The sequence below is a fragment of the Vanessa cardui genome, chromosome 3, assembly GCF_905220365.1.
Source record: "Vanessa cardui chromosome 3, ilVanCard2.1, whole genome shotgun sequence".
Classification (NCBI taxonomy): Eukaryota; Metazoa; Arthropoda; class Insecta; order Lepidoptera; family Nymphalidae; genus Vanessa; species Vanessa cardui.
Window position 1 is genome coordinate 9,979,259 of NC_061125.1, and position 60,948 is coordinate 10,040,206.

Below are 60,948 nucleotides of genomic sequence, written 5' to 3' on the forward strand. Positions count from 1 at the left end.
AACTATTTAGAATTATTTTGTTATTACAATATTTTTAGGTGTTGTTATGACTCACAGAGTGTATTTTTGACAAATATAGTACACTCTACGTATGCGTAGCGCTGAGATGCGTATTAAATCTGAAAGAGAACTAATCAGCTTCAAACTCATTAGATAAATGGCGACCCATTTGTCGAAGTGGTTTCATATTGGTAGAAGATACCAGAGCTATGGAATAAATCTGTGATTTCATAATATTATACAAATATCAGGAAATGTTCTTTGTAATATGTAAAGAATCTGAAATAATATTTTTATAGACATAAGTATGCAGCTTAATAAACCATTTTTTTATTATAAAAATATATAGTTCGTATCCTCTTTGTTTTAGTACTCAACTTGTAATAATCAGTACGACATAGCTTAATTGACGTTTTATTAATAAAATCGACTGTCGTATGCCTTTCTTATTCATATTCTCATATGAGTTTTACTAATGTAATGTAGGCGTAACGATATTCCTGTAATATTATTATTTTTTCTGCTGTTTAGCCAGGTGAAGTAAGAAGCAATATCAATATGATGCTTAATTTTAGTAATCAGAATAAAAAAATTAGTTGATGTTGATTTTTTTTAAATACAATTAATTTTTAGAGTTACGACTTTTTGGTTATTATTAATATTAAGCTTAGACCTTTAAGCAGATTTTTTGTGAAACATATTTTCATCTTTTCCTTCCGAGTGATACTTTCAGAAAACTGAGGGGAGAATAGATACCTCAAACCACAACACAAATTACTCAAAACCAAGCAAAAGGAAAAATCTATGAACATTCCAAAGAGTATGAGTCTGAAAGAAGAAAATCATTTGAGTCTCCTGTACCAAATCATCAGTGCTCATAAACGTAAAAGTTTATACAAAGCATATTTATTAATTAGTTAAATCAATTTATCAAAAAGCGATCAAAGTCATACTAAAATTCTCTGTTTTATTATACATAAAAATGTATCCACAAATCACTCAATATATCCGTTATTTAATATTGACTTGTTTATTACTGCTACGGCAGGCATTCATTGTTCAGATGCAAATAACATTTTCCAAATGTTTTAACGGAAAAAACCAACACGAAAGTGTTAGGTCAATGACAAATTCGTTTATTGTTAGTTTGTTTCAGTTAAAATATGCTATTGCCACTATAATGTCTGGGTATATTTTCCTAAATAGTGCAACAATAGTAAGTTAATTAAAGGTGCGGTTAAAATATTATTTTAGTACCCATTGATTTTTTAACGAATCGAAAAAAACGAGTAATATTGTAACGTGTTCATGATTTTCCTTTTTTTTATTTACATATAATTGCATCCAAGGGGGATTCTTATTATTTAAAAAAAATTAAGCACAAAAATACATTCCAAAAAACATGCACACTTTTTATTTGCTTCTAATTAATATTGCATTGAATTTAAATAAAAGAAAAATACGAAACAGAAAAAATTTAAACAAACCACCGTTGTATTTATGCTTTGTGACAATCAAATACTCTTCTACTCTGAAAGCCTCCGATTAATGATCAAACATGAATGTGTACAAAGAGACACAAATACCGAGCTCTATTTCCATTTCTCAATCAGAAATTATGAATAACATCACTTATTCCGTTTTTGTGGAATCAGGTCACTACATATGACTGACTACAAATTATTCTTCCGGTGACCGTGTTAACTCAAATAGATATCCAATATTAATTTTGGTAATTATTCGACGCCCTGAGATTTTTTATATAATTTTTTAGCGGACCAGCTGCCAACGAGAAACCCGTATGAACCTCTTCTATAATCTCTTGATTTATCGTCGTACTTACTTTTCTAATTTTCGGCCATTACGCACGGTCGGAAGAATGGTCGCAGATTAGTGTTTTTTTCTTTTTTTTTTTTAATAAGGAACTTGATAAATTTCATTAATCTATGCTTTTTTGTCTTAAAAAGTTTTTACATACTCAATTCGTCAAAAAATATTTCCCAACATTCTAAAATGTAACCCTAGCTAGCAAGCTCTGGTCTTAATAATTAAGAAACAACTCTCATGGGCTACATCTTTTCTGTCTCATTGTGCATTTTTAGGTCAACGAGCGCTCACAAAGACAGAGCATTATATACTGCAGCATACAAAGAAATGCAGGATATATCTGCAACGATTTTGAAAACCAAATGTGATCATTGCATAACCGGTAGCTTACATAACTGATGCGAGTTGAAGCTTCACTTTGAATGACAACAAAGGTTTACCTTGAATCTTGAAAAACCGCTGCGTTGTATTGGCGTTGTTTACTTTGAAGATTTATTATCTGGGTAAAGTATAGTTCATTTGCCAATAATAATAAAACGTTTTATATGTACAATCTATTATACAACAAAGAAAAATTTACGGCCCGGTGATGTGAACGAATATTATTATTTTTTTAATTTATTTAATCCATATTTTTAACATAACTACGATATATAGATTTATGATAATTTTATTTTGTTTTTGTTGTTTTTTGTAATTTAGCGTTTATGATTTAAACATGTACCGCATTTTAAATTGAGAGGGTAATATTCAAATAACAATTGGTGAATATCTTAACATACATAGTCGTATCTAAAATAAACTTCGATAGACGGAGACAAAATGCTGGTACTTGTTAGAAATCAACGTGAGCTTTCTATTTATACTATTTACTGCATCCACATCCGAATTTAAGCCAGTTTCGATATCTGAACGAGATTACCGATTTGGGATTTTATTCTCGAAATAGTTTTTGACTTTACTTATTTGTACTTGTCCATTTTATTTTGTGGAGACGTTAATCATATGAAATATTGACCACATGATAGTATGTGGTCATCACTGATAATAGATAGTGGGAAGGCAAGAAATCGTGACCATTTCTTACATAACCAATACATTAAAAACCTTAGGAACCATCTATGTATCTTGTATATGTTTGTAGTTACTCTGGAATCTCTCCCTCAGCCATCTTCAAACCGCAACATAACAATACTCAGTATTTCTGCTTCACGGTAGAATACAAAATGACGAACGGGTGATACCTACCAGACAGACTTGCACAAGAACCTACCACCAAGTGATTTGTAATATCTGACCTAGTGACTACAGCTATTACAGAATTGCCGCATTGCATAAAATATGTACGTAGTCTTTATTTTCTTACTTTTTTAAGGCAGTCATTTTAAATTATTAATTGCATATGAACACGATACTCGTGTTTCCTAAAAGATAGGAAGACATTATAAATGCTAGGAGGCTAACGTGAATTTATTAAACTTTTCCTATTATAGACTTCGTTCTTCATAGATACCTGCCCAAGAAAGAATGTATTTCGGATAAAAACTTTTATCCATAAAGTATTGTTTCGATGTATAACATACTTTTTTCGTGTATTTCAACTTTAGTACAAGAAAATAATAATACAGACTCTGTACTTGTAGAGATATAAATATTAAAAAATAAAATCTTTATTTCATCAGTTAAATATAATTATTTCAGTCGTAAATCTTTAGGTTGTAACAAAAAATCTGATGCAAATGATGATGCTTTAATTGTTAACATGATACAAGGCTTTGTTAGTACGCGAGACACCCTAAACCGTTGAAGTGAAGAGAATAAGCTAAAACGCCACAAACATTTTCTTTTATTTTTCTTTTTTTATTTTATATCAAATCTTTTTGGTAGTTGGTGACGTTTTGTTGATAAGCGATGATGGTGGAGCCGACGTTGATTCAGCAAATATGCATGTCGACAAATGTTTTCTTGTCTTTGAATGTAGAACCCCAGGCGCCGTAATTTTTCTGCTCCGGCTTTTTCTTTTCTTGAATAGTTGACTGGCTAGCTGTGGGTTTTCTGAAAAACAAAATGCATTTATTATAAGTGATATACTTTCGCTTAAAAAAAAACGAATGTGTCATCTTTAAAATTACGCAACGGATTGTGATGCATTATTTTAATAGAGAAATTGATTCGAGAGGAAGGTTTTTTGCATATAATACATGGACAACAAAGAAAAAAAAACAACGATAGTTTTAGAATTTTCTAATGTGATGCCGTAAATAAACACACCTTTTGTAGTAGTTGTAGTAGCTGTTCAACCCAATTATCTAAGTACACATTGGCATACTGTGAGTCTAATAATACATACGTCTTATCTGTCATTGTTCTTGTATTGGTATTTTGTGTGTGGGCGACAGACCAAAGTCTGACGTGACAGGTGGTTTGAATGAAAGATTTGATAATAATAAACATAGTGACAACATGAAATTTAACCGGCCCTTTACCTTGCACTTACTATGTTTATAAATGAACAAAAAAAGAAATAACTTTGAATTACTTGATTACAGTACAGTACAGTAACAGCCTGTAAATTTCCCAATGCGGGTTGGTTGAATGCACACGTGGCAGAATTTGGATGAAATTAGACACATGCAGGTTTCCTCACGATGTTTTCCTTCACCGCCGAGCAAGAGATGAATTATAAACATAAATTAAGCACATATATATAGTGGTGCTTGCCTGGGTTTGAATCCGAAATCATCGGTTAAGATGCACGCGTTCTAACCACTGGACAATCTCAGCTCACTGGGCCATAACAGCTTAATTATTTTGAGTACTCTAATAAAAATTATATTTAAAACCTGACGTGTCCCTGTTTGAGTACATGCTGTGGCGCTATCAAAATCAAAACATACTTTGATTACTTTACAAACAATATAGAATCGATATTTAACAGAATTGTAACAAACTTGAAGCTACCATCGGTTCGGAATCTTGATTCCATCGAGAAAGACTATAATAATTGTCCAATTAATTGAGCTAATTTATAATATACACGATACTATTTATTTCATATATACTATTATAATGTAACAATAAAATAAAACATATATTTTAATTACAATTAGTACAAATAATATCTTACTTGATTGGAGCAGATACATCGAATTGCTTGCAAGCATATGTAGCCTTAGTGGCAGTTTTGCATTCATCGCCGCGGGCCATCTTGTCGACCGTGTTTTAGTGGGAGATGATGATGATGATGAGTGAAGATGCTACGACGAGTAGTCTACGGTACGTGCTGAATGTGAGTTAGTACTGCGTGCTCCAAACGGTTCCCGGTATTAGCCCGACGACTTCCTTTTCGGGTGCACAGATTTTTAGCGAGCCTGAAAAAAGAAGCAAATATAATGTCATTAATATAAATTAAATTGTGAAACCTTTTTTGTAAAATAAGTAAGAAACTGGGTGGTCCTCACAGTACCTATCCCCCCATTGTTGTCAATCAACCAACAACTTTGGGAACTAAGATGTTCCTTGTGTTCTAGCTCACTCACCATTAAAATCGAATCCCAGTATTAAGTAGCTTTTTGTCGGTGAAATATGTGATGAGAGGATTAAACCTACTATACATGCAGTAAGTCGTACAACAACAGATAAGTTATAAAAAAATTGAAACTTTGTACAGTTCTTTGAGAGTTTGAGTTATAACGGAAAATTAAGAAAAAATAAAAATGTATAAATAAATAAAATTTAAAAATGTCATATCAATAAATATGAGTTAAAATAATTTATACTGCTTAATATAAACATAACTATTATTTCCTTGATGCAAAATATTTGCATAAATTTATAATGTAATATAATATTTATCTTATTATTTAACATAAAAAAATCTAAGAATAAGAAATAATTCAATTTGTAAACCTATAACTTAAATAATAACCGTTAGACAATATTTTAAACCAACTAATGAAATATGAATATTAAATCGTATATACTAGTAGTTGAAATACAAATTAAAATCAAGATCCCTAACAGGACAAAGAAATTAACTTTAATTGTAAACACGTTATTAACATATTAAAATGTTTATAACTGGTAACATTAGAAGTCGTCCTGGGTTGTTGTTTTCTTAAAATAATTTATATTACACTAAGTTCATTATGTAATATAAAAGGCTAATATGTGCATAAACTTATTATACGCATAATATTAACATAAATGCGACAACAATAAGGTCCAGTGAGTTGTTAAACTGGATAAACAGCCTGATGCAATAGTATGCTATGATGCCATCACCCTCATTTCAATATTGTTTATAAGGGTTACCATGCTTTGCATTTATATTACGTTAATAAAAATATTAGAAATTATTATTCTGAGACATTTGTTTATTATAACTATTCTTCCTGCTTTGTTGTTAATTATTAATTAATTTACTTTACCATTTCATACAACAAATGCAACATAATTACGCAAAATTTTATTTTATACAATAAAAATACTGTCCTAAGCTATTATATATTTTATTATTCACTTAATTCATTTAATCGGACTCCATATAAAATGAAATATATCCTTAAAACGAAGAGTAATTTCTTTTCATATAAATGTCCGCAACTCCGTTTAGAATATTCATTTTGACATGTCGCAGTCATATTGGAAAAATGGCGGCCAAAAATAAGTTGTACAAGCTTTTTATGATTCAAATGACTAAGGTTAATATAATCACCTGTATAATTACTGAATTTTAAAACAGTATAATCCGAACCATTAAGCAAAACTGTGCATACACTGTTGCTAACTATAATTTTGTTATACAGCTTAAAACTTATTAAGCATCCAATAAACTTAATATTAAGTGAGAATATTACAGGTAAGTTTGATGTGAACTACGCAGAATTGATATTTAGTTTTAATATATTACTTTCTAACGTGATCATTCCACGAGAAACACAAAAATATATCTTTCGTCGAGATCTCGAGCATCTTTTGAGTTGTACAAGTCATGTCTACTGTGACATTCATAACACTTTCATTTAGGTCAGAAGTCTATATCTGTACAACTTATTTTTAAATATATTTACAGTAAAACTTTTACTTTAAATGAGATACTAACAAAAGCAATATGATCCGTATTAAAATAAAATTCGTTATTTCGACATATGTTCGATCATCGTATCAGTTGCTGTTATTATATATATTTTTTAATAAAACTGGAACCGATTTGTATAACCAGCGGTTACCTTTGCCCACACATATTACACCGCATGCTAGGTGATCAAAAAGGATTATATACACATTGCGCATATAATTACTAACTCATCTTTTAAAAAGGGATTAGACTTGTCCAAAGCCCTTTATCAATAAATGTGAACTATAGAACTAACATAATAATTACAGATATAATAATAATATAATTAGTATAAACGTGCTATGCTTAAGATTCTCTTTGCGTGGAAGCTTAAAACTGAAAACATTTAAATTTTGATGTAATTATAGTATGGCCTCTCTATATTTTACTAAATCTTTAGTCTCTTTTAACAAGTTATACACTTAGATTCGTTAATTTAAGCCGTTTCTACTATAATATCATATTCATTTAATAATTAATATACAAGTATCTTAAAAAGTAGGTTCGTTGTAACGGATGTCCCGGTATTTATTAATAATATATACAATTTCTACGACTCATCGTGAGAACTAGTTTTAATATAAATTCATAAATATTGTCAAGTATCAAAATACTATGTTGAAAGACACGTGATACGTGCATGTCACGCGATAGCAACAAACCAGTTCAAACCAGATTTCAAATTTTCGTCTATAGCTTGTATAATGTATATGTACGTCTGACATTTACCAGTTTACCAAACATAACTAAATAACTTAAAACGACAAATAACCCCACAATACAAAATCACAACAATATAAAAATCCTTATAATTATCACAATTTAAAATATTATTTCTAAAACATAAAAAAGTGGTTAGGAAAATATGTATCAAAAATACATTCAATAATTTTCGTAAATTTTACATGAATCAAACTTTAAAGCTCCTAGTATACTTTTAGAAAGATAGAGCCAGATTTAATTGCCGTGTCTATGACATGTATTTATCTGCATGAAATATTTTACGTCTATTAAAAAAAAATGATCGTATTTTTTTTAAAAGTTCATTGACTATTCAGATGTCAGTTATGTCACGCGAGAGTAAGGTGAATCGCACGCGGCGCCCGCGTGCTCACCTAGAAAACATCGCTTTGATTTAAACGTTCCTTGTAAACACTAACCGGTTTTAAAATACATAAATTAAGACAATATTCTATTATTCATCTACTAGATATTACTAATAAATATCAAAATAATCTTATAAAAATGTGGCAAATTAATTTTAAATCATCAGTTACAATATTTATATTATTAAAATGAGCATTTTATTTCATTCATATCACTTTATTTTCTATTTGTCGTAACAGCCTATTTCTTATACTTGACAGAAAATATTTTGTGTTGCTTGTTGAAATTATGTATTTAACCAATGTACATATTTATAAAAAAAACAATTAGGTAATTCACATATATATATTCAAAACGTTAATGAAAATATTAAACTATATAAAGGGAATCTTTCCTGGTTCCAAATATCTGGGTTGTAAATCCCTTAGTTACAAAGCAAAAATATTAGTTGCTTCTTTAAAAATGGCTAAGGAAACCAATTAAATAAGCCAAAACTTGGCTAACTATTTTTATATCAACCACCTAAGTACCTAAATGAATATAGTATGTACAGTTTTGTATAGTTGGCAAAAATCTAGTAACATTAAATTTTAAAGAAACGAGTTAGCGAAAATCTAAAATGCTTAGAATATAAATTAGTTGAGAAACTTGGATCAAATTTTAAAACTTAATTAATAAGATTTTCGTGTCGATGACAAAAGACAAAAGAGCAGAAAAGACTGTCGTATTTATATAATAAAAAAAAGAATAATTAAATCAAGAAACTTCATATCATTATTATGTACCAAACATTTTAGAAGAATTTCGTAATATTGGCAAAAATTTTGTTACAAAGGAAAACTTTTTTCAGCCTCTGTTTAATGTGAATAAATTAGTCAAATTAATGAGTAAAAATATAAGTATATTTTTTTTTATTTTATCAAAATCATTTTATCTTTATGAAATCACCACAGCAATTCCTCCTATTCGAGAGGTGCCTCTTTTCAAATATATAATTCGCCTTCCAATTGAAGTTCATGGACTCGAATTCAAACTGGCATTGCTGAATTTTTATGTACTTGATTAGTCATCGTGAGAAAACCTACACCTGCCGGATGAACTTATGCTAGAGAGCAACGGAGCAACGTGGTAGAATGACACCGAAACCGTCTCCTACAAGAGAGAAGGCTTTTGTTCAGAGGCCATGTGACACTACTACGTTTTAACTTTATTTTACTTTGTCGTTTCGTCTGATTTGCGATTTAAAATGGAAAGTTAAAATTATAGTTACGTTATTGTGATATTTATTATCTTTGATTTATAAATACATTTTAATACAAATTATTTTATTAATCTTTCATGCAAAATATTCTAATTATCGAACTTTTGTTGTCTCACAACGTAACTTTCAAGTTTAACCCTAAACAAGACTTTTGTCTGTAAATGTAAATGAATCCATCTTTACCAAAAAACAAGTTTAGTAGAGAACGGCCGTGACAGACAGACAATCAAATCATCACTACATTTTAAAACAAGGTTGTTTACTTCTTATTCCAAAAAATATGTTTTGAAGGTTCTTATCGGGCTTAGCTTTACATCGATGTATTTTAAATATTATTGAGTTTGTTACGCATTTATGTAAACAGATAGATGATTCAGAAAACCATACCATAATCTACGCTAGGGGAAGTCCTATAATTTTTTACTATGAATGTTTAGTTACCAATTATATTCCGATTCTTATATCGGTAACTTATTTATATCGATCGACCTCTGTTGTAAATCGGATCAACTTCGACCGGACCTCTAAGATTTTTGTGTTAGTGTAATGAATGTTACTTTAGCTTCCTGCCCTTATCCCAATTTATTTGAGGTCGGCGCAGCATGTCTTCTTCTTCCACATTTCCCTGTCTGACGTCATCTCACAAGTAAAATTATTTTCAGCCATATCTTTCACACAATCCATCCATCGTTTCTTTGGTCGTCCCCTTCCTTTATATCAACCCACGTTAACGCTGTTTTGATTTAACAAATAATTCAAATAATAATTTGTATCGATTTGTCTAACATGAAAAATACAAGTCGTAGTTGACGTAGGCGTCTATTTGTAATAAGAACAAAAGAGCTATAATCGTTATAAACATACTTAAAGCTATAGAAACTTCGAATTAAAAGATGAAGGTTAAATTTCCACCAAAATTATTACGGAAAATATAAGACATCTATGACTCAATTCTAATTTTATATTATTTGCTGTCTAAAGTATGCAAAATTTGCAACTAAACATGTATCTGGTACTGGTTAATTAGACAGCATTGGTTCATTAATAAGTTTACTTTCAGTTTAAGACTAATATATGACCTGCTTTATCCACAACTTCGATCATTGAGTGTAAACGATTTTAAACTATCCCCTAAGGATGCTGTCAATTATCTTGAACTATATATTTCATTCCCCGAGATAAAAATGTTTATTAATGAGTGACAAACTATGTCAGGTAACAATTAGCCTGATCCATAAATGATCTTTAACAAAATCTAATCAAGACAGTAATTATTTACATGTTAACAATATAATCTCTTGTAATTAATCTTTTCGTATTTTTTCTTGTCTATGGTACAAGTTGATAAGGTACAGAATTATACAAATAAGTATTTATATTCTAAGTAGTATCTTGTTTTAGAAAGCTCATATTAAAACATTTGTACTAAATTTACAAGAATGTTACCATCATAAAAATATATTTTTTTAATTTTACATTTAACTCAACTAACCTTGGTAAAAATTTGTCGGTTATCGCGAATTTTCTCTTCAATTTTGTCATTGACACATAAATTTTTCTAATAAAATTTATAAAACAACACTGAATAAACAGAATTTAGCGGCCGAATTAAATGGGAACACGTTCCGAACTGTGACCGGTTGTATCGAGCCTGCATTTATGTACGAGTACATCGGATCTGGTTCTCATACTGGTTTCCTGACGTCACACTCAGTCCTACCTATAGTCCTACCAATCTTCGTTCACATAAACTTTGAAATATAATTAGTTGACTGTTGGAAGATTTTTACATAACATTTAAAAAAACAGTCCTTTTTATTTTTAGCTTAAGTAAATAATTTGTCAAAATACTGATTTTAATTGTGAAATCTATCGTTTTCTTTGACATGCTTAACCGAGGTTTCAACGAATAATCATTGGTGTCATCCACCAGGGGATGGACATTTTCGCATTACATAGTCTGTCTCGTTTAAAGATTTCAGTTATGCTTTTTCTCCACGTTTCTCTCAATATTAAAATAAAATGGGTTCCTGCAACTATCGACGTTCTTTTATACAGCTCCGTGGAATTAGGCATGATGATGACAGTAGATATGACGAACTAGCATTATTTCCCTGGAAACGAGGATAGTTCCTAGTAAGGGTAGCTACACACATTCTCACGACCGCTTCTCATATCAAAGAAACAATGTTAAAAGCTGGAGCCGCCGAGGAAAAAGCTGAAGATAATAAACGATCCAAACATTCGTCTCTCATTTCAAATGATGAATTTGTCCCATTTGTAGTTGAAATACATGGACCTTGGAGAAGAAGGGCATAAAACTACATTAAAAGTTTAACACCTTGCCTTCTTGCCTTCAATAGTGACAGGAGGGCTGGTTCATTTTTTGGCTAAAGCAACGCATTAATAAAACCGATTATTTGATATTCACTGTTATAAATGAATCCCAGCTCCTAAAAAACAACAATTATCATTAAATTATAGAAGTGCTATGGAAAATAACCTTTAATGTATTCAACTTCAAACGTGTCTCGAGTCACGTATTTATATTATTATATTATATCTTAACAGAATAACAAATCGATTATGTTCCAAGTTACAAAATGCAAAAGATCTGTAAAACATGGAATATATGTATGGCAATTAGCCATTTTTTTTTAAGAATGTGTATTATTTATTACGTTCTAACCTTGTTACCAATGAAAAAAACTTAAGAACATTTTCTATTTTTAAGTTAATTTTACTATAAAGAATAACAGTTATATGTATTAATTTCAATATGCTTAGCTGTTATGGTTCAGTTAGTATAAAATAGAGACACTGAAAGCCAACTCTCCACAACATATAGTTCTATACAAATGAACGATTCGCATGTTTAATCCAAACTACTACTTGCTACAACTAGTTACTGAGTTTTAAGCCGAAATGGCCCAGTGATTAGAACGCGTGCATCTTAACCGATGGTTACGGGTTCAAATCCTAGCAAGTACTACTGAATATTCATGTGCTAAATTTGTCTTTATAATTCATCTCGTGCTGGGCGATGAAGGAAAACATCGCGAAGAAACCGGTATGTGTCTAATTTTATAGAAATTCTACTACATGTGTATTCAACCAACCCGCATTGGAACAGCGCTGTGGCCTTACTTTCTCGTCAAAGGGAGAGGAGTCCTTAACCCAGCGGTGGGAAATTTATAGACTGCTGTTGCTGTTGCTGTTAGTTATTGAACCAACGAAGCGGTCAATATATAATACTTAATTTTTTAAACATTAAAATGAACAAACTATAATAAATATACAATAACAAGTATCCGTTCATAATCATTACTAAATAGTAGAAAACAAAGTGGCTTCCCTCTGTATGTATATGTTGTATGTTTCAAGTAATTAATACCATCAAAACGTAAATGTGAAATGAGAGCCAAGTTCAATATTATAATATAGGCCTTGCGTGTTGACTTCAACGACAAAAGAAATGATATCAAATGGATGCCAAGTCCAGTGGTCACTCCTGAAATTTATTTATAACTACATATAATATCATTTTCCCTACAACTTAGGAGAATATACTGTAGTCTAAGGTCTGACTTGACTAGTTCTCATATGTTCATAAACACAACTTTATATATAACATATATCTATATAATTTAATCCCTTAAGTATTACTTGAAATAAAAAGCAGTATTTTGTATTTTACAATCGTACATTTGTAGAAGTCGTTGGATTAAATTAAGATTAAGATGACGTAGAACGCCATTAAAAGCACGTGTCTCGATTAAGTCCTAGAGCATCATCTTCTGGACTACTGCCAAATGTTGCCGTGACAAGCTACCCAGTAATTATGAAATTACCAATCGATGTGAATCATCATAATATTGCCATTACAAATAATTATTCGGAATTAACAACTTACTTTTTTTAAAATTAATAATTTTACATGTTTAAATTGTTTTCTATTTATATGTATTTTTCTTTAACAAATTTGGAAGAAGTATCATATAACGTTACTGTAACATGTTTTCCTTAAAATAGTACAGAATATTATATATAATATTGAACTGCAATCATCAATGACACAACAAATCAACCATTTTGTCGACGTGTGCATACTTTGCATCTATTTATTGGCATAGCAATTACAAAATCTTTCTTTTAAACAAAAATCGTAATAACGCAAAGATCATCGATATAATAACTAACCCTTTAATTTTTAAATTTCGAATTTGATCTGTCCGCAATTTGAATAATGTCAATAGTGTGATGGCTGTGGCGGGAAAATTTCACCTCGAATGTATGAATTATAACTTTCCTCAAATGTAGAATTTTACCCAGCGAATATAGAGTTGAATTATAAATAATGCTTCAACAGCACTTAGGTTAACAAACAAGAGTCAAAATATATGGATTGGGCTATTTGCTAAGTATATGATCTACTAAAGAAAACTTACATAACTAAGCCACTAGATTGATTATGATATTTTTTTTATTAAAAAAAGAAAAACAATCGAAGGTTTCAATTTATTCAATATAAGGTTTTATAATTATTTGTTCAATCCTTTTCTTCCGTCTCATATAAATCCATTCCATCAACAAGATCGTCGAAGCGGAGAGGATTCCTGTAATAAGAAAATGATCAATTTATTTAAGTCCCTTTATTGTTTTGAATTTGTCATTAAGCTATCAGACCTCGCTAATTAAATTGTAACGTTATATTGTACCTACTTTCAAAGCTTTAGCGCATCATCAAATATTACCACAATTTTTTTTGTTCAAATATTATAAGCACTCGTAAGCAGCTGTGGAGCCAATATACATATAACATAAAAATATTTTTTGCTTTTTAGGTTTATAATTTTATAAATGGTCTCATTAAAGATAATATTATGCCATTAGCTTCTAAAAATGACTTCCATCGCCATATGGTCGTACAACTAACTCAACAAAAGCGCAATCTGAAAGTCCAATTTTCAATCACTTTATCGAGCAGCTGGGTCCATCCATATATCAGCAATAACGCGATGAATGTTAACTTTCAAATTGTCCAAAGTGTGGGGCAAATCGGTGAACCAACTTCGTATATCCCTACAATAAATTATCCATCGACATGGGATAACAAAATCGAGGAAAGCAGATTACACATTAATTTAATAATGACATGCGTGTGTATGGCATCATTTATTAAAATACCGCTTCCTTATATAATTGGCATTTCAATAAAAAGAGAATGGGGAACGATAAGTTCAACGAAATAAGCCACGATTTTCGAAATAGGTTTACACAATTCGGAAGCGTTATTCGTTCGTAAGTCCAATCATTTGGAAATGCCAAATCATTCTGCGTTCAAATTATAAACGGTCTAACTTAATGCGCTGTTTAGCGGTCATTTATTTAAACATCGATTTAACATTCGAAAAGAGAAGTCACACCATTATTTAATTAATCACCACCAACCAAGCAGTGTTGCCTATTTCAAACCACACATCATACTTTCCCATCCCAATAAGTTTACCTTTCTGTTAAGTGTTTAAACATTTGGTCATTAGGCAGATATATTCAAAATATTACACCATACTAAAACATATAGAATTCAACATTAATTATTTAAAAAAAAAAAAAATAATGAAACTAAACAAAGCACACGAACACTCTAACAAATAATTACCTAGAAATAATACAAAGAAGGAGCCCTGCATGTCACTGATGTTGACTGTGTGATTATTTACTTCCTCAACAGATGAGGTCTTCCAGCATCGGTCGCGCTTTGGTAAATAAGCACTTAACCACTTCGCGATGAGCCCCGCTTTTTGCATACGATTGATTCTACAATTCAAATGTTTTATTTAAATAATTAAATTATTCTTAACCTGTCTTGCGTTATCAACAGAATAATGATCTATTTTTTGTTTTAATTATACAGCTGACAGTTTTATAATGTACATATGTCAGTTTGTTTTAAGTAGTAACTTTTAAAAATTGCTTCAACTGTATGCCCAATATACCTTTTTAAAAATTAATTACGTGCATTAAAATGAATTCAATAGAATTGACAGAAAATATTAAATGTCTGAACATCTTGGTAGTTTCTACTAAAATAATTGGCTATTTCTGTGCGTGAAATTCTTCAAAAATTTTACATTCAGATTCAAAATTCAAAACAAAGTTAATAAATTCAATAAATCCTCGGTGACACAAACTTTTTTTTCCATTCTTTTATTAGGATATTTATCCTGGTGTAGTATTCATTTTATTGATATTTTCGTATTATATATTACATTTACTGTATAGATTGTTTATTTCATTTAATGTAACAGTATATAAAGCAATTGATCATCTTACTCAGGCCGATACACGAAAATCAGATTATTGAACAGTTCATACATATAATTCAAACTTAAACAAGTCTTTTACATTTCATTTCATAATGGGTATTATTTATAAAATGAGTTATATTGTTACTCACTCCTTATTTATTATTGGTAGATATGGACTCCCAGCAGGTACAATCATTGCTACTTGCTCATCCATAAAGTCTTCCGTACCTAAAATTATATATTTTTTTAATAGACGTTTTTGGAAGATTTCGTTAGTGAACTATAAAGCTAAACCACCTGCACTACTATAACACCTGTGTATCAGATTTTTTTAATAGACGTTTTTGGAAGATTTCGTTAGTGAACTATAAAGCTAAACCACCTGCACTACTATAACACCTGTGTATCAGTAATACCTTTCTTTTTTAAATACGTGGATATTACCATATCTTTGTTATAATTAGCCTACATGTTTTTTAAATCAATAAATACAGTAACACTTACTACTCAATATCAAACTGTGAAACTAATACATGTTTTATAAAATATTTCCTTTTATTTTATATTTCATTAAAAAATATGATTATTGCATAATTGTTATATTATAAATAAATTACCCCCCAAAAAACGGTAGTTTCGGATTGGGATTCGGTTGACCTGAAACATTCTTTTTTTCATAATAGAGGTTGGGTAGGAAATGTGAAACTGCTTTATCTAATCTTATTATAAAAGAGTAAATGATAAATAATTGTGTTACCTACTTATGAGTTCAAAATTAACTATTTTTTAAGCTAAATTAAACATGTTCGCTGAATGTATATTATTTTATTTCAGCAATTGAAAAAACTAAGTATCAATAAAAGTCATCGTAAAACATATACAATCTTACTGAGCGTGAAGTCACAAGTGTCGCTTTTGAGATGCTCGGCTCTCATGAAATAACTGAGTCGCAGCTTCCAGTCGATGAGTGCGTGGCGATGTTTCCGAACACGATTGAGAATATCCAAACCTTTAAATCAATACATCCATGAAACAACGATAGGTCTCATTTTAAACAATTATAAATACAGCGTATTTTCAAAGTCGAAGTAAAAAATCTTTATTAAAAATAGAAGTGTTTACAATTGCTTATTGATAGTTTCGGAATTTAACACCTCGGGCCTGAGAAGAACTTTAGGTAAGTAAAAGTAGTAACTTTAGGTAACTTTAGGTAAAGAAATTTAGGTTTTTTTTTTTATTTCATGCTACATTCACAATAACAAACATATTTTTGTTATTTCAAACAGCCTGAAGACGATCATCGATCATCTCATTCCCAAGGTGTGCGGTCAACTAGAAAGTCATTAGTAATGTGTGAATTTTCATTAAATAATAATTATTTATAATTGTATTACCATTTAGATTTACAACTATTATAGATATTAGCTTTGCTAAAACCAAAATAATAATAGAAACTTCTTTGTATAAACTATTTATGTGCAGTTTTGCAATTTTAATATCTCAGAAAAATACGAAATCGAATTTTAAACTTTTAACGTCTGTTCCCACAGATATAATAAGTTTTCCAACTAAAAGTTGTATGCGAAATAAATTTAATTCTCACCCGAGACAACATTGCCTTCTACAACATTAGTTCCATCCGTCAATTCAGCCCTTTTCAGCAATTCTATGTATTTCGATTCGTCAGAATTCTAATTAATAATTTTGAATTAGTATTAATTCTTAAAACCAGAAACATTTAGCAATTGTAATATACATACTTAGTATTAACAAATATATTATAATAAATATTGTACTAGTAAATAATTTTTATTATAAACACGATTTTTCTTACAACATACCTTTAATTGCATTTCCAAAAACGAACCCTTAGTTATCGACCACGTATAGGTCCTGCTTTCCAGGAGTTCCGATATCGTTGTTATTGGAATTTCCAATTTGGGGAAAGTTAAAAAAGCGACCAAATTACCGGAATATGTTGTTACCACCACCAATACAACTATCCACCATGTACCGACGACAAGGCGACCACTATCTGCTCGGGGAAGATACATACCACCTAAAATTATATTAGAAGTAAAATAAAATTTTCTCCTTTAAAAAAGAAATACTGTCTTAGAGGATGACCTAAAAAGACGTGGATGATTTGCGTGGAAAGTTATATAAGAAAGATCTAAGTAAATTAATAATAAAGGAGAATAAGAAGAAAAGATATATTTTGTGGGCCTAGAATACTTTTTGGAAAGGCAGGAAAATTAAAGAAGAGGAAGCTATATTTAAATATTAACATACGCATAATGTGAGAAATCACTAATTTATAATATTTCCTACACTAAATACTTATATATGAAATATTCTATTCCACACAAGAGTATGTTTGCTGAGATAAATCTTAAATTACCTTGCTGTAGCAAAGCTCCATAAATGTACCACAAGCAGTTATGAATTGTTGAAAGGCCACCTTCCCTTGTAATCTCCATTGCATCATAATATGGACTTAAACGATGAACAATGTATAATGTTGGCCCCATTAATATCACTGCAAATCCCAGGCAAAGCCATGTCTACGAGATAAATAAACACACGACGTATATATATATTTTAAATTTAAATACAAAATCTTAATGATGAATACCGTGTCACATTCATGAAAGCTTTGATTTGAACACTCACTTAATTGAGAGACAATTCTCAATGTATTGTTATAAGTAGGTAAGTCTAAAGAAAGTTAATTAACCAACTCAAAGATACTGAAATTTAATAAAAACATTTAAATTATACCTATATCTTCTTTTTCTGTTATCGGAACTTTGGGAGTAAAATTAAAGTGGCTACACCTAAGTAAAGTAGTAAATTAAAAAAAAACAGCCTGTAAATTACCCACACCTGGGCTAAGGCCTCCTCTTCCATTAAGGAGAGGGTTTGGAACATATTCCACAACGCTGTTCCAATGCGAGTTGGTGGAATGCACACGTGGCAGAATTTCGATGAAATTAGACACATGCAGGTTTCCTCATGATGTTTTCCTTCACCGCCGAGCACGAGATGAATTATAAACACAAACTAAGCACATGTATATAGTGGTACTTGCCTGGGTTTGAACCCGTAATCATCGATTAAGATGCACGCGCTCTAACCACTGGGCCATCTCAGCTCTACGGGACTATCTCAACTCTATACCTAAGTAGTTATATGTAATAGGGTTGTATATAAACACAAAAATAGTGATCAAAAACTTAGTAGTACACAATATAAATAACTGAGCTATTGCAATCGCATTAAATATCTAAATCAAGGTATATTTATCTTTATTCCTATTCTGATCGCATTAGGCATATAAGTACATATTTATATTCCCTGAGACGTCATATTAAGGTTTGGTTGATATTTTTATAATATTATCGGATTGGTTTGGGTCTGAAGTTCTGGTTGATTCGATAAAACAAATCGTCAATAGCAATTATAGTACAAACTATTCAAGCAACTAATTATAATTTCAGTTAATTGTAAAAACTTACGTCTGTAGTAAATGGTAGTAGGAACAAAACAGCCCTACTTAATTCCCTGGGACGCGCGATGATGAACGAGTAAGGCTGCGTGCTTACTGGTGTTGTATAGTTTATACCTGAGTTTGAAATTTTTAAAATGTTATGTTCATAATATACAATAAGAAACAAATCTATATTTTCAACTTTGTTTTCATTTAAAAATAAACTTCGTTAAACGTAGGACCGAATCCAAAATATTAAAATAAACATTTTAAACAAAAAGAAAAACCGACTTCAAACAAAACACAATTTTAAAACAAATAAATATGCACTAAAAAGTAATAAAAATAATTGCGTATTAAACAATTTTTTAGTCCTCCTAAGTAAAATGAAATAAAAAAATTTAGACTACTTAAAAGCCGATTTAAGATTATATAACGTAGTTATAGTTATTGTCAAAATCGGTCCACCCAGTGAAAAGTTATGAGGTAACAAACTTAAAAAAACAAATAACAAAATACAGACGAATTGATAACCTCCTTTTTTAATCGGTTGGAAATAATATATAATGCAATGTTGTTTACATTACAAATTCGTTTTTAAAATTTTACTTTTATATACCTGGTTTAGGGTCTGTAAGAACAGTAAACGCCGCAGCGGCAAAAGCTGCATGACCCTTCGCGATCGCTGTAAGGATCAATGTCGAACTAACGCTATACGTCATCTGAAAACAAGAGCACGTTGAAATATGTAATGACATTAAAGTTTTGCTCAATAAACAGCCTTGTTCCAATATACAATGTAACGTGATATGTTCTATACTAACATTATAAATGCGAAAGTTATTAAATCTATCTGTTACTCATTCACGAACAAATAAATTAATACGCAAAAGAGATTTATGATGATATGACAACCTCCGTGGTCGAGTGGTGTGTATACCGGTTTTCATGAGGACTCCACGCCGAGGTCCTGGGTTCGATTCCCAGCCGACTCGATGTAGATTATAATTAGATTTAATGTCGTTTTGGGTATGGGTGTTTGTGGTACCATCGTTACTCCCGATTTTACATAACACAAGTGATTTAGCTACTTACATGTGGATCAGAGTAATGTATGCGATGTTGTCTCATATTTATTTATTATTATTTATTTATTTATTATTTAGTAAAAACGCTAAGAAGATGGTAGGCTACTTTCCTATGCCTAATACAAACGACTACCTAAAACGCGAAGGAAATAGCGAGCAACAACAAGTATTGTAATATTTTTCTCAAGAAATAAGCTATCTAACGCGAGCAAACTAAAGAAACTAAAGCAACTTTTATCGGATTAGTAAATCTTAAGAAAAGCGTATTCAAATATAAAAACAAACCTTTACAATCTATACTAATATTATGATTGTAAAAGTAACCCTGTCTGTCTGTCTTTCATGCCCAAAACATGAACCGATTTTGATGAAAGGCAAACTTGAACTCCAAGGAAGGACGTGGGCTCCTTTTTTGTCTAATACGTGAAAACTTACTCCTTAAACGCAAGCGAAGCTGCGTCCAACAACTAGTATGATAAATATATACTATATTAGAATAAAATAAATACTTACGTCAATTGCAGCTTCGTTAGTGTCATTGGTGATGTTATGATTTAAATTTGCAGGCAAAACTATTCGAATACTGCAATTTAATATTGATGAATCATTACATAGTATAAAAAAAACCGCTGTCTGTCACAAGGGTAGTGTATGCTTAGATCTTTTAAATTACTCAACGGATTTTGATGCGTTTTTAATAGAGTGACTCAAGAGAAAAGTTTATATGTATAAAACATGCACAATAATTTAAGAGGTTTCTAATCTAATGACGTAAATAAACACTTTTTTTCGCTTACGTTGTAAACGCTGGCTAAACCTACGATATAGATGAAATTTATGTATTACAGTACTGTACAAGTGGACACCTTAAAAAGTTTTTCAATAATCCGTGATGACCATGACCATTTTTATTCTTCAATTTTATGACAAATATGGGCTTAATTTCGAAGGAATTTAAGCAATACAGCATTTATCCTTATCCAATAAAACTACCTTTAGAGCATGTATACTTAGTTATAATTATATTTAAACTTACGTAAAATTTTTACTCTTAGCCAATTGATTGACGATATCGAATAACAAGCCGCTGTAACTAACGATAGAGCCGGATGCATTTAATCGCAAAATCGTCCATGGTGGATTCTACAAATAAAAATATAACAGAATAAAAATGAACAAATGAAAATAAATTTATTATACACATAGAAGTTAATACATTGAACATTTCACCTTAAAATGAAACTTACATGGTAAGTAATAATAGGCAACTCCTTTCCGCGGAATCCGTGTTCAACATGAGGAAATAGAACATCTTCAAATTTAATTCCATCTATAGGACGCCATACACCAACCTTACATGCAAAAACTGATTTTAAATCCTTCATATTTACTCAGTGCAATCTTTAAACTTAATGTAAAGGTTATTTCAGCTATTGCTGCCTTTCATATACGTGGCATAAATAATTAAGTGCATCATTTACTCAAAACCGATACAATTTGTCAAGTTAATTTATGCTTAATAAAATTAATCTAATGTATGATGAAACTAATTTTTTAATAAACCTTATGTGTCTTACATGCATAAAGCTTTTCAAAAACAGTTTGATAATACCAAAGATTAGCAGGTAGCTTTATAGACGACTATTTGGCATTTTCCCAATTTAGATATTCATAATGGTCTGATATTCAAAACTCACGTTTATCAATTTAACATCTTCGATAACAGATGTGGTTACATTTTCTTTGGAAATATTATCATTTGTTCCGTCCCTGTAAGTAGCACCCCACGTATCTGCCGCCAAAGCCTGCCATGAACTACAGTTACCACATCTACTCTTGGTTGACAAATGTTGCTGCAAAATATATATGTAAATTGTAAGATCTTACTAATAGGTACATATTAGTAAGATCTAACAATTTTGAGAAGGTTAACTAAATTCTAACATCATTGACATAGGAAAAGAAATAATATTTTCCAACAATTAAACATGATGAGTCGAGATGGTCCTGTGGTTAGAGCACGTACATCTTAACTTGATTGCGGATTCAAACTCAGGCAACCACCACTGAATTTTCATGTGCTTAATTTGTGTTTAAAATTCATTTCGAGCTCGATGATGTAGGGGAACATCTTGAGGAAACCTGCATATGACCAATTTCATAGAAATTCTGCCACATGTGTATTCCACCAACCCTCACTACAGCAGCATGGTGAAATATGCTCCTAACTTTCTCCGCAAAGGGAGAGGAAACCTTAGCCCAGAAGTGGAAAATTTACAGACTGTGACAATTAATAGAATGCAACTAACCTGCATATGTTTTAGTAATGCATTTCTTCTCTGAAGCTTACTAGGTCGTATTGCTTCCCACTCCTCGTCTGACACCTGGGCAGCCACATCGAATTCTTCCTGAATAGCTGTTTCAAGTGCTGATACGAAAGCACTTATCATTTCCTGAGCGTAGCACAGTAGGCCGTTCTGTTAACATTTTCATTTTTAATGATAATAATAATTATTATAAATATTCTACCGTCAAACAACAGTACTTGGTATTGTGGTGTTCCGATTTGAAGGATAAGTTAGCCATTGTTTGTAAAGGCCCCAGGGACGTAACATCTTAGTTCCCAAGGTTGATGGCGCATTGGCGATGAAAGAAATAGTTAATGTTTCTTACAGCGCCGTTGTCTATGTCTATCGGCGGACCACTTACCATCCGGTGGCTCATGTGCTCGTCCACCAAACATTAGCATAAAAAAAAAAGTTTTAAGTAGATCAAGTAACAGATTTGTTCTTTACGCTTGCTCATTTATAATTATCTCCAAAATTGTATCACTTGTCTGATTGAAAGCAATATTTTATTACCTTACACTCTTTGCCACCGTCAGTGACATTAAAAAAATAAGCAATATTTTCTCCCTCGTATAAATCGTTGATCAAATTCGAAATATTTCCGTTCGTATTCGAGTCGGATATGATGTAAAGCCATTGAGCTCCGGTATGTGACATTGCGAGGTCGCGAACTGTCTCTGCCATCGTGTTCATTACATCTGTCGTCACTATTGCAATGAAATTCTCGCCTAAAATATTTTATATTCAGGTTATTAGATGGTAAGACATTACTTTACGAAACGAAACTTAATTTTTTTAGACTAATAGTATCTTTATATCTAACAAGTTTAGGTAATTTTGTGATATTATATAATTTTAATCAGTCAACTTTGTATACGTTTTATAAAGTATTGCGGGCTTGGAACAAAATAAAAAAGTAATTGTCACTTACATGATTTTTTTATATACTTCAAAGAGAAAACTTGTGTTATAATTCCATACCTACCTATGTATTTAACAGGAAGTTTTGACAATACTCTGTAGACTTCCTTCCTTCTCAAATATTCGTTAACTTCGTGCTTCATTTTAAATACCGTAACTGAGACAGAAGTTACATCTTCATCGTCTACCTGAGATGTCAGAGCTTGAACTACGCGAGATATCATGTCTCTGGCTAAAAAGAAATATAACACGTACAAGGGACAATGCCAACAGTATTATGGGCATAATTAGAAAATCGCCGTATCGTATACGTATATTTGCATCTATTTTCCGAATACAGCAAAGTTAAGAAGTTTACATTACAACGAATACATAGTTATGTAAATAACTAAGATAATATGTTTCAGTCGACTTGTCTATATTTAATTAAACACCAGTAGAGTCAAAATTTTAGCCAAATATTTGTGTGTATCATTTTAAAATTACACTGTTCTAAATTTCTTTTTAACTTTTGAATAAGCCTATATTTCTTAGTATTTGTATACAAAGTTTTTATTTTTGGCGAAAATCTATACGGCTTTACATATAAATGGTATTCGTGTAAGCTAACGTTTGTTAGTGAGACTGTATATATCTGGTCGAATAAGGGACGAGCAAAAGCAAGCAAAACCTTTAAATTTTTAAAACAAATTACGTGTCTTTAGTACATATCTTACCTAGAGTATTATCATGCAATATTACTACTGATTTCCAATTAAAAGCTCTTTGAGTCCTTAAATCTAATAATAATTGTGCTAGCTCTTGACCAGGCTCTGTAAAAGTAACGGTAACAGCAGTATCCGTTGGTAGGCGTGGACAGTCAACCTCTGTTAATGCGAATAATAGGAGTTCTTCTTCTTTGGTTCTAGTAAACAGTGACCAGGTTTCCTCACAAGACGCTATGCTCAAAACAGCTAGAAAGCCTATAAAATTATTATTACAAATTACCATATAAAAAATGTTGAAAATCTATTAGATAAAGAAATAATTACTTCGTGTTATAAAAATTTTGTACAAATTTCAAAAACCTGCATGGTGATATTAAATCAAATCAAAAATTAATATATTCTTTATTGAAATAAGCTCAAAGAAGTACTTTTCGTCATATTGTAGTGTTTAGTTAAATGTAAAGGTACCACGAATTTAATAACGGAAGTTAGTTTTGATAGCTTTTGAGTACAACTTATTGGGTTTCAGTTGTAACAAAGCAGCCCGTTGAGATTGCGGTGTACCATCGCTCATGAATAGCACTAAGTAATCGGTCAAAACACCAAAGGCTTTCATCAAAGACGAAATAGTTTGATCAATTTTGTGTCAAAATCATTTTGAAGTAAAAAATTTTTGCATACAACAATATTAAAATAGCAAGTCATTTACTGCCTCAATTTGCGTTTACCTAATAACGATATTTTCTTTTTGAATTAATCAATTTGTATTTAAAAAATACAACGGCACAGTCCGTTGGTAGCCATAAATAAATGTGTTTCAGGAACTATTTATTCGGATATATTGTCACTATTCATCATAATCATTTGATCTCTATCTGTATTCTAGTTATTAATATAATAAATTCTATCAAAAACCTTTCAAATATATTACAATTTCTATATTCTATTTATCTCATTCTAACAAATACGTTTCAATATATTATAATATTGGCTAGTTTCAATAATCAATGAATAGCATTAGCCTAACCAAATAAACAGGAATCAATTACCTAAATATTAAAAAACGTATCATGTAGTTAACTAAAATCCATACTCAAGATATAAAAAAGTAGGATTGAGAGGAGAAGTCTTAGTTATATTTTCATGATCATTTCGAATGACCATTGACAAACAATGAAAGTATCATATCAAAAAAATTGGAGAAACATAACCTAATAATTTATATGTGTGTATTTAAGGACTTCAAAGGCAAATATAATATTTGTAACACGTAATGTAAGTACATATACGTACTTTACTTTTCCTTCTTATCAAAGTTATGATTCAAAGGATTGAAATAACTATCTATATTACCTCGGCATAGCATTACCATACTTTTAAAGCGGTCATTAGCAGTACCTATATTTAATTTTGATGTACATATACCTACTTATATTTACTTAAATGCTCTATGAAAAATAGCCAAAAAAATCTAAAGGTACCTTTTTTAAGACTAATAGCAGTCCAAGAGAAATAATGCACATTAACTCCGCCATGTTTGAGCTCAACGCGCGTCAGCTCTTTTATATAATCTTTCAAGTCATCAAGAATGGACTGATAATTTTCACCCAGAAATTGACGATCCAAAACCACAGCTAGAAAAATAAATTATTTAGTGACTTTGTTTGCGTCCTCAAAAATACCAGACCACTTTTACGAGACTTGAGAAAGAGCTTATACTACTACAATTTCTTGTAAGTGTTAAGTTGGTTCGACAATATAAATTACATTGATACTAATTAAAACTAGATGAAAATAAATATTGAATTTTTAGTACGAATATTATTTTGTTATTTATTTTTAAATAAAGCATAAATAGGCTTAATAATTAAATGTGTTTCTACATGATACTTTATTAGAATATTGATTTAAAAGTGATACCTATAGAAGCATTTGCAGTGATCAGAGATGGGAAATCCTCCCCCGAACAACTTCGAAAAATAAACATCAATAGCACCGCGTACAGTTTCATTTTTATGCCGTACAACCACTACACAATTTTCACCTTTTATATCTGAATTTCCAGTCATAATTCACGTATAAAAATGATATTACCAATCAAAAACTTTTGTTTTATTCAAGTTTCAATTAAAACAAAGGGGAAGGTAGAACTTACGTAGCCATGTTAACATTTCATGCAGACGCAACGTAGCACGTGAATGGCACGTGTGGTTTCGTGAGTTACTTTATTAGCAGGTTATACAGGTTGTTTAGAAATCTAATATCTTTTAATTTATAATATTCCATGAACTCGAAACTTATAGATTATTTATTATTATATTAGATACCAACAAATGTATGTCAAAAATTTTCTCGAGTACGTAAAAGGTAACTTTAGTATATCATTGACAATTAAATTGTTATGGATTAAGAATCCAAGAGCTTTATAATATTTTAAATTAACATGGTTATTTTTATTATTCTCGTGAACAAGACATTCGTAGATAATGCCGAAATATCGAGCTATATTTAATTTAGACTAATGGGATAAATTCACGATCATCAGCGCGTTGAAATACATATATATACCAATTCAGATCATCCGGAGGTGTGGGCTAAATTGAAATACACCCGTATAAGTACTCAATCATCCCCGTGCTTCATAGTAATCCATACTCATACCATAAAAATCTTATTTCTCTATCACTACTCCCCGACATATCAATACCATGATAATCTATTTCTACTGCGGAATCAACTTTGAAACGTCCTTTTAAGTATTCATTTCCATTAATCTCATCATTTTCATTTGAAATTTGAATGTTGCCTTTTATTCATCGCCTTAAAAACCGAGTACTTTTATACAGATTTAAAATTTTCCATAGTTTAATTTAATAAAACAAATGGCAAACGTTTTCTGTATTATTGTGTTTTAACATGAGTACTAAAAATCATTAAACATTAACATGTATTGTTCATTGTTATAATATACAGTCTAATCTAAGAATTTATAATATAAATTCATACAAAAAACTATTTAATTTTTTTTATTTTAAATTCATTTTTAAATTCAAGCAAATTTTGGAAATGAGTTTTTTCCACTTCTTATACTCTATTAAGTATGAAATTTTTAAAGCGTTGTTGAAATGGGACAGCGCCATTTAGCGAAAAAAGTTTATTAAGAAAGGATACCCAGCAATCCACTCTTATTTTCAACCGACTTCAAAAAGGAGGAGGTTATCAATTCGTCTGTATTTTTTTTTTTTTTTTTTTATGTTTGTTACCTCATAACTTTTTACTGGGTGGACCGATTTTGATAATTTTTTTTTGTTTGAAAGGTAGTGCTTCCCGTGGGGTCCCATTTTTTTTAAATTTTTTTCCGATGATGGTATCCGTATGAAAACGACATAAGTCTTAAATTTGCATTATGTATATGCGCGACAAATAGGTGAATAACTCAAAATCACGTTAACCAATTTCGATGATTCTTTTTTTATTATAAAGGATATACTTTAAGGGTAGTTTGGTGAAAGTTTGGTAAGGTTCTGAGCACAGGACCCATGACAAATTAAGGGAACGGGAGGGAACGGAACAATTCTGAGGAGCACGTTAGCAATACTCGGTCGAATCTTTTATTTATGGGTTACTTGGATATTTGAATCACCTTCCGGAACGTGGTTATGTTCATGTAATTGTCATAATCGAATATTATAATCAACTAGCGACCCGCCCCGACTTCTCACGGGTGCAATACTGATACTAAATGTACTAAAGAATTTGTTTATTTACGACATCACATTGCAAACTTCTAAAATTGTCAGTGTTTCTTTACTATATTGTTCATTTATTATATACACAAACCTTCCCCTTGAATTACACTATCTTTAAAAAAAAACGCATCAAAATCCGTTGCGTAGTTTTAAAGATATAGGGACAGAGAAAGCGACTTTGTTTTATACTATGTATTGACGGAACTCCTAAACGGCTTACAGTTAGGGTGCGATTTGGGGCAGAATTTCTTTCTGTCTTTCATTAAATTTTGTGTATATGATGTGATGTCATATGATGTACGACATAGCATACGAATAGCTCTTTTGCAAAGTTATTTTACTGAGGTCGATTACAGCTCATTGAAGGGTGGTACCTTGTAGTTTATGCCGCATGACGTATTCAAGCCGAATTTTCGAAAGTCTATTTTTGCTTTATTCGAAAGTTTCTTTTGAAATTGTTCCTGAAGTAGTTTCTGATTCATATAAACGGCACGCTTAATATATCCATATTAAGAAAAAAATGTTAGTCTACATCAGCCTCACTTAAAATCAAAAAATAAATAAAATTTTAACAAAAAGAAAAACCGACTTCAAACAAAACAGTATTTTAAAACAAATTAAAATGCACTAAAAAGTAATAAAAATAATTGCATATTTAAGATATTTTTGAGAGTCCTCCTAGGTAAAATGAAATGAAAAATATTAGACTACTTAAAAGTCGATTTACGATTATATAATGTAGTTATAATTATTGCTATACTTGGAGTCGGTGTCAGCCAACCCTATACTATACCTATCAAAAAACAATACGAGAATACTTTAAGAAATGTTTCTTACAAATCACCTTTTATACGATATTATACTGGGTCAATCAAGAGGCTCGTATCGCTTCTTTCTTTTGATTGTTGAAGCGTGTGCCTGTGGCTGACACCGGCTCCAAATATAACAATAACTATAACTACGTTATATAATCGTAAATCGACTTTTAAGTAGTCTAATATTTTTCATTTCATTTTACCTAGGAGGACTCTCAAAAATATCTTAAATATGCAATTATTTTTATTACTTTTTAGTGCATTTTAATTTGTTTTAAAATACTGTTTTGATTGAAGTCGGTTTTTCTTTTTGTTAAAATTTTATTTATTTGTAATTTGGATGGAATCAACCTCAAAGCAATGTTAATTAATGAGGATAATTTTTTTTATTGTCTTTCTGAAATTACTCATCAAGTGTTTTAATTCTATTACCATATATGTAGCTTCACCTTAATTTAATGATATTCTAAATTGATAGCATGAAAAGCATGCATTAAATAGTCTCGTGTATCGATAAGTTCGAAATTGATAAAAGCAACGCATTAATTAAACTTTACATTTGTATAAACTACGTAGTCTTACTCATTGACCAGCACTGAAAATGCTTCTTTGAGAAGAAGAAAATAACAATTGTCTGACAATCACAAACAACATTGAATAAAAGAATATAATAATTATTATTTTTCTCTTGAATAATTGTAAAAACATATTACGTCATAAATATAAATATCACTGGCAAACAGGCCCCCTGATTGAAAGTGGTTACCATTACGTGTTGGTCCATCGTCAGAAATCTTAATCATTCCTTACCACCTAGCAAATTGACACAAACTATAGTTTTTTACCGCATGTCTACTCATATCGATGGCAATTTATAAATATGGAACAATGTAGAAGTGAAAATTAATTACACATGAATGAATATCAAAAATTTCATGAAAATTTTAAAACTAGGAACATGCTCATGTAATATTAGTATAATTATGTAGTATGATCATTACATTATATAAAGCATTATTCTATCAGTGATTTAAAATAAAATTATTATAAAATTACAAATTAAATGTAAGGTTTTATTTAATTTCCAAAGCCTATTATATCTTTTAGAAGTTGTGTTTTATATGTATTTCTTAACATCATACATATTATGTATTGTCTCTGAATACATTTAGATCACCCTAGTATATTGGAATCGTAGAAGAAACTCGTGAAAGGTCATACGGATGTATAAAATATTCAAAATGAGAATTACTAAACATTGCTCGTATTTTGTACACGGCTCAATTTTCTTATCATGAAGCAAATTACAATTTATTGACAACTTAATTATAGTTGGGATAATTTCGTTTAATATTTAAAATAGTAATTTGTAAAGCAAACTGTTTACGAGGTTGCGGAAGAAAATTTAAGGGAAGCGACTTACTACATATGAGCACATTGTCCAGAGGCCGCTTCGAATAAATTACTTTTCGCATGATAAATTTCATGTATTTTCCGACTGTCCTGCCTACCACTAAATATCTAAAATAAGAGCATTTGGCTCTCTACGTGAAACAGCGCCTCAAGCTATAAGCCTAACAATTGAAGCATACAAAAGATAAAAAGAACAAATATAGTGGTTTTTCAAAAACGTTATGATTTCTTCAATTACTTCAGTCATATATCTATGTTTTGTGTAAAATACGTCTATATTGTAAATGTACCTTGTAAAATAAATAAATCTTATTGTGGTTGCATGTTTGCATCAGCTCCGCTTCGCTAATCGGCATTCCAAACAAGTACCCTCTTTTGTTAAATATGTAGTTAATCAAGTAATTCTTAACTAATATTATAAAATTAACAATATGAATATAGTCTCTACATTTTACAACTTTATTAGTTACATTTTTTAATTAAGTTATAACGTATTGAGTTCGTTTTCTTAAATTTTCACAAAACTTTTATAGCTAACTATTTAGCCGTTGTTTTCGTACGTTTTAGCTAATTTCAAAACGACAAAAAATGTCCGTAACGCATTGTATAAAACCAACTGAAGAGAAAATACACCTGTTCATTTATGCGACTAAGAAGCAGCTTATCGTAGAAAAAGAGCCCACATCACCTGTCTAGTGCAGCAAGTTTAATATATTTCGATTTATAATAAATATGTGTCCGACAAATGTCTTATATGCACATAGGATAAATACATATTTTATATTTGTCGTGTATCCTACATATGTATATTAGTTCAGGATCCAAAGTCCATGTTTTACTTGAGTAATATGAAGCTAATATTCACTTTTATATTTCAGTCAATTACTATCAAGCGAAGATTATATCTATCAGTGTAACTGTAGACCTAAAGAACATAACGTTTTAGTTCCATCGTTAGTGGCGGGTTGGTGTGATGTAAGGAATGGTGAATAATTCTTACAGCGCCAATGTTTATGAGCAGTGATGTTCACTTAACATCAAATGAAAAAAATCCTTTTCTGCATTTCAATTACATAAAATAAAAAAACTTTGTGACATTTCCGCTTAAGGTTTTAATCTTGACGTGCAACATCTTTCATTTCAGTCAGTTACTTGCAAAAACCTGTAACGGATTATGAAAAGGTATAAAGTAAACGGAAGTATAAAACTAAACCAACAATATGTAACATTACAAAGAGCTCCAACTTGCAAGAGTTTAAGCAGTAAGGCTACAATTAAGAGTAACATTACAAGCCAAAGTTAGAGCAGACTACGAATATGCATGATTATTAGTATGCATGCAGTGCATGCTAGAATTTAGCCGTAATTCAGATCAAGACTTTGGACCCTTACTTCTCGAGAACAAGTTTAGACTGAAGGGTGATGAATGCAACCGGCTGTAGTAATACAATATTTTGAAATCAACAACTACATGTACAACAAATAAATGCAGGTATCCTCCGAACCCTTGTATTAAAGTAATTAATTATCCATATCAGGACCTGTACTGTAAAAAAACTGAAAGCTCATTGTGGGACAATTCAGCGATAGTCAATCGCAATTGGAAAATACAAATCACCAGCTTCCTTCATGATCATTAAATTTCAATTGCTTTGAAATAAATATCAAGACGTACACTTACACAGACTTTGAAGAGCTTTGCAAGACAGGTTTCAAAACGTTTATTTTTTTATGTTTTAAAACGTTTTTGTCTTTTTTTTTTAAATAATAAAGTTATTCGTCTCGCATTTTTAAACATGGACCTATAATTATTGTTTGAATATTGATAAATAATAACTCTAATCATTTTATAAATCAGAAGAAAAGTAGATTTAAATTAATACTTTTTTTAAATACATTTTTGAAGTTGCAGTTTAGACTTATTTTAAAAAAGGTAAATACGTTATACATTATATAACAAATATGTATTAAATTTTCCTATCTATCGTGTCTAATTATTGTGTACATCTCGATCGATTCAATTCTTAATTTAATGGCTTTGTGTATCTATTCCCACATTTGATAGAAAATTGACATTTGACACTGACATTTGGTGACATTTAGTTCAGTTGGAAGTGTTTACAAAAATAATGACAAATTAAAGCGATACGCAATAACGCAAAGGATAACATATTATTTTTATTTTAAAGACATTCATAATGCATACACAGTACAAAAAATGTTTTGTGACAGTTGGCACAACACGCTTCGACCTCTTATGTGAATATATCCAAACATCTCCTGTACTTCTCGTTTTAAAAAAATTGGGATGCGAGAGTATTACGGTTCAAATAGGGAACAGTGACGTTGAACCGGGTGATTTTGAGAAAGACGGTATAAAATTACATCTTTACAGATTTAAGGACTCACTAAAAGCCGATATGTCAAACGCTGATTTAATAATAAGTCACGCGGGAGCAGGAAGCTGTTTAGAGGCTTTGGAGTTGAACAAACCCTTATTGGTCGTTGTAAATGAAGATTTAATGAACAATCATCAACTAGAACTCGCAGACCAGCTGCATGTTGATAAGCATCTCTACTACTGCACATGTGACACTTTAGCATCCACACTTGAGACTGTAGACTTCAGCTGGCTGGTTCCTATGTCTAAACCAAACCCTAAAGCTTTTGTGAAATATTTAGATAGTGTTTTTAAGGTTAAGGATAATTCATAATTTAGATGACGGGTATTTTACTAAAAATAATTGTAGGTAAATGAACTTAATAAGTATATATTCATACAAATAGACATTTATTCCACTTGAATACAATTTCTATACAAATATTAAAAACTGTACACATGAAGTTGCAGGTCTTTTAAATTTTAGTATTTTGCCGAGACATGGAAGCTAGCAATGTACAAATTGTTCATTTTTAATCATATTATTAGTTAGGAGATAAATAGTATTATTAAGTCTTAAATTTGATTTAAACATATTTTTTAAATTTTAACAATGTAACATTAAAAAAAGCCTTGTTTGGCTTTTGTAGAATACATTGTAAATTAAAATATTCATATGTTTATATTGATTCACAAATGTGTAATAAAACTGGTAGCTTAGCTCTGTTTTCTGTATACCAAGTGTAGCAGTATATGTAAAAGAAATAATATATATCTATCTTATCCATGATATATTGTTATGTTTTATAGTAATCTAAAATGATCATTAAATATATTAAATTATGTTAAATATTGAAAAAACTATTTTATTTATGATTTGAATCATTTATTTTTCATAGTTAATTTAAGTTTTTTTTAAGTGCTAAGTTTTAAACTTAAACAAATTCTACAAAAGAAATAAAAAAACAGATTGTCCTTTAGAAATACATTTTATTAAAAATGCATATCACAACATTTTTTTTACTGTAAAATGAAAATATAAATTGAAATAATATTTTAGGATGAAGGCGTCAATGCTTTTCAAATATAAATAGAATATTTATTATGACTATGGACATTGTGATTTAAACTAATTTCTTAGCCTCAAAGAAGCTCTTGAGATGTCTCATTTGCCAGTAACCTATCCCTATGAGAACTCCGGTTTGAAGCAAGCTCCACCACAACACTCTCTGATTGGTGCTTTCTGATGTCTGTCTGAATCTTTCTTCACGGTGCTGAAACAAACAAATAAGGAATATAAAAAAACCATAAGAGAACATTCAGTTCTATCTTTACCTCTGTAGTTATTTAATTTTATACAAACAAACTGTTTATAAAATTATTATATAAATCCATGAACTATTAATTTTGCTGGCTGTATTAATAATATATGTAAGAGGAAATAGTTTTATGATAAAAAAAAAAAAACAATAAAGTAGAAAGGAATAAAATTATAAGATATATATTTACTCTCTGATAACTTTGCTCCTTAGTGATCTGATGAACTTGATCAAGCAACTGTCTTATCCTCAGTTGCAGTTCCGTCAACTTGTCCTTTTGTGCTACATTTGCATAGTCCACTGCATGTTCTCCAACTTGAATATCTAAATGCACCTGAAGTCACAAATAGAATAAATTAAATAAACATCTCACTTCTGGCATAACACTTCCTCTCAATCCATGCATTTAATGATTGAATCATGATGGAAACCTATTCAAACAAACTCAAGTACAAGAGAAAAATTACAACATTTTAATTAAATTATTCATTACACAAGATTTGTTAAATGGTTGGTCATGTTTTAGTTTTGTTTGAACAAGTGTTGATATATTTAATCAATAAGATACATACAAAAATATCATACTTAATAAAATACATTAAAAAGGATTACCATGGAAATAAGACAATTATTTTGAGTAATGTTTAGTTCAGGAACTATTATAATTTGACATAGATAACCTGCCTAATCAAGATTTAAACATAATTTCAAACAAATACTTACTCTTAGCTGTGATCCACTGAACCAAGATGTACTGTTTGAATACATGCATATGACATGTTCACCAGGTGTTGCAGAAGTAAATGATATCATTCCTTCAGAGGAATATACTCGGGAAAGCACTATACGATCGTTGGGGTCGCGGACTTCAACGTGCATGCCAATCCCAGGAGACGATGGCATAAAACCTCCTGATCGAGGATCATACAACTCTACCTTATAATTTACTGTAAAATAAATCACACCAGCAAGTTAAAATTGTTGTCTATTGAAAATTATGTTATAACGGCTGAAAGAGAATAAGAAAAAATGTACCAATTACAGTTGTGTCGTCAGGTATTTCCTCGATAAAACATTTTCTCTCCCCTTCTGCTATATGAAAATATAAAGCTGTTGTAACATCTAATACTAATAAAAAGGACACAAATGACGCAAAATTAAACGGAATCATGTTTTCTTCTAACAATACAGTCGGCAAAAATAGGAAGCAATACGAAGTGACATGACACACGTCATCTGAAAGTGTTTTTTTTTTTCATATTGAGACAATGGTAGCATTCATAAATAAAAATAAATAAATTGTTACAACACCTTTCTACATTTTGTTTTCTTTTTATTATAACATACTTTGATAAGGTTACTACAATAATGACTCCATTTTATACACAAATAGTTTATTTTGATTTTACATCAGTGGTCATATGCAAAAATCGCTCATATTTTACAATATGGATCGATTTAATCCAATTCATTTTTGAAATATAATCCGGCACTTCAAATTTATAAATTCCTGCCAGACAAAGAGTCTGGCCAAGTCTCGACCAAGATAGGGGTCAATAGTTCATAATTATTAGGCGGACCTACCTACCATATTGGGCGACTACATTTCGAAGCTCGATAAAGCTGGTATATAATCTCGCCATAATTGAAAAAGATCACATTAACTAGCATATTCCAGGATTATCTGAAGTCTGAATATAGGTGGAGGAGAAAATAATTCTAAATGTAGGTAACTTACGAGACTTACAAAGTGGCATCAGTCTTCTAATCAAAACGTATTGCGTATCTTGTCATGATTTTTGTCTACAAATAATAAAAATATAAGTATGTGTGCCCACTGCCCACGATGTGGCAGAAACAGCAATCCGAGAGCCCAGTGTCCCAACCTCACATAGTAGTTTTGCCGTTTTGACATCGTCATTATTGAAGAATCGGAAGAACTTACTGCGACCCAACTTCTACTTAGCCCGAACGAATCTTGTCAACATTCGTTAATTTTAAAATTTAATTAAATTTGAAGTTGTAATCATACAATCGATCAAGTGTTTAATAAACATAGAAAAATCGTACGTTATTCATAAATCTTTTGTAACAATCTTTTGCCTGCCGAGCAATTACACATTTTATGCAACTGGTAAATAGGTTTAAAAATGTACACTTTTTTTAGCCTTTTAGGGAATACAACTTTTTTATTAAATAAAACATCGTTAATAACGACTGAATAAATAATAAAATAAAATAATATGTATTAAGTATGACAACTATGACATTGATGACGTTACGATGACATAGAGTACAGTATGTGTAGTTACAAAATACAAATTACATTTTTATTTTTTTAAATAAATCATAACATGAATTTTCACCTTTTGTTGGATATTATTGAAGTTAAAAAAAACTAAAACATATCATATTAATTTATTCTTCATTCTTACATATATTTTCACTGAGGTTATATTATATTCCAGTTTATTTTGGAAGTACCTAACGATGGATCCATTTATTATTGCTGCTATTATTAGCGCTCTCGTAATAATAGCTTTATCAATTGCGTTTTTACGTGTTTCCCAAGTCAAGCCACAACGTAAGTAATAAACAGAGCTTTTTAAAATATATATTACTAGTAAAACATAGAAAGTTACTTAATAAAACACATTAATGCAGCTGGAGCAAGACCTAGAGCTGTGGCACAAAGAGATGGGGGTCCGGGCAGGGTACAAGCTGTTAGAAATCAGAGAGCACGGATGAGAGCAAATGGTATGTAATATTATTCAATAATTGAAATGTTTTTATTCATTATTACAATTAATTAATGTAAACTAAGTATTACATATATTAGTGTATTTTTATATCTTAGTATTTTATTTTTCTGTTCCTTTTTTTAAAAAGCTGCTAGGCATCAAGCTGCTCTTATTGAAGAAGAACCTGCAATTGTTGAGGAGGCAGAGGAAGAAGGTATTCCAGAAGCCCCAAAATTGGATTTGGATGACAAAATGGGTGCCAAGGTATTTAAAAAAATCACATTTATTGTCAAATAAATAACTTTCAAAATCCTTTATTTTGTGATTTCTTATTCTGTCTTCAGAAACGTGCAAAATTAGAAGCTAAAATGGAGAAAAAGAAAGCAAGAGAAGCAGAGGGGCAGATGCGGGAAATGAAAAAGAAACGTGATGAAGAGTTGGAAGAAGAAAGAAAAAAAGCTGAAGAAAAACGTGAGGTAAAAAACTAATTTAACCAACAAATAATTTATTTTTCACAAAGAGAAATAAACAAATATTTCATACTTTTGAATATTGTACTGTATAAAATAAGTACATACTATTTTTGTCATATTGCCATTCATAGGAAGAAGAACGCAAAGCTGAAGAAGCAGTGCGAAAAGCAGAAGAAGAACGAAAGAAACGCGAACAAGAAGAGTATGAAGCATTGAAATCAGCATTCACAGTTGAAGGAGAAGGTTATGATGAGAACCAAGAACAAGATCAAGAAAACATGCTGAAGCAATTCATAGATTATATCAAGGTATTAGCACCTCTTTTAATAATTGGAACAATACTGTTTATTTTTATTTAATGAATCCATAATGATGCATTAATAATTCTGTTACAGGCACAAAAAGTTGTTTTATTGGAGGATCTAGCTGGCAACTTTAAAATTAAAACACAAGCTGCAATTGATCGAATTACTGATCTGCAAACTAGTGGTGAACTAACTGGTGTTATTGATGATAGAGGAAAATTCATATATATATCACAGAAAGAGCTTGAAGATGTTGCTAAGTTTATAAAACAAAGAGGCAGGGTTTCCATAGCTGATTTGGCAGAAAGCAGCAATGATTTAATTAATTTAAGCCCTGTATCCGTAGCTTAAGTACTGTTATGTTAAGTATTCACAAATGGTTTTGTAACAATTGTAAATTTTAAATATATAGAGTAATAAAACATATTTTGTTTATAATGAATTATTTATTGTACAAGGAAATTATTCATCCAATTCATAACCAAGTATATCTTTACCCTTTTCTACTAAAAACAAAGAAGATTCTTTAATTCTGTCTAATACTTCCAAAAGTTTACTTTTTGTAAATACTTGATAAAGACCACGGTTTTCACTGGCAATTAAATTGCTCATTTTAAGAGCCTCCTTGTGATTATCAATATCATCACTACTCTGCAATATTTTAAAAATTAAAAGTGCAACTTCTGGTAGACATAGACGTCTTAAAGTATCTAGTTGTTTGTTTCTCTCTTCCTTTTCTTCATTAGTAAATTTGTGGGAGGAAATTGAGTCATTTTCATCTTGTAGCCAACCTCCAGGGAATAGCAGAATATTATAAAGTAATTGTTTTGTTTGCCGAGATTGATGTAGTATAGCATTCTGCCAACGAGCTTTTTGTTGTTCAATATGAGCACATCTTTGCTCATGATGAACCTTATCAGAGAATGATGCATCTGGGGCTAATGGTTCTATATCTTTAGGTTGACCACTTATAAAATGTCTGTACCAAGTAGCAAAGGCTTCTATTGCTTCTAAGTATGATTTTAAACAAATGTGCTCTCTTAGTTCTGAAGAGTTTTTGGGTACCTTATTTGTAAAATCATCAAACATTTTACTGACACTGTTCACACATAGTAATGCAGCATTTGTGTTACCAATAAAAATAAATGTTCGAACCATAGCATTACTAAGCCATAGACCTTCTTCTATTTGGTTTGACATAAATGACAGCCATTCAAGGGATGATATCACTTTAGTCACCAAAGTTTTATCTTTTTCCACTGCTGTTGTTTGAGTGAATGTTAGATCTATGTTCCCATAGCCCTGCTGTATGTCAGTTATAGCTTTCTTTATAGCCACTCTGGCAGAAGCTGCAACATCTATACCTGCTCTTGTTCCTGCTCTAACAACCTCTAGCCTATTTTCACTTTTCTGGACTCTGTCCATTAATTCTGCATACAAAGCTATTTGCCTCTCCACAGGTACAGTTGAAGTATAATAGGCTATTAGTTCTGGACATATACTTGTACCTTCAACCAAACCTTCAATAATCTGAATTACATATTTCTCCAAAATTTTATCACCAATGTCATGTTGAGGATCTTTGCCCATCTGCCTTAAAACAAGAATTAAGTGAGCCAAAAACCTCACAAATCTTTCTTCAGCACTATCAAGCCACTCTAGACAATCCTGCATTATAGCTCTTATGTGACCAAGCATTAGATTGCGCTGACACATCTGATAATTTGATTCTCTTTTTCCATCCATCAATGATTTAACAGAATTAAAAATTTGTTGTAAAGATAATTCATCAATTTGAAGCTCACTCTGTAATAAATCTAATATGTCAGAGGGTGTAGTATTTGCTTCAGCTGTGGCATGATGTTCATGTAAGAATTTGTCAACTCTAGCTTCTATTTGAACTCTTAAATGAGCCCACAGCAAGTCCTCCCAATTTCCTTGACATGCTGGAAGGGCACTTGGCAAGTGGCCACATAAGATACCAACAGTTGCTCTGAAATGGGTATTCTCACTGACATTGTTAGCTATACCTAAAGCACACCATTTCCATAAATCTCTTGAGGAGTTTCCTGTAACTTCTAAAGTACCATCAACATCACCAGGTTCATAATGGAGCAACTTCCAGCCTTGTAAAACAGCCCCACGCCACGCTTGCCCAGCGCTGATGCATAGGGACACTGCTTCTTGAAATTTTCCACATCGAACTTCAGTGAATATCCTCTTGCATAAATCATCATCATCTTTTTTATCATCTGAGTGTATTGTTTTATTTTGACGTCTTGGCGCATCAGGATCCATACATGTGATCATAGAATTATTTTTTTCTTTGTTAAACAAACTTGATCCTATCAATAGTTGATGAAGTGTATTACCCCAATGTATGTTGTTACCTATTACTGGAGCAGCTGTTTGCGTTGCTCCTTCTTGATATGTTGCTGTTACTTCAAGCCAAGTAACTAATACTTGTAACAGACGAAGTTCAGATTCGGTTTCAAAATAAGCATTTACCAGCCTTTGTTGAGATAAAGTTGGTTCAAGAATTTGACTCTCTAAGGTTTTAGGGTGTTCGGAAATTGAATCGGCAAATAGACTAAAGATGAGTTTCCACGTGTTTGCTTCTTCTGCCAGCCAATAATTTTGTGCATTATATCGGTTCCACGGTTCTACTAGCTCAAGTGAATCACAACAAGCTTGGGCTAACCTCGCTATTGTATCTAAAACGGTACTCGGCCGGCTTGATTGTATTATTTCAAAAAAGGCCTCACTTAGGCCGTCTCCTGCATTACCGGTATTTATTAAAACTGAAGATTCGTCTAAAACTTGTCTCAAACTAGTATCGTTAAGAGTTTTAAAAGTAGTTGTCTCGTTAAGAATTGCCGAAATATTTAGCGATTCATCTTTGCCTAGTAAATATCTGCTTCTTTTGCTTTGACGTGGGGATTGGTGAGTAGAATGTAATTGATAGCTATTATCGTAACTCATAGTTATACTTAATAGTTATTACACTTTAACTTATGTCGGTTATGTCGGTATATGCGATAACGTTTTACTCAAACCAAAACTGAAAACTATACCTTTTGACAGACAATATTATTAAGCACAGAAAAAAAATCATAAAAGATAAACAGATAACAGAGTGCGCCCATCGAATCGATTTAATAAAATATTATTAAATAAATAGTCTACAAACTTTATTGGTATAATTAAGTTTTATTTACTAAAAATGTTTTACTATTTATAACTTACATAATAGTAGTCAACTTTAAATATATAACTGAAATGTGTAGTTACTAACTTAACATTCAACATCCACTTTACTTTTGAAAGCAATACTTCAGGAGCGGGTCTACTTTAAAGATAAATTTACAATTAAATTAAATTATAACATTATTATAAAAGACAGTGTAAAAAAAAAAAAACATTTATAAATAGAAAAAAATAATGTTTCTCAAATATATTTTTTATGTAATTGATTGTTATAGTTTTAAACTAAACTTATTTTCCAATTGACATTAATAGATATGTATAGAAAAAATCACCTATTTTGTAATCGAATGTACATAGCCAAATTTAATAATAATATTGACCAATTAGTAATAACTCTTAGTAGTTATTTATATATTGTCTTCGCGTGTTCATTAAGGTAAGTTCAACATCTTTATTTTCATGATAATAAAGTTATAAGAATATTAAAACAATAAAAACGGTTTACACAAAAAGTTGAATGACTACTTTATATTATATATATTGTAATAAACCAATTCTTCAAAAAGCTATATACCTAATTGCCTAAAAAAATAATACAAAAACAAATTTTAAGTATTATCTAATATAAAAGATATTTCTTTAGGAATTTATATACATACATACCTAAATTCCTAAAAAAATATATCTTAAATTTCTTATCAATTATAGTAAAGAAAGTGAATTTGTAATTATCATATGTCTTTAATTTCAGTAGAAAGTAGTCATTTTCAAATACTGCAAAATTGAAATTAGATTTAAGACATAAGAAATTAGTAATTATGAATAATTATGTATTATGTATATAGGAAGTTGTTGATTGTGGAATGAGGTGATGATTTATTTCAAAATAATATTTATATTACTTTTATTAGACAAACTTACACTCACAAATTCAAATACTCCAAGTAATTAAGGTTAATTAATTACTTTATTTTCATTATAAACAGAATTTGTGAAATATTTTAGACCGCAAAAAGATTCTTTTGACTTTTATTTCCTACGAGATTCAACAAAATATGTTGTACCTGATAAAAATTTATCTATAACATAACAAAATACATCTTTAGGATGGAAAGTAGATAAAAATTAAATTAAATTTGCATGTGCTAAAAATGTTTTTTTAAACTCCATTTTAATAAATGTGCTCGTAACTACTATTCATTTTCTATTAAAGTGACTATGCCGATTAAGTGTAGTTCTAAATTTATTGTATGAAAAAATTCTTCATTACTTGAATAAATGTTTATTATTGTAATATTTTAACAAGAAAAATATTGAGTCGAAAAATGATTACACTGATGATTTTTATTATATTATTCCTTTATTGATGAAGTGAGTTTCATATTACTAATAAATAGATTTTTGGTTATATTTATGTTTTCAGGAATATCAAATGGACTGACTAAATAGTACATAAATATGAAAATAATTAGCTAATTGTAAATTCAATTTTTCATTTAGATAGTTAAAATATATTTGACAGAGAATCTTTATTTGTTATTACAACTTAACAACTTTGAAATATTGTTATTATGTATTCAATAATGGTATAACATATATTAATAAAAAATGATAATTTCTTTAAAACATTCTTATAAATTATGAACTTTTTATGACACAAGTCATTTTTTGCTTGCTAACTTCTGACAGTTATCTGTCACCACCACAATCTAAGAGATTTTGAAATGCTGAAGATATATTTGTGAAACAGTTTATCCTTTCTTTTATTTCTTTCTATTATAGGTTTAGTTTGCAGTTCAATATGGAAGCAATAGATGTCTATGTACTGAAAAAGAGCTATCCAAAATATGAAGCAACTTCAACAAATACCATATTAAAGGTAAGAATATTTTTATTCACAGTTTATTTTCATATATTTTCATTCCATTTTTAAGAAATCTTAACAAAATAAGTTCTATTAATTAATTATAGTGAAACTTAGGATAATATTTTGAAGTGATAACTTCTACCACTACATAGATTAGATTTATAAATCAACATTAAATATTCATTAGTACACTAAACGAATCTTTAACTTTTATTATAAAGAGAAAGCAAGATTAATACATAATAAAGACAGGTTAAATACTTTTCTAAATGAAATATAAACCTGCTATGTATAGAATTGTACTAAAAATAAAGTTTATCTCGCAGACTAGATTTGTATACGTCTATTAAAGAAATTTTACTTCTTGTCACAATTATGCTATTTAATATATTGATATTGTGTAGAATATGTTATACTTTTTGCCAAAAAAGATTTAAAAAATGCATATGAATTATAAAGATTTAATAAAAGCAATAAAGAAATCATTTTGGAAAAAAATTTAATTAAAAAAAAATATTCGCTTAATTGATTTTCTCAAAAGAGATATATGTAATATCACAATATGTATTGTATATTATGAATAGTTCTTTTTTTACTATAAGTATATGAACACTGTATATTTATATTTTTTTATTAATAAAAATAAAAATTATTTACTAAAGAAAGTAAAATATATTTACTAACAAGTAGAGCTTGTGAGTGAAAAAGTGAAATTAGTTAAATATTAAAAATATGTCACGAAATAACATTTAGATTATTATATAATTATTGAAAGGTCAAATTTTATATGCTTTTATCTGATAATCTTTAAATTAACATACTTTTATTGCGTAAAATGTGACACACGGTGCATTCACGGAGAAACGTTCGTTTATGTTTTGTAATATTAAAGTTATCGATATTTATTAAATTGAACATGCATAAAAAGTATGTCTGTATACAAAAATCTATAAAACGTTTTAATCTTGAGCTAAATTTAATAACTAAGTAATTATATTTACAATCTTCGTAAATGCTCATTTGCTTCTCGGTACAGTACCACCAATATATATAAATAATTTGAAATATAATTGTATTTAATATAAAAGAAAAATATTTTTCCATTTCGTTTCATTTACTTCACCCAAAATGGATTTACACATTTTTTTCAATTATTTCGTCATAATTTTCCCTACTAAACTCTATTGTTAGAATAAAGCGTGGCGGTAAGCTATAAGGTATCAATTGCGAGACTTTTATATTTTTACACTCGTAGATATTGTAAAAGTTTATGTAATTACTTTTTTTAAAAATACATTTTATTAAAAATGGATTTTATTTAAGTATTAAATTAGCTGTGAACATTTCATGTTTCAACATGTTTATAAATTATTGCGTATTTGACTTTACCGCGCAAGTACTAATTCAGGGACATTGTAGCTATCTCTTTTTAACATTCAGAAGTCGTCCAGTGCTTGTGGCGTTTGGTGCGGTCTACGCTACGTTTCGTCACTAGAATTGAATTCATACTCATTTGAATAGTGTTTTTAGCCCCTACTCCGCCATTACTATTAATTTTTTTTCGTTTTCATTATTTTATTCATTCGTAATGAACTAGTTGTGTGTGCCATGTGAAAACAATGTATCAATGATTCCCCAATAAGTGTTTGAGAAGTGTATCATTTCCTGTTCCATATCGTACAGAAAACAAGCTACTACGACCGCTTGCGAACTCTATTCGTTATCACGTGGGTTAAATTTCAAATAATGTGGATTTGTAGACAGCCATTTGAATGTTTATTACTTATGAGCTATTAGTGATAACAATGTTTCTTCCGTATAAACAAAAACCGGCATATAATCAGTGTTAACCGTTGTTTTCAGAAGCGCGCTGTACGCTTTTGGTCTTCGCCTTTCATCTCTCAAGAGCCGGCTGGTGATTGATCCGGAGAATGACTGCTTATAGCAGTTTAGTGAAGTGCAGAACAGTGTTAATGTTGTGAACGAGTGTACAAGTGAAACGTTATATAAGGTTGGAATGAGTGAAGTAGGAAGCCCGCCCTGACGCGTCTTGCGCCGGCGTCCGCGGCGGGCGACGCTCGTGTCATGGCCCCGGCGCTTTCTGTGACACCCCAATTTAACCACTTCGACGCGACCAACGAGACCGAGAAGCTAACCCACCGAAGACGGGCCCTTGCGTCCGTCGACAACCTTGCTACACCCATGGAGGAAGACGACATGGGACTCCAAAATCAACCTAGCCTAGCTAAAGATTCACAAGAAATGGAACAGATCCTTGTAGATCTGGGTAATAGTGATCTGGTTCAAGCAGACCTCCTCCAAGCAATTAAAACATTAGAAAGTGGAGGGGATACTTTGTCTACTGGTGATCCAGATGTGATATTTCCTCTCAGTGGATTTGATCTTGCTGATACTGCTGATTCTGAAGGAGATGCTGCAGAGGATAAGGTTAGACTCCTACAAGCGCGCCTTGAACGCCGTTGTGCTTTTTTGTTGCGACGTTTGAGGATATTACAGGCACGTGCAATTGGTAAGAAAATATCAGAAGAAGCAGCTCAGTCCTTTGAAAAAAGTGCTCGTGGTGCTCGCAAAGATGGTGGAGGAAGGCCAATGGGCATTAAAGCTTTGTTAAAAAGAATAGAGACCACTGCGGCCTTACAGGCTAATGCAGCATCTCGTTCCGTAGTTGGCCCTAAATACTATCGAGCGGGAACATCTAAAGGAGATGCTACACGATCAGCATCCATTGGAATAGCTTCTGGTACTCTAGCTGGATTGGAGGACTCTGCAGGTGCACTCCGTTCCCATTTATCTGTGGTTAAACATCAGTTGGACTCGGATGCTACTGCTTCCTCATCAGGAGCTGAGAGTAACGATGAAGCAGTCACATACAACAACCCCCATCAACAGCACATGCCTATGTGAGTTATATTATTGATATATAAATAGTATAATAAATATTTACACGTACAGAGTCTAAAAACAACAAAATAATAGTTTTTAACATCTAAGATTGTTTAACAGAAATTGGTTAATATATACTATTTCATTCTATGCTATATACAAAATATTACATATATTTATTTCATTAACTAATAAAGTAGCTCAGGAATGTTTAGACCACTAATAATTAATTAGGGTAAGATTCTGAAAATGAATCCTGTATCTTACAAGCCCTGCAAGTTTAAATGCTCATAATGAGTATTTGTTTAGGCAACATATTATTTTATTATCAATTAGTTTTCTTTTACATTAGCAATGGACTAGTATTAAACTAAGTTTTTTTTTAAAATATTTATGTTTAATGGTATGTTTTTAAGTGTAAAAAAGTAGAACTGGTTTTGTATTTTTTTTCTGTAGAACCAGTTCACATCAAGCTAACTGAATTACAGAAACTGAATGGTTAAAAAATTAAAACTGACATAAAAGTATTAAATACTTTTTTAATAGAATAGAAAATGTAAAAAGGTTTTCTATTGTGTTGTAAAATAGATTTTTTCCTAAAGTAAAGTCATCAACATAGTGTACAGGCTTTTTAAACAATACTACAATATATAATTTTATGTTTATTTACAAAAAATTCTAACAAGCTATTTAAAATTAATGAAAAATTTCTATTGATTCAGAATATAAAAATTCATTGCCTTCTATGTTAAAATTTTAAGTAATACTATTTATTTACAATAGATATGATTCATATTTATTTTCTAATCACATATATATTAGATTTCTGATGACCGTAAATATTAAGTAATATTTTAATTTAACTCTAATTTTGTGCAATTTTATTTACAATATGGATTATGGAGCTAGATGTATGATTATATAATTTAGATCTCTAATGAAAACTTTAATATTTAAATCTACTTCTAAGAATCACTTGAAATAACAAATATACATATAAAATAAAATAGCAGTTAATCAACTATACAATTGGTTATTCATTTATATATTTAATTGTTACTTAGAATACATTTATTTAGTAAATGGTTAGTTATTATATATTCAATATTATTATATAGACAATACTCATAATTTATTAAATAGATAATAATAGTTATTTAAATCAGAATTGAAAACACTTATATATATTATATACTTATGTTATGAGCTTTTAAAAATCACATATATTGCTAATATTAAATATATCATTTCTATTTTTATAAGCTTAATCTTCTTTTCAAACAAACAACACTTGAAAATAAGCCGACCTATATTCTATTTTAGTTTCATATTAAATTCAAAATCTGCAATATTATGGTTAATAATGTTAGATTAGTGGTTGATCAAATTTGTTTGTTATATTTATAATTTTTTATATATATTTGTATACAAAGTAAACATAAATTATTTTTTATTTTCGTTTTTTATCTGAAATGGAATTCTAGTATTCTAAATATTTGACATAATGACACCAAATAGAAGTTAAATAACATATAAAGTTTTTATCAATGATTGAATACAGTTGTATAATAAATGCATGTACCTAAAATAAATGAACAAATATAAATGCAAGCCTCCTTAACACACATTTCTACTTACATATGTATGTCGATAAGTTAATTCAGTTATTTGATTATATAGTTATGATGGTTTTCTTAAGATTTGGGGAACTATAAAAACAGTGGGAGACGTAACATTCTTTTGTTTTTTTTTTTTGAAATATAAAGTAATTTTTTATTAAAATGATGCAATAATGATTCCAGTGAGAAACGAGCACTGTGGTCGTGGCAGAAGGCGCGCGCGTCGATCGCGTCGCGCTGGTGCTGGCTGCAGGTGCAGGTGCAAGAGCTGGAGTACAAGATACGGCAGCACAACGACTTGCACAGACAGGTCAGTCAGACAGGAACAGTCTCGGCTATAAAAAATAATCTTTCTATGTATCTATCTATGTAACATTTTAAGGGAGGATGTTAAATATTAACTTAAAATGATTCATGTTGACCATGATTCATTTATTAGATTTAGATTAATTAAAAATAAAACAAAAATATCTAAGACTCTTATCGCCTATTCCTAAGGGAGTAGGAAAAAAGATAAACAAACCTTTGAACTTAAGTATTTCATGCAGCTTTGCTAATAACTTAGCTGTATTGTGCACAACTAATTTGTGATTAATATATCTTTATCCAGTGGAGGCGCAAAATCGAATCTTAATGTGCGCGAGATACAGTTTGCGTGGCTCTTGTATATTTATTTTTTTACAATACTCTGATCTGTAGCAAGTATCTTTGATTACAATATATTGTTTATTTCGGTTTTCTCCTCTTATGGTTAGAATAGAGTATAGAGAGAGTTTGAAGAGTCCCATGTATACTGTATCTTATGAGTGATTTGTTTCCTCTGAATTTAGAAATAGGCAGACTGAAATCTTATAGGCTCTTTTAACCAGTCTGAGTTACAATAAGACTCAGTGTGTATGGATTAAAAATCACACTAGATAAAATTTATGTATATATATTTATTAGCTGTCCGCGACCATAAACGCGTTTGAATTTAACAAATAAATGTATATTTTAGCCTAACTTACTCCCTATCATATCAGTTATCTGCCAGTGAAAGTCGCATCAAAATCGGTCCAGCCGTTCCAGAGATAAGCTGAAACAAACAGACAGACTGACAAAAAATGTAAAAATGATATTTTCGCTTTTTATGTACAATGTATAAATACATATGCATTGAGTATAAAAGGGCTATTTTATTACAAACAGACACTCCAATTTTATTATATGTACAGATTATATAAGAATAAATATTTAAGAATTTATATATAAGTAGATTAATGTTAAATTGTGGTGTTGATTTATATGATAGTAACCTTGATAAAATATCGTAGAACAATTGTTTAAGAAATTCAAACATATAAACAAAGTTGAACTCAACAGAGCATGTACATTACATGCTGAAGTTTATTTGATACAATCACTTAGTAATTTAAATAATCCTTTGTTTTTTTTTTTCGTAGATTTTAAGGATAACATTATGGAAATCCTTTGTGTTTTATATAGCTATATTTATATATAAGCAAAATGACTGACTCATATCGAAATCTTTGAAACCTTAAGTCTGACTGACTTTAATTTTACTCCTTTCGGACGTTCATTAAGAAAGGCTGTTTAGAAATCAAAACTTCAATTGGGAAGTCTTAAGGGTCAATATATGGGAATGAATTTTACCCATAGAAAGTAGAGAAATACAAGTGGTAATACATAAATTTTTTTTTTTTTTTTAAAGCTATATTGGACTCTTACTCTTTACTTGCGAAAATTGATTTCCTGTTCCATGTATATTAAAAAAAGAGACTTGATCGAGAAAAATATTTAATGACATAATATTTTGTTAGCCTGTTTTGGTAGATCGGAATTTGGTAGACCATCAATTCATTTGTTCTTCTATTTGTTGATGAATTCTTAGTAATGCTCTGTCCTGGCTTAAAGATTGAGTAATTTTAACGAATGATAGATACGAGAACCATGATGATAAAGACCATCAAAGAAATGTATTATATACATATACAAGCATTCTAAACATTTTTAATTTGAATAATCCGTAAAAACGATTTAGACGTGATGCCGCGTCCTGCAACATTAATGTGATTAGATTTAAAAACGTAAACGACTCGACCATTAAAAGGACATAAGTATTCACATACGTTTGTTTGTTTGATTTTAATCTTTTTCTGCTTGAAATAGGCTATGGGTAGGTACCTAATTGACACGGCCCACGCTTTCTCTGTATTCGCGTAAAACTTTTTAAATTAAATAAAATGCTAGCTGGGCCAATCACAAAACCTTCGCCGGTGTTTGTGAAAGTTTTTATTAAATTGGTTAAAAATATACTTCCTTGTTTTAACCGTACGAAGTCTGAATAAGCATCCCGTATACTACAAAGGAGGGTTATTCCTGAACTTCTATCCCCTATGCGCTTCTACGGATTCACGTTTCCTCCCGGATTGTTCCTACGACTTTGAATTGAAAGGTTCATTTTAATTTCTGTTCAAACTTTCCACAATCGTTGTTGGCAGTTGCGTAAAGGTTTCCGGTAATAATATAGTCATCGCTATTTGTATCGGTATATATAGTTTAAATATTTAAGGATATATAATTTACAGACCATGAGACCGGTATATATAAAGAAAAGGGTCGTTTACAAATAATATAAAGCTGATTAAATTAATCTTACAATACAAAGATGATTTAATAAATATTAAATTAATTTCTCATTAAAATTCAGTAACAAAATTCCCTAGGTAACATTAAAATGGAAAAATAACAAAAAAAAAGACCCACTGAGTTTCTTTCGCCGGTTCTTCTCAGGTCAGGGTGTTCCTTTTTCCGAACCGGTGGTAGTGTTTATTTGACAATCAATAAGTAAGTGTAATGCTTCTATATTGAATAAAGGGATTTGAGTTTGAGTTTGGAAAGCTATTAGCTTTTTTATAGAAAGTTTTTTATTAGCCTTTTTAATAATTATTAATACAGACTATGTAATTTATACCGCAATAAATTACATTTAAAAAAAATACACTTAATATGCATTATATACTTATTTTACATATCAATAATGCTGTTATAAGTAAATGCTTGTTAAGGGAAATTCTGTACAAGGTTTTCTCGTCCTATGAATCATATGTGATTCATGGTCATAGTTTAACCATTGTATGCTGTCTAGACTCTAGACAGATAACTTGTTAAGAATTAAAATGCGACTTCATAATATGAGAGCCCGATTTACAGTTTACATAAAATACATGATATTTTCTTTCTGTCCTTACATAGTATTAACTTTCAATTAATATTTAACGGTACAAAGACAATTTTTATGTTCTTTACGCTAATTATCTGTAATAACTTTTAAATAACTGCAACAAATGCATTCGTTTCGAGACATACTGAGGCTTTCTTTTGTATGTCAGAAAATTCTGGTGATTATGATTTCGTCGACGTATAAAAATGTACCTACTTGTCTTATTTGCCTGCTTGCTTGCTTGTTGCGTGCAATGCAAAATTTGCGATTAGAAATGAAATTCCTCAAATGGCGCAAGTCATCATTACATTTCGTTAAATGAAAAAGTTTCTAGTCATAATTATATTTTTTTGTTTATCGATTCCTTTTTTTTTCGGTTTGAGGTTACACTAGGAATTATGAATTAAAATTCACATTTGTTAATTGTGTAACATAAAGCATATAGCAATGTTTGCTAGTGTTGTAAAAAATTAATAATATGAACAAGCTCCGTTTGACCTATTTCATTTATTCAACATGTTCAACTGCCTCGTTTCAAGGACGCATTCGTGACTTACATTATTTAACATGTCTATAATTGAAACATTTTCATGTTTACGGTCCTTTTAATTTGTGATAATTTTTTAATTAACAAAAAAATGTCTAGAAGAGAAACGCAGAAAAGTTTTTGTTAATAATAGATTGATATAGAGTAAATATAGATAACAATTGGGTATGGTATATAATATTAAATGTGATTCGAGAAACTATGTAAGAAAATTAATTTTATTGGTTGGTTGGGTCATGGTCTGGTATAAATGCATATCTGCCGACCCGAACTTAAGCTTTCCTAGAGGTTCGGAAATTTCGAAACAACAACAAAATATTAAGTTAACGTTTTAATGATATGTAATTTGCACAACAACAACAGCCTGTAAATTCCCACTGATGGGCTAAAGGCCTCCTCTCCCTTTGAGGAGAAGGTTTGGAACATATTCCACCACGCTGTTCCAATGCGGGTTGGTGGAATACACATGTAGGAGAATTTCTATGAAATTTGTCACATGCAGGTTTCCTCACGATGTTTTCCTTCACCGCTGAGCTGAGCTGTGCTTGCCTGGGTTTGAACCCGCAATCATCGGTTAAGATGCACGCGTTCTAACCACTGGGCCATGTCGACTTGCACATTCGACAACATTAGCCACCCTTAACAAAAATAACTATGCAGTCACTGTAACTAATTTCTGTCCGGACAATAAATCGTGCGTAGTACGTAAGGTTACTAACCGTACGGTTTTCAGATATATATATATTGATTAAAAGTCTGATGTATATGTATTAAAGTGATAAGAGGGAAATAAATCGTTTATTAATATAGGAACTGGTCATAAGCAAATTAAGTAACACGTTATCTAATCTTATCATACGTTTGTTTACGTATTTAGGTCAGTCGTCTGTAATCTTAAATATTTTGTTCCATTCCTATGCGAATTGGAATTTGTGCTTGACGTGTTTGATTTAAATATGCAATGTTAGTATGACACCGAAAAAAAATACTGACTTTTTATTTGAATGTGTATAGTTTTGACGATTGCTTTTGTTACGATAATAACAATCAGTTATTTCCTGGTTTAATAATAATATTATTTTATTTAAAGTGGGTATAACTCGAATCCTAGGAAATACTGTATATTTATAACAGTAATTAATCTAAATTCTTTGTACATTACATGCGGGCTTGAAATTTTATTAGTGTACCAAATTTTAACTCGATAATAGCAGCTCAGTCATACGGGCTTTCTTTTTTTTTTAAATATATACTATGTGAAAAATATACGATAAAATATTTCACTTTTTGTTATTAGCTTCAGATCAAACATTCGGTATAAGATAAGACAGTTCGGAAAATATTGTTTATCATATCACGTAACATAATACCGACTGTGCGGAGACATAAATCCATATGACGTATGTTGTTAAATTTCATTAACCTCGATGAGGTTATTCGAGTTCATACTTTTTTTTGTAACTCAAAAGCATTAAAAAAAAACAATGTATTAGTTAAATTAGCTTTCATAAGACCTCAGCCGTAAATACTTTGAAAATAATCTTCATTCTGATATAAATATCTATCATATGATATATAAATACAAACACACTTATGTAGACGCTAAATTTATGGCTATAATTGGTTTTGAGAAAAGTTTTAGAGGACATTGAAACCCGTAGCTCGAAAGCGTCTTATCTGTCTCGAAATGGTCGATGTCTATTCGTTTGAAAATTAATCATTATTTCCTGTTAGTGATTCATACTTTGTATTAGTTAAATTATACGTTTCATCTAATGTTTCGATTAATTGTATGTTATTTCAGGTCCGTGAAGCTAAAGGTTCCGTGCAGTTCGAAGGTGAGCCGGTAGGCTACGAGGGCAGTCTTCCCGGCGACGATGTGTGCTCGTGCGCTCGTGTACGGCCGCTTAGGAGGGATACGTTTAAGAAGAGGAAGCTTCTGCAGATGCACAATCTTCACATAGCCACGACGAAAGCGGCTAAACCTTCGGACGTCAAGTGAGTGTCCTCGTAAATAACTTGTCATACCATATATTTCAGTTTCTCAAGAAACAAAGAAACTATTATAGTACGACACAGCTTAGATGTCGCATCGGCAAAACTCGTAAAACCGATCACATCCGAATTAAGTACGCTATCCCAAATTATCAATATATATTTATTTATTAATATGATCTTTGCATAAACGTAATAACTTGTAATATCATATTATGACCTAATATATTCGTCAATTTGACGCGTCGATTTACATGCACTCGCTTTCTCTGACGCGTGAATCTATAGCGACGAATAGCGTCCAACGGCGCGATAGGGAGCTATTTCTATTGGTTGTGTAAATCGGCAGTAATCGGTTTTATTTTCATTCCATTGCATTTTCCGATGCTACATCTAATTTGTGTCTTACTATACCTACTTGCACCTATAGTCTGTTCGCGTTAAGAATGCAGTGAGTTGTCATTGTTTGACCAATCAAATCTTTTTGAAAGAAGGGTAAAGGTGTATGTATATTTGTGTTAAAATTCCAACAAATTATATTTGTTTTAAAGACTAAGTGTAATGAATTTAAAAAGTACACATTAACGTAAAAAATCGAAATTAAGTCATTAATATTTTAATCACTATTACTTACACTATTACTGTCGTCGTTAGTGTTTATAATAAAATAATTTTCTGCAGCGAGTTCCATAATATTAGCTAAATCCCACATGGCAATTTCTTCTTGTAGCATGGCAGCATTTCTCGCACTTTTATTTTTACAAATTGTTGTGGTATTCATTTTTTTTAAATATCAGTTGATAATAATAAAAAATAATTTAAATTATAAAAATATCAGTTAATAATTAATTAAATCCGCAACCATCACGTTCGAGCTTATATCTTTACCTGTTCAATGTGAACTTGACTTTGTAATTTGAAAAGATTTGATTGGTCAAATTTAAATGGTTAAATTAAGAACGCGCGCATCTTAACCGATGATTACGGGTTCAAACCCAGGCAAGCACCGCTGATTCATGTGCTTAATTTGTCTTTAAAATTCATCTCGTGCTCAGCGGTGAAGGAAAACATCGTGAGGAAACCTGCATGTGACAAATTTCATAGAAATTCTGCCACATGTGTATTCCACCAACCCGCATTGGAACAGCGTGGTGGAATATGTTCCAAACCTTCTCCTCAAAGGGAGAGGAGGCCTTTAGCCCAGGAGTGGGAATTTACAGGCTGCTGTTGATTGGTCAAAGGTGCCGGTGAACAATGACAACTCAATGCATTCTTAACGCGAACAGACTATAGTGTGTCATCAACCACTTATCGTGTATCTAATGTGTATTACAGATGCAGCTGCCGCCGCAACGTGGAGAGTTGCTCGGTGTGCACGGGGCGCGCGGAGCCAACGCAGCCGGCGCCGCCCGCCGCCACGCTGCCGCCGAGCCGCCGACTCGCGCTCGTCGACCCCGCCTACCATCCCGTGCTCAGCGACGTCAAGGGTACCACGACTAATTCCATAGCCAATTATATCCTGAAAAATTGTAATATAATTAACAATAAGTTTTCATTATTTTTAAATCAGTGGTATATTCTAGTAAATCTAATTTTTCTGCAGAAATTTTTTGGTAATAAATTTTGATAAATATAGATTATCTTAATCAGCTAAATTAAGCAAAGAGGCACGACTACAATTATTACCGTCGAAATACTTTTTATATTCATGCTTCGATTGTCTTTCAAATGTATTGGTGAAAGGCGTAGCAGGTTATGAAGTTTAAAATATATTTCGAACATATGTGCAACATTGACGTTTTAGTCACGTTCACTATTTTTAAAATGAGGAAATAATAACTTGAATGATACCACCAATTGTAGTCAACTATAGTACGACACAACTTAGATGTCGCATCGGCAAAATTCGTAAAACCGATCACACCCGAATTGTGTACGATATACCAAATTATCAATATTTATTTGTCATGCGAATATGATCTTCGCACAAACGTAATAACTTGTAAAATCATATGACCTATAGCGACGAATAGCGTCAAATGGCGCGATAGGGAGCTATTTCTATTGGTTGTATAAATCGGCAGTAATCGGTTTTAATTTCATTCCATTGCATTTTCCGATGCTACATCTAATTTGTGTCCTACTATACACAAGCAAATAATGTTGGAAAATTGTTTCAGACATATCCCCATCGGTGCACCTATCGGCGCTGTCGTCGCGGTCGTGGTTCCGGTCGCGCTGCGGCAAGGCGTGGCGCGCGCACGTGTCCGCGCCCCGCGCCGCGCCCGCCCCGCCCGCGCCCCGCGCGCCCCGCCGACACCCCACCAGTGAGTGACAGTGCATACTAGTAAATAGAGCTTCTATAGGATACACAACAACAACAACAGCCTGTAAATTCCCACTGCTGAGCTAAAGGCCTCCTCTCCCTTTGAGGAGAAGGTTTGGAACATATTCCACCACGCTGTTCCAATGCGGTTTGGTGGAATACACATGTGGCAGAATTTCTATGAAATTTGTCACATGGAGGTATCCTCACGATGTTTTCCTTCACCGCTGAGCACGAGATGAATTATAAAGACAAATTAAGCACATGAATCAGCGGTGCTTGCCTGGGTTTGAACCCGCAATCATCGGTTAAGATGCACGCGTTCTAACCACTGGGCCATCTCGACTCTAACTCAAATAACTGTATTCAATATGGAAGCATTACATACTATTCATTAAAAGAGTACTTTTTAGAGAGAAACGCCTGGAGTTAGGCTCGGGTTCCATCATAGGACGTTAATTACTATCAATAACAGCATTGTAAATGTGTTTATTTGAATAGAGCAACTATGTGAGTTTCTTGCCGTTTCTTCTCGCTAGAAGCTGCTTTCCGAAACGGTGGTAGTATTTGATTATTGACGATTCAAAAACGCTTCATTGTGAAGTTTACTTGAATAGAATTGATTTGATTTGATACAGTTTCTTATTGATGGTCAATTGAAACACTACCACCGGTTCGGAAAAGAAAATACCCTGGCCTGAGAAGAACCGGCGAAAGAAACTCAGCGGGTTTTTTTTTTGTTGTTTGTCTCATATATTATATAAACAATTTAATACGAGATGAAATAGCCAGGAGGCGATCGTTTCATTCCCAAAGTGTGCTATCGATCATAAACTCATTAATTGTATAATAACCTTTTGCACACAAGCATTCCTTAATATTTTTTTTTTAAATTTGGCAACAGAGGCATTTTTAACGCTTGAATACTAGTAAATAACTTGCTAAGAGCTTCTATACACAACATGATTAACTATATAAGCAGGGTTGTTCACCAGGATTATTAGCTAATATGATTGCTACAAATAAATATTGAGTACTTTATGTATTGTTTTGTTATGCCGACAGTACAGTACTTTTATATCTTCTGTTTAGGTGCTTGTAGATCTTGATTTAACATACTGGGAAGGCATAGGGTAATTCCATGTTCTGTAGTTCAAATATTTTGAACGAAACATTATTCAAAAAGTAGGATGGATTTAATGTAACTACTCTGTACTGTTATAAATACTATAGTATGTTATATATATTGGCAAAAGTAAAGTATGGAACAAGTTTTATTAACTTGTAAAAATCTAATTTTTTTTTAAATTTATTTCAGGATTGAAAAGAGGCCGTCCACCTTTATCGCGAAAAATAAAAGAACGAGATAGGGATGAAGAGACATCAACATCCGGACAAGACAGGTCAGAGAAAACTTCATAAACACTTTTAGTCTTGGAAAACTGTATTATTTATAGTATTACCAGGCATCATACTGAGGTCCTGTTACAATGTTTTATGGTTAGAAAGCTATAATAATCTATTGTAAAAAAAGTTTATTAAAAAAAAAGCATTTTAAAAGTCATGTGTTGGTCAACTCAGAGCAAAATTGACTCAATCCACTTCAACCTGCGAGTGTCTATAGAGATGATAAATATCAGATGGAAATTTGTTTACATAGAGCATGTTGAAGCTTAAACCACTTCCGTTGTATGGGGTACTAACTAACCTTCAAAAGCAATCCTATCGAGGTATGGGTCGTGGTCGTAGGTATGAGTCGAAAGGCGGGTGAATGATTTGATGATGGTCTTATTTATAAAATGTTTTATAGGCGCGGTCGCAGCAGCACTGAGTGGCGCGCGTGGCGACGACAGTCGTTCGATATCGATAACATCGTCATACCGCAGAGCGTGGCAGCCAACACGCGACCGGAGATACTCACCTACAAGGAGATCATAACGCCAAAGTGAGTGATTGCTACCACTTTTAAATTCGGAATAATCTCTTATCATTTATAAAATTGATTTATAAGTTCTAAATACAAAAGCAACAAGTAAAGTAAAGTAACAGTCTGTTCATTTCCCACTGCTGAGATAAGGCCTCTTCTTCCATTAAGGAGAGGGTTTGGAACATATTCCACTACGCTGTTCCAATGCGGGTTGGTGGAATGCACATGTGGCAGAATTTCGATGAAATTAGACACATGCAGGTTTCCTCACGATGTTTTCCTTCACCGCCGAGCACGAGATGAATTATAAACACAAATTAAGCACATATATATATATAGTGGTGCTTGCCTGAGTTTGAACCCGCAATCATCGGTTAAGATGCACGCGTTCTAACAACTAGGCCATCTCAGCTCTCTCAGCAACATTAGTCTACTATGTATATATAGTATACAATCGGAATTTTCGTTATTACAGATGGCGAGTTATGGAGATACCCGAAACACCACTAAATAATGGTGTAATGAAGTTTAACAGGATGTCGTTTGAGAGTGAAGTAAGTTTTGAATATTCTTCATGATGAGATTATCTATATATTGTATGAAATTAAAATTAATGTTTGTGTGTTGGTTCTTCAATATAAACGTATTATACCTTACTTCACTTATAGTCCATTCCAATGACAAAAGGAAACATTCAAAACAAACCATATTTTTGAATATAACAAGTGTTTTGTTGATAATTCCACTATATATTGTACTACAATGTACAAGCTACAAACAATTCTCGATTAATATATCTTCATTTGCAATGCAACCATATTTCACTAAATTACATAAATCCACTTAATTTTCACTTCTAAAGTAGCGAAAACAGTTTTGTCAACATTCAAAATGACTAAGGATGTTCGCTAAACGAATGGAGAATGAATGAATTTATACAGATAATAAATATATTATTTTAGTTTTATAATACATTATAGATTTTTTTAATATGTATTTATTTAATTGGTTGTAATATGGAATATGAAAACGGACTGTGATTGAAACCGATTTCCTATTTACGACCTTTTGTATAATATTTTGTATAATAATTGTTGTTTTATTTTCATTTTACCTGCAATTTATATAAAATATTATTACTATAAAAATTTATATTAATTATTATTATAAGATCAAATAAATATATCATTCCTTAGCATTCATTACCCATTCATTCAATTATTTTCACCTCACTAGTCGAACACAAATGACATATCAATTCAAGGTCAAAGTTGTTATTTACCTTTTCTCTCTTCCCATTGGAATAGACTATAAAAATATTCTAGATAGCCTAGTAAAAACTAGCAGACACATAAAAAAAAACGTATAATTATTTTACGCAGGAGGAAGACATTTCGGAAGCTGCGGTTCAAGCACGACACACTCGCGCAGAGTGTCGCGAGCGCAACCGATACCTGCGCAAGCGGCGTTCGCGTCGCAACCACACCGACACGGACACTGAGCACGACCCCCAAGAACACAACCCGCTCGACCACTCGCAACCGCAGGTGTTGCAGCCGCTCTCACCGCCACCGCAACCACTGGTGTACCAACAATCACAACCGCAACCACAACCACAACCGCCGCCACCTCTTGTACCGATACAGCAGACGATCGCGTTGCAACGACAGACATCTCCAACAGAACATCATGAGGCAAGTTTTAAATCTACTTACTTTTCTAGGAAAAATAAATCTTATTAATTTATAAAATCATCAAAAATAAAATAGGCTATTTGACAATGCGAAAAATAAATTGTGAGTTGTAATCAGTGTATATTAGAAGTTTAAAAATGGTTATTTACTATCGAAACTTGAAAATAATACTTAATTTATTCAAAAAACAATAAAAAAAATGCATTTTTTCTAACGTTTGTCTCGTTACACAAAACGCCAGGAGCATTTTTGGCCGGGCTTATGATGAAGTCACTTTCTTGTAAACTTTGCTTTTCTACTATATGTACTACAGATTAAAATACAGTAAAGTGACGTCACCGACCCCATTGCAGCGCCGTATCGTCCAAGTAGCGTTTTCGCGCGTTATTTAAATATGGAATTTTTAATATGATATTTTTCGGCAAATATGTACGAGAAATAAAAAAATCAACTTTTACTGAGTTTCTTAAGCTCTACTAAATAATATAACATGGCTTTAAAAAACCATTCAAATAGCCTATTATTCTTTTAAAATTTGCTTACCAAAAACAAAACCTAATTTATTTCCAACTTATATTATTTTGCTTGTTTTAGTTAAATTATATTTATTAAACTGTTCGTATTTTTAATATTCTTTATGTGATATAAATGTATGTAACTAACACAGAATTCTCACAATGTTAACACCTGTATTATTCCAGACAGTGAGACCGTACTCGCCAAGGCAATTCCCGTTGCCAGATGGCTTGTATATCGAGATGTTATCCAACATGCCGGAAGGCTATCGACCTAGCAGTCCGGAGCCGACGCCGCCGAGAATAGATGAAGAAGGCGATGAGTTGAGCACACTATCACCATTATCACCCTTAGTGTTTGATGGTGATGATCCTGATGATGCAGAATGGAATCCTGGTAGTGAAAAGTCAGAGAGACGGAAAAGTACACTCAGGTGAATTTGTGTTTACTACCGTCTTAAAAGTTATCTGATCGACAGAAGTTATGATAATACTTGTTGTTGGAAAACGAAAATTATAAAACGTTAATAGCTGTTTCTAAAATAGTTTAGAATGGCAGCTGTTTTTGGTAATTTACCCATATATCTATGACATCAAATTTATTTCGTTGTTTTAAATTTCTTGTGCAAAAATTACATATTATTACTTAATATTATAAAAATTAAATGTAATTTTGTAAAACAATAAATATATCCTAAACTTTGGATTGTAACACAATTTTTACATGCATAATATTTTGTGAATAATGCAAAACAATATCTTATATTAGTCCTTTCCAATTCCAATATTATTTTGTATAATATTGATTAAAAATTACTAAACTGTTTATAAATGTTTTGCTATTTAAATATAATGACAATTGCGATTCTGTATTACAAAATAAAAATAATGTTTTGCATCACATGTAAAAATACATGCAGTTTTTTTAATCTAGAGTATTTAACATAGCAATTATATTTTATTTTTTATAATATTAATTGTTTCGGAAAGGACTTTATAAATAATACATTTAAAACTAGTATTACATATAATTTCATGATTCACAATTCATGTTATATTGCAAATAAATGACACTGCATTTTATTCGAATCTGACATAATTATCTAACACACAACTGGTTCAACAACTACAGGAGAACTATCTTTAAAATATTTGTATAATTATATATATATAAGGAAATAAATAGATTATAAGAAGATTCGATTAATCTATCAGATCTCAATGTATGGTAAAAGTCTTTCATTTTGTATTAACTTTTTATTATTAATGCTATCTATTTTTGTGTTAAACTTTGACAGGTTTCATTATTAAATTGATTTTTGCGTTCTTCATTAATAGTTATTACAATATTATACTAGTAATTTCTATGTGGTTATGAAATTAATGGCATTCGCTAAACTCCAAAAGCTTTATTACTTTTAAGATAATGTTAACTTGTATAAAGATAACTTGTAAAAAATGTAAAATAATAATGAAGTAAGATTCCTTAATTCTTATTTACGAATTAATGTACAGATTGTAAGTACATCCAGTGTCTTTAACTATAAGCTAACCCTAACTAATTCCGCATAGTTCAAATTATTCCTAATTTTAATATATTCAAATGATATATAATATATGACAATCATTTTGTTCATTTCCTGCACAAGTGAAACAACTTTAAAAATCTGCAATTGCATTAAAAGTGTAACATTCAGGCAAACACGCCTTAGTCTACGAAAATATTATATATGTACTTGGGAATGGGTGC

At 31.0% G+C, this 60,948-nt stretch overlaps 6 protein-coding genes and 1 long non-coding RNA gene across 11 annotated transcripts; 3 read left to right on the forward strand and 4 right to left on the reverse strand.

The window, feature by feature from the left end:
• Positions 1–3,563: 3,563 nt before the first annotated feature.
• LOC124543785 lies at positions 3,564–11,001 on the reverse strand. The gene is made up of 3 exons (XR_006967494.1): positions 10,807–11,001; positions 4,955–5,198; positions 3,564–3,882 (listed from the first exon to the last, which is right to left on the reverse strand). It is a non-coding gene; the product is annotated as an uncharacterized LOC124543785 (long non-coding RNA).
• A 2,831-nt stretch (positions 11,002–13,832) lies between these two features.
• LOC124543654 (ionotropic receptor 93a) lies at positions 13,833–26,195 on the reverse strand. The gene is made up of 19 exons (XM_047121914.1): positions 26,100–26,195; positions 25,661–25,813; positions 24,189–24,434; positions 23,537–23,704; positions 23,065–23,279; positions 22,513–22,680; positions 21,901–22,056; positions 21,451–21,555; positions 21,240–21,346; positions 20,717–20,786; positions 19,735–19,837; positions 19,144–19,250; positions 18,027–18,189; positions 17,467–17,684; positions 17,229–17,316; positions 16,515–16,634; positions 15,775–15,853; positions 14,977–15,134; positions 13,833–13,930 (listed from the first exon to the last, which is right to left on the reverse strand). The coding sequence occupies exons 1-19, from the start codon at positions 26,188–26,190 to the stop codon at positions 13,833–13,835; spliced, it is 2,613 nt and encodes an 870-aa protein (XP_046977870.1). The 5' UTR covers positions 26,191–26,195.
• A 6,122-nt stretch (positions 26,196–32,317) lies between these two features.
• Positions 32,318–33,373, forward strand: LOC124543109 (UDP-N-acetylglucosamine transferase subunit ALG13 homolog). Its single transcript, XM_047121165.1, has one exon. The coding sequence runs from the start codon at positions 32,355–32,357 to the stop codon at positions 32,868–32,870; it is 516 nt and encodes a 171-aa protein (XP_046977121.1). The 5' UTR covers positions 32,318–32,354; the 3' UTR covers positions 32,871–33,373.
• A 133-nt stretch (positions 33,374–33,506) lies between these two features.
• LOC124543102 (transmembrane emp24 domain-containing protein eca) lies at positions 33,507–35,109 on the reverse strand. The gene is made up of 4 exons (XM_047121151.1): positions 34,891–35,109; positions 34,579–34,802; positions 34,046–34,189; positions 33,507–33,810 (listed from the first exon to the last, which is right to left on the reverse strand). Exons 1-4 carry the CDS (start codon positions 35,024–35,026, stop codon positions 33,661–33,663), a joined length of 654 nt encoding a protein of 217 aa, XP_046977107.1. The 5' UTR covers positions 35,027–35,109; the 3' UTR covers positions 33,507–33,660.
• A 1,025-nt stretch (positions 35,110–36,134) lies between these two features.
• On the forward strand, positions 36,135–37,809 carry LOC124543095 (DDRGK domain-containing protein 1). The gene is made up of 7 exons (XM_047121138.1): positions 36,135–36,153; positions 36,324–36,439; positions 36,520–36,612; positions 36,745–36,860; positions 36,941–37,072; positions 37,201–37,377; positions 37,465–37,809. Exons 2-7 carry the CDS (start codon positions 36,346–36,348, stop codon positions 37,723–37,725), a joined length of 873 nt encoding a protein of 290 aa, XP_046977094.1. The 5' UTR covers positions 36,135–36,153; positions 36,324–36,345; the 3' UTR covers positions 37,726–37,809.
• On the reverse strand, positions 37,797–40,455 carry LOC124543087 (nuclear pore complex protein Nup107). Its single transcript, XM_047121126.1, has one exon. It carries the CDS (start codon positions 40,354–40,356, stop codon positions 37,837–37,839), a length of 2,520 nt encoding a protein of 839 aa, XP_046977082.1. The 5' UTR covers positions 40,357–40,455; the 3' UTR covers positions 37,797–37,836.
• A 346-nt stretch (positions 40,456–40,801) lies between these two features.
• Positions 40,802–60,056, forward strand: LOC124543544 (KAT8 regulatory NSL complex subunit 1). 5 transcript variants are annotated; one of them, XM_047121772.1, is made up of 12 exons: positions 40,802–41,017; positions 42,364–42,460; positions 44,312–45,369; positions 47,155–47,281; positions 52,546–52,739; positions 54,072–54,223; positions 54,917–55,063; positions 56,381–56,465; positions 56,873–57,007; positions 57,465–57,543; positions 58,372–58,683; positions 59,385–60,056. In XM_047121772.1, exons 3-12 carry the CDS (start codon positions 44,534–44,536, stop codon positions 59,634–59,636), a joined length of 2,319 nt encoding a protein of 772 aa, XP_046977728.1. In that variant the 5' UTR covers positions 40,802–41,017; positions 42,364–42,460; positions 44,312–44,533; the 3' UTR covers positions 59,637–60,056. The 5 variants fall into 5 exon arrangements, with proteins under 5 accessions (XP_046977728.1, XP_046977730.1, XP_046977727.1 ...); XM_047121774.1 differs by having other exon boundaries at positions 44,315–45,369; XM_047121771.1 differs by lacking the exons at positions 40,802–41,017; positions 42,364–42,460 and adding an exon at positions 43,884–44,175.
• Positions 60,057–60,948: the final 892 nt, after the last annotated feature.

Coding starts and splice junctions, on each gene's coding strand:
- LOC124543544 (XM_047121772.1), top strand. CDS start 44,534: ATGGCCCCGGCGCTTTCTGTGACACCCCAATTTAACCACTTCGACGCG. Junction 56,466..56,872: donor TCAACATCCGGACAAGACAG/GTCAGAGAAAAC, acceptor AATGTTTTATAG/GCGCGGTCGCAGCAGCACTG. Junction 58,684..59,384: donor CTCCAACAGAACATCATGAG/GCAAGTTTTAAA, acceptor GTATTATTCCAG/ACAGTGAGACCGTACTCGCC.
- LOC124543102 (XM_047121151.1), bottom strand. CDS start 35,026: ATGATTCCGTTTAATTTTGCGTCATTTGTGTCCTTTTTATTAGTATTA. Junction 34,803..34,890: donor TGACGACACAACTGTAATTG/GTACATTTTTTC, acceptor TTTATTTTACAG/TAAATTATAAGGTAGAGTTG. Junction 34,190..34,578: donor TCAGTGGATCACAGCTAAGA/GTAAGTATTTGT, acceptor TTGTGACTTCAG/GTGCATTTAGATATTCAAGT.
- LOC124543654 (XM_047121914.1), bottom strand. CDS start 26,190: ATGAAACTGTACGCGGTGCTATTGATGTTTATTTTTCGAAGTTGTTCG. Junction 19,838..20,716: donor CTAACGAAGCTGCAATTGAC/GTAAGTATTTAT, acceptor TCTTGTTTTCAG/ATGACGTATAGCGTTAGTTC. Junction 15,135..15,774: donor CTACCAATAATAAATAAGGA/GTGAGTAACAAT, acceptor TTTGAATTGTAG/AATCAATCGTATGCAAAAAG.
- LOC124543109 (XM_047121165.1), top strand. CDS start 32,355: ATGCATACACAGTACAAAAAATGTTTTGTGACAGTTGGCACAACACGC.
- LOC124543087 (XM_047121126.1), bottom strand. CDS start 40,356: ATGAGTTACGATAATAGCTATCAATTACATTCTACTCACCAATCCCCA.
- LOC124543095 (XM_047121138.1), top strand. CDS start 36,346: ATGGATCCATTTATTATTGCTGCTATTATTAGCGCTCTCGTAATAATA. Junction 36,440..36,519: donor TTCCCAAGTCAAGCCACAAC/GTAAGTAATAAA, acceptor ACATTAATGCAG/CTGGAGCAAGACCTAGAGCT. Junction 37,073..37,200: donor AAGCTGAAGAAAAACGTGAG/GTAAAAAACTAA, acceptor TGCCATTCATAG/GAAGAAGAACGCAAAGCTGA.